This window comes from Pleurodeles waltl, chromosome 6 (assembly GCF_031143425.1).
Source record: "Pleurodeles waltl isolate 20211129_DDA chromosome 6, aPleWal1.hap1.20221129, whole genome shotgun sequence".
NCBI lineage: Eukaryota > Metazoa > Chordata > Amphibia > Caudata > Salamandridae > Pleurodeles > Pleurodeles waltl.
The window spans coordinates 50,162,069-50,234,157 of record NC_090445.1 but is presented as its reverse complement, the minus strand read 5'-3'; the positions used below and the strand labels follow the sequence as shown (position 1 = coordinate 50,234,157).

General features: G+C 47.7%; 1 protein-coding gene across 1 annotated transcript; it reads left to right on the top strand.

Moving 5' to 3' along the window:
- The first annotated feature begins 30,210 nt into the window (after positions 1–30,210).
- On the top strand, positions 30,211–64,970 carry INVS (inversin). The gene is made up of 2 exons (XM_069237255.1): positions 30,211–35,857; positions 64,484–64,970. Exon 1 carries the CDS (start codon positions 31,636–31,638, stop codon positions 35,176–35,178), a length of 3,543 nt encoding a protein of 1,180 aa, XP_069093356.1. The 5' UTR covers positions 30,211–31,635; the 3' UTR covers positions 35,179–35,857; positions 64,484–64,970.
- Positions 64,971–72,089: the final 7,119 nt, after the last annotated feature.

Here is a 72,089-nt window from a genome sequence, read left to right as displayed (position 1 = left end):
ACACAAACAGAGGTATGGGGTTCGCTGCTCACAGAGTTCACAAATAATAATAGTCTTCCTGTGCATACCATTATGGTGGTGCTATTTGTGTTGCACGGTTTTCTAACTGCTATTCTAATTTTATAATTATTGCCAGTATTGTAACCACATCTAATTTGCTTCATAATAGACTACGTTAGTTGAAATAAATATATTTCATACTTTCATTGTGTCTTTTTAACTGTTGCTATGGATGTGTATGATTGAGATAATGTATGAAAAGGACTGACCTGTTTCACCACGGTTCCCTGAGAGGGGGGTAGAGTGTCCTGCTTTTTGCTTTGCCACCACTGCTTGTCACTCTGTAAGGTTAGGAAGTAATGCGCTGTTAGTTACCTGGGTATTTTGGTATGACAGTACTGATTTGACAGAAGTGGCACAGCCCCTGCATGCTGACGTTCTGTTGTCCCGTGGCACAGTTCTGCAAAAGCAGAATCCCTGTGACAAGATCAGACGGCTGAGATGAATGCTAGAAAGACCACCACACGTGCTCCCTAGCGGTGGACTCAACAGTGCAAGAAGTGGATCGTGACATGAGGCCCCTTAAGAGTTTGGTGAGGCACTGAGAATTCACGTTTATTTAACAATGTTTGATATATTTGATACAGTGTTTCCAAATCCCTTAGGGTGAGAGAGCACTTTACAACAAAGTTTGATTGAGAGGATAGAAAACTTGAACAACGGCAGGTGTTATAGATGTGTACGTTTGGAATCTGCAGGAAAGCATCAGTAAAGTATGTAAAAAGAGACAATTTTGTGTGTCTGTAAGTGGAGCAAGATTAATGGTGACAGAGGAGGGACCCCTGAGATTTAGATGGGAAGACAGAGAGGTCACGTGGGAAGCAATGTCCTGACAGAGAAGAACCTGATTTGAGCAAGAAACTTTCTCTTTTCCATGTTACCACTTCAAATCATAATCATAATCTCCGTTTCCTATTCCTTGTCCACTTCCTGCTCTTCCTGAGCCCTCTTAGCGCCCTTATCCTCTAACCTCTTTTTAGGTTGAGCATAGCATCGCGCAAGCGCTGCTTTTCCGACGTCTTGGAATCTATGTGGGCTTTTACCCACGCCCACCTCACGCCCCTCACTTTCACTAGTTTGTGACATTGGCAAATGCTTTAAGTTTGTCCCAATTTTTTTACCGCTTTGGCCATCGACCCTGTTACATGGATAATTGCACGTTTGCCGATACGTTTAACTGCAGAACTTCTTTTTCCTTTTGTGTCTCTCCTTCGCGCTCATGGCTTTTACTTTTCATTTTCAATTTATGTGGCAAGAAAAGTACTGTTAGGAATTTACAACATTAATAGCTCTAACTCGAGCAAACGTGAGACCCATTGCATTCCAAATGCTTGTTTTTTTTATTTCTTTGCTACCTTTAGTCAACATACTATATTTAAAAATATTTATTGGTATGCCAAGTCAGATAGACTTTGCCAAAATCAGTGCATGAGGAAAATGATGTGAGTTGTTCTAATTATTATTGAGTTGATTTTGGTTTATAAAAACATAAATACTTTTACAAATCTGTAACAAGTAATTATAATCAAATTAATAAAATGTATTATTTCTTAAAACTACACAAGACAAAATTCATTAGGTGATAGCCAGAGATATACAAATGTATTCACTGCTATTTCTGTACCCCGTGGACCCATGGTACTATTCTTGAGTCTCTGTTGGCCTGTCGATACTCCCAAACAATTATTATAAGAATAACTGACCCTTCCCAAAAACCGTACAAACTACATTTAGAATCTGCCCTTCCCGCCTTTTCCATCTTCCAATCAATTCTGACAGCAGAAGATGTCCCCAGCAGAACTGAAGACATAGAATTTCATCAAACACTCTATTCCCTTCAAAGGTATCTCCTACTGGGGAATAATTATTTCTGTGTCATGGCTCTGCTATTGATTTGCATGGGCAAGCACTTCTGAGTCTTGTAAGGGAGAGGCAGGTAAGGTCACATAGCGTAATTGGAGCAGTTGTTTATAGAATGAAAAACAAAATGTGAATTGTCTTTCTTTTTGTTTTCTAGCTGTACATTGACAACCAGAAAAATATATTTATGGCAACATGTTTCTTTGTTACACACATTAAATAATTATAGAAACGTTAATCTTTCTGCATTTTTCTACACATTACAAACTACTGTGCCTTTAAAAACACAGACTTTTATTAAAGTCCGCCCTGCAGTACATGCTAAGGATATTGCAAGTCACCTTAGCGTTCTATCACCTTGTAAAGCCACTGGGCCTTTGGCCTCGTTCCTCTATATTTAATGACACTCCTTGGTGAGTTGCAATATTCTCATAATGTACAGCAGAGGGTACTTTATTCCATATATAAAAGTAAAAATTACAGTTCCATGGACCAGCCCTGCCAAATTCCCCAGATCCCTGTGCGACTGACTGCTTCAGGTCAGTTTTTGTTTTATCGGAATTCCGGGAACTGTAGTTTGTTTATTGCATTGCCAAATCAGAACTACAAGTCCCAGGATTAAAATAAACAATCCTGGACTTTGGCAGATCATCACACATTGGCCTAGCAAACTTGGCAACCAAGAATGGACATACTTAGCTGGCCTGGCACCCTCTCTATTGCATTTCTCTTTAAATAAGACAGTTTTGCCTCTTTTGTTATGCTCAGTAAACCCTCGTTTTACATGCAGAATATGAAATTCAAGCTCGTGTTGGCCAGCTGGAATGACGTCAACTGCCCGGAAGTGACATAGGTGGTGCGGAGCCGTGACTCCTCTAGTAATTTAAACCCATATTTATACTTTTTTAGCGCCGCATTTGCGTCATTTTTGACGCAAGATTGGCGCAAACTTAAAAAATACAATTGTATTTTGGAAGTTTGCGGTGCTTTTGTGTCAAACAATTACGCAAATGTGGCGCTAAAAAAGTATAAATATGGACCTGAGATGGGTCTGAGGGGTTAAAAACAACTCGCCAGGCGCTGATCTCCATCTTTTGCGCCCCTGCTCACTGTCACCTCAATACCCATTTATTTAAATTGTACATCAATTGTATATGTGTTTCTTCCTTTGTTCACGTGACGGGGTTAGGTCTTATAGACAAAATTCCACTATTCATGCATTGGCTGTGAATATTACACATTTATCAGTACTTAAGATTAATAACCCATAATATTTCCCAGCTGTGACCTTGAGGTCTTGGACTCTCTTTTCAGGTCATGGGACTACTGTTAAACTCCCCCCCTACCTCTCACACACTTCTTCATCCATCACACTGCTAAGCGCTGTGCTCCATACCACGAAAAGTGCATATTGGTGGTCCTCGCACACCTGCAAACACTTCCCACATACAATCAAAACAAAGACAATACCCTTCAAACCACACACCTTACACGGTGGAGGATGAAACCAATGTAAGCAAGCGCTTCAGTATCCCACTTAGGTGTAGTAAGCACAATATAAATGTAACAACAGAAAACATGTCGCTAGCTGTCTAAGATTGTCAGGCCCAGCAAAATTATATTTTCCCATCAGTGTTCTACATTCTGCTGCCAGCAAAGCTACTTTTAGCTCATTTTTTTGTGCCTGTTTGTGGCAATTTAAAGAGGCACCTAAAACAGCTTAATGACCTTAAAATTACCCCGGACCTGTGCGCAAGGGCGGTCTTATCACAACAATAGTTTGATGCATTAGTTTCCTTCAATTTTACACCATAGTTTTAAGTGGTGCATGGATTGCTTTGCAGTTTTTGATCTGTTTTGGGTGTTAATCTCAAATGCAATTATATTTACCGGACACATGCAGCACACCAACTCAGAACCTGTTTTCCAACAAAAATAGTAGTGATCGAAAACCGAGGATTAGGGTGAGGGTACTCATCCTCACCAGGTCCACAGCTTAGTTATGTACCCTCACCCCTTTCATGGATACAAATGAAGAGTCAGGCTTTGCTTTACACAATGAGAAAAAGAAATAGTTGATTGCCTGCATCCAGAGGCGTAGCTTGGTCAGTAAGTTTGGGGGGCGTGAGCTTCAGATTTTCAGACAATCAGACCGGCATATAATGTTTGATTACATTACACCACAAGCAGGGTGCATGAGAGGGGCCTAAGGGGCATTGGAAAGGGAGAGGAATACAGATTGGACGATGTAATAAATGAGAGAAAACACAATATTTAGTAAAATAAAAAAAAAATTGAGGACTTTCAAAACAGAGTGTGTTTGCTATTTTGTCTGTGTGTATGTAAAAATTCCAGGTGAAATCCGACATACACCTCACAATACCCGACTGAAAGCACCTGCACCCAAAGATTTATCAAAAAATACATTTATTGGGGTGGTGTAACACCCCAAATCCCCCCACCTTGAAGCTACGCCCTGCGACTGTAAGGCTGTTTTACTGGTTCTGCTATTAGATTTTGCAAGGTATCTTCTGACGATAGACACAGACACAGTGTGCAACCTCTTTTCCTGTCTCTTGGCCTTTTTAGGGTTGAAACTGCGAGGGCATAGGTTAGCACGTGTCTCACTTGCAACACTTTGTTGTGTAGAATAAAGGGCTTGGAGCCGCCTGTTGCTTACCATTTGTTGGCTTGCGTGCCACTCTGCTTTACAGTCTCATAATTCATCACTGCAGGCCGGCCTGTTCCTCTGTGTGGAGCAGGGACCAAGCACTGATTGATTCAACTTAATTAGTGCCCGTCCGCTGCTCCTGACATGATTGAGGTACTATTTTGATCTTTTTTACTTCTAGTGCCCTGTAAACAGACGTGTGACTGTCAAAAATGTGCCCAGCAGGACAAACAAAATTACAAAGTTTTTTTTTTTACAGTTAACTTTCTTTTACTTTGCCAAGTCATCTTTTATCACTTTGCACAAATGTTTTTTTTGTTTTTACTTATGAGCTGTGTTCTTAAAAGATGACGATTATCTTGTTCTGAATATTGCAGGGCAACATTGTTTATTGTGTATTGTGGAGCAACATTGTTTATTATGTGTAATTTTTTTAATGATGTTTTAACACATAATCATGCAGTACACCCCAATCCACCCAACTCCAATCCACCCCACCTCACCCCACACCAGTCCACCCCACCCCAATCCAATTCATTCCAACCCACCACACTCCATTCCTCCCAATCCACCCAATTTAATCTGCCCCACTCCAATCCAAAGCAATTTTCACCAATCCAAAACAATCTGCCCCACTCCAATCCAAAACAATCTGCCCCATCGCAATCCAAAACAATCTGCCCCACTCCAATTCAAAACAATCTGCCCCACTCCAATCTGCCTCACTCCAATCTGCCCCACTTTAATCCAAAACAATCTGCCCTACTCCAATCCAAAACAATCTGTCCCACTTCAATCCGCCCCACTCCAATCTACTCCAATCTGCCCCACTCCAATCTATTTTACTCTAATCCAAACAGTCTGTTTCACTCAAATCCACCCCACTCCAATCTGCCCCACTCTAATCCAAAACAATTTGCCCCACTCCAATCCAAAATAATACTCCCCACTCCAATCCAAACCCCCTCACCCCAATCCAATCCACCCACTCCATCTCAATTCAATGCACTCCAATTCACACCCTCCCATTCAACCCAAACCCATCCAGTCCACCGACTCCCATCCAATCCAACCCCCACCAACCCAATCCAATCCACCCACTCCAATCACCCTAATCCAATCTGACCCCCTCAAATCTGCCCCACTCAAATCGAAAACAATCTGCCCCACTCCAATCCAAAATAATCTGTTCCACTCCAAACCGGCCCACTAGAATCTGCCCCACTCCAATCCATTTAAATCTGCCCCACTTTAATACAAAACAGTCTGCCCCACTCCAACACGTCCCACTCTAGTCCAATCCACCCACTCCATCCCAATTCAACCCGCTCCACCACAGTCCACCCACTTCAATCCAGTCCACCCCATACAAATCACCCCACATCAATCCAATCCACCCCACTCCATCCCATTCCAATCTACCTCACGTCAATCCAATACTCTTCATCAAATCCAATCCACCCCACTCCAATCAACCCTGCTCCAGCCCACATTAATCCACCCTACTCCAGTCCAATCCACTCCACTCCAAACCACATTAATCTACACCACTCCAATTCAGTCCACCTCTCTCCAGTTAATCCACCCTACCCTACCCCACTCCAATCCACCCCACTCCAACCCAATCCAATCCACTTCACTCCAATCCACCCCACTCCAGTTCACCCCACCCACTCCGCCCCACACCAATCCACCACACTCAATCCAAACCACCACACTCAGTATAATCCGACCACACCCCACCCAATCCACATCACTTAATTCAATCCACCTAACTCCAATCCACCCACCCCAGTCCACCCCACTCTAGTCCACTTCACCTCACACAATCCCACTCCATTCCAGTTTACCCCTCAAGTCTACCTCACCCCATTTCAATCTACTCTACCCCACTCTAATGCACCCCACTTTACTCCAATCCACCCCACTGTACCCCAATCCAATCCACCCCACTCCATCCCAATTCAGTCCACCCCTCTAATCCAATCCAATCCACCCCAATCCAATTGACCCCCTACTCCACCCCAATCCACCCACCCCAATCTAATTAACCACACTCAATCCAATCCACCACTCTCTCCAATCCACCTCATTCCACTCAATCCAAGCCACCCCACTCAATCCAATCCACCCCACTCAATCCACTCCACTCCACTCAATTCAATCAACCTCACTCAATCCAATTCACTTTACTCCGCCCCACTCCACTCTAATCCAATTCACCCCATCCCAATCCAATCCACCCCACTCCAATCCACCTCATTTTAATCCACTCCACTCTATTTCACTCCAATCCAATCCACCCCATTCAAATCCACCCACTCCAATCCACCCCAATCCAACACACCCCACTCTGATCCGATCCACCCCACTCAATCCACCCCACTGCAATCCAATCCATCTCACTGCCGCCCACCACACATCAATCCAATCCACCACCCTCCACTCCACCCCACTCTAATCCAATCCACCATACCCCAATCCATCCCACTCAATCCAATCCACCCCACTCTACCCCAATCCAACTCACCCAAACCCATCCCAGTTCAGTCCACCCACCCCCTCCAAACCAATCCATCCACTGCACCCCAAACCATCCCACTCCAACCCAATCCATCCAAGACCAATAGAATCCATCCCACTCCAGTCCAAACCACCCCACTCCAATCCACGCCACTCAGTCCAATTGAATCCAGCCCACTCCAATCCAGTCCACCCTACCCTATCATTCCAATCCAGTCCACCCACCCTAATCCACCCCAATCCTATCCACCTCATCCCATTTCAATCCACACCACTCCAATCCAATCCACCCCACTCAATCCACCCACTCTACCCCAGTCCAATGCACCCCATTCTACTCCAATCCAATCCACCTCACTACCTCAATCCACTCCAGCCCCCTCCTCCCTATTCCACTCTGCAACTCTCTATCACTGAACTCTACTCCCTTCTACTCAACTCTACAACACTCTACTCCCCCTACTCCACTCTACGACATTCCAGAAAATCCACTCTACAACACTCTTCTGCCCCACTCCACTTTGACACCCCACATCACTAACGTTTAGCCATACTGGACAGCAGCCACACTGGTGTACAACATGGCAAAACACATTGCTAAAGCCAATAACTCTTGTATAGGCGAGAACTATTGGCCTTTGCCGTTGCTCTTTTTATTGTGTCGTCTATTTTGATATGCAAATGGTGCCTTTTCTCCTGTTTGCTGATGTGGTTGCTTATTTGTGCCTGGTCTGCTCTGGCGAGATGGGTCCCTAGGGGCAACGCAGTGTAGGACAAGATGTTTGCAGATGCTGCTGTACAGGACACTGTCCTGAAGATTGTCATGGCATTATTTGTTATTATTTTTAAGTGCTGCAAATACTCAAACTAGGACGTCCTGGTGCTAAGGAGAGAGGAACTTGTGGAAACAGCAAGTTTTAATTTTCTTTCTGAAGGTCAAGTGGTTCACAGCTGATCTGATGTTAAGTGGAAGATCATTCCAAAGCAGAGCAGCTCCAAAGTTGAAGGACCTGCCTCCAGTTCTCAGTCTTTTTGTTTTCGCAATGGAAAGAAGACATTGCAAAGAAGAGTGAAAGGTACACAGCGTACAGTAAGAAATTAGACTGGACGTTTGCCAGAAAGAGTCTTACGGCAAATATAGAGGGCCTTAAAAGCAACTGTCCTCTTACCTGGAAGCCAGTGCAGTGACTGTAATTCCAAGGTAAAATAGATTTACTTTGGGTAATGCCTAGAAAGTAGTCTAAGTTGCTTTGTGTCTTAAGTGACATAGGGTGACTCCACTATATAATGCGTTGAAGTGGTTGACCTGGGATAAAATTAGAGCCTGGACTGGTGCCTTCCACTGTGCCACCGACATGAGAGGTAAGATTTTGTGTAGAAGTTGTAGAAACAAATTGCTTATGTGTATCGCAAAGGTAAGGTGACAATCAAATATTACTTCTAGGATTTTTGCTGAGTTTAATCCTCTGCACCCCACCCCACCTTAATGCAATCCACCCCACTCCAATCCACCCCACTCCAACACACCTCACTCTGGTCCAATCCAATCCAATCCACTCCACTCCAATCAATCCACCCCACTGCAATCCAACTGACCTAGGACTGACCTAGGTGAGCAGGGCACCAGCAAGTGGACCAGTTAGAAAGGATCCCACCAAAAATAAGAACCTCGGCCTTTTCTCTGTCTAGTTTCAAAGACTTGGCAGTTGTCCAAAAAGAAACTTCACACAAACAACTGAAATCATCAGCAGTGCATTGTCTCCTCATTGAAGCTAATAATAATCTGTGTGCAGTCAACATGGGAAACCAGCTGAACCCTGAAAGAGCAAACAAGCTGAGACAATGATATGTTAAATAACGTAGCGCTCAAAGGCGAGCCCCAAAGAATACCACATGTGAAAGGATGTGGTGCAGAACGGAAGGTGGAGAGTTTAACAGCTTGAGTTCTGCCTATGAGAAAGGAGGTGAGCTATGCTATCGTTTTGTCTTGAATACCACAAGAGTGTAATCGATGCAGAGGTGTGTGGTGTAACACAGCGTGAAAGGCAGCACTAAGGTCTAACAGAATTATGGAGGCTTTACCTCCCTTATCCAGAGCTTCTTGTATATCTCAGACATGATACGAGAGCAGACTCACTGCTATGTAGAGGTCGAAACCCTGCCTGGGACGGATCCAGTAAAGTAAAAGATTCAATATATTGAAACAGCTGACTATTGACATCTTTTTCCAAACTTTTAGAAGAAAGGGCAAGCAGAGATATAGGGAGATAATTGCTTAAAATTGTAGGATCTGCTGGGGTGAATAGGGCATGCTTCCAAAAATGGTGGAACCCCTGCTGATGATAAAGACAGAGTGCCCATCGCAGACAGGGCCAAAGCCACTTCTTAAAGCGCCACGTGAAGGATATGAGATGGAGAAGGGTCTAACAAACAGCCATATTTAATTTAAACAATGCCTGTTTTAGCTTTTTTACAAAATATTGTTTTAAAGCAGCTCTATAATGGGTTTTACCTTCTGAATTGTAATTATGGACCAAATTCTTTCAAGGCTATTAGAGTTAAATTTAGTGGTTGCTAATTCCTAAGAAAACCAAGGGGTGGATGGTGAGGAGCGTTTGGGTTTAGCGTCTCTAGGCGGATCAATGGAGTTAGGTGCTGATGCAATCCAGGTGTTATACTCCTCCACTTACACCTCGATGCTGTGTGTACTATCCAAGACCAGAGAGGGATTAGGGAGGGCAAACACATCAGATAAATTGTTGCTAGTTATCTTGGTCAGGATACGATTGGTGCTTGGGTGTCGTGGGCACTGTGTACTTTGTACATGCACAAGAAATGTAGAAAGTATGCGTGGTGATCAGCCCAGATCATTAAAATTGATTGTTCAACTTTAACCCCTTCGCTGCCAGGCCTTTTCCCTCTCCTGTGCCAGGCCTTTTTTTGGCTATTTGGGGCAGTTTGTGCTTAGGCCCTCATAACTTTTTGTCCACATAAGCTAGCCAAGCCAGATTTGCGTCCTTTTTTTCCAACATCATAGGGATTCTAGAGGCTTTGTGGGTTCCCATGAAGGAGGCCAAGAAAGTAGCCAAAATACAGTGAAAATTTAGTTTTTTTTCAAAAAAATGGGAAAAAGTGGCTGCAGAAGAAGGCATGTGGTTTTTTCCCTGAACATGGCATCAACAAAGGGTTTGCGGTGCTAAAATCACCAGCTTCCCAGCTTTCAGGAACAGGCAGACTTTTCAACACAAATTTGGCATTTAACTGGGACATACCCCAGTTTAAAAAATGTTTGTGCTTTCAGCCTCCTTCCAGTCAGTGACAGAAATAGGCATGAAACCAATGCTGGATCCCAGAAACCTAAACATTTCTGAAAAGTAGACAAAATTCTGAATTCAGCAAGGGGTCATTTGTGTAGATCCGACAAGGGTTTCCTACCGAAAATAACAACTGAAAAAGAAAAATATTGAAATTGAGGTGAAAAAAACAGCAATTTTTCTCTACGTTTTACTCTGTAACTTTTTCCTGCAATGTCAGATTTTCGAAAGCAATATACCGTTACGTCTGCTGGACTCCTCTGGTTGCGGGGATATATAGGGCTTGTAGGTTCATCAAGAACCCTAGGAACCCAGAGCCAATAAATGAGCTGCACCCTGCAGTGCGTTTTCATTCTATACCGGGTATACAGCAATTAATTTGCTGAAATATAAAGAGTGAAAAATAGCTATCAAGAAAACCTTTGTATTTCCAAAATGGGCACAAGATAAGGTGTTGAGGAGCAGTGGTTATTTGCACATCTCTGAATACCGGGGTGACCATACTAGCATGTGAATTACAGGGCATTTCTAAAATAGATGTCTTTTTTACACACTCTCTTATATTTGGAAGGAAAAAATTTAGAGAAAGACAAGGGGCAATAACACTTGTTTTGCTAATCTATGTTCCCCCAAGTCTCCCGATAAAAATGATACCTCACTTGTGTGGGTAGGCCTAGCGCCCGCGACAGGAAATGCCCCAAAACACAACGTGGACACATCACAATTTTTGACAGAAAACAGAGGTTTTTTTTGCAAAGTGCCTACCTGTAGATTTTGGCCTCTAGCTCAGCTGGCAACTAGGGAAACCTAACAAACCTGTGCATTTTTAAAAACTAGACCTGGGGCTCTGACCAGGTTCTGTTACCTAGAATCCTCTGCAAACCTCCAAATTTGGCTACAAAAACACGTTTTCCTCACAGTTTGGTGACAGAAAGTTCTGGAATCTGAGAGGAGCCACAAATTTCCTTCCACCCAGCGTTTCCCCAAGTCTCCCGATAACAATGATACCTCACTTGTGTGGGTAGGCCTAGCGCCCGCGACAGGAAATGCCCCAAAACGCAACGTGGACACATCACATTTTTTTAAAGAAAACAGAGGTGTTTTTTGCAAAGTGCCTACCTGTAGATTTTGGCCTCTAGCTCAGCCGGCACCTAGGGAAACCTACCAACCTGTGCATTTTTTAAAACTAGAGACCTAGGGGAATCCAAGATGGGGTGACTTGTGGGGCTCTGACCAGGTTCTGTTACCCAGAATCCTTTGCAAACCTCAAAATTTGGCTAAAAAAAACATGTTTTCCTCATATTTTGGTGACAGAAAGTTCTGGAATCAGAGAGGAGCCACAAATTTCCTTCCACCCAGCATTCCCCCAATTCTCCTGATAAAAATGATACCTCACTTGTGTGGGTAGGCCTAGCGCCCGCGACAGGAAATGCCCCAAAACGCAACGTGGACACATCACATTTTTTGAAAGAAACAGAGGTGTTTTTTGCAATGTGCCTACCTGTAGATTTTGGCCTCTAGCTCAGCCGGCACCTAGGGAAACCTACCAAACCTGTGCATTTGTGAAAACTAGAGACCTAGGGGAATCCAAGATGGGGTGACTTGTGGGGCTCTGACCAGGTTCTGTTACCCAGAATCCTTTGCAAACCTCAAAATTTGGCTAAAAAAACACGTTTTCATCACATTTTGGTGACAGAAAGTTCTGGAATCAGAGAGGAGCCACAAATTTCCTTCCACCCAGCGTTCCCCCAAGTCTCCTGATAAAAATGATACCTCACTTGTGTGGGTAGGCCTAGCGCCTGCGACAGGAAATGCCCCAAAACGCAACGTGGACACATCACATTTTTTGAAAGAAAACAGAGGTGTTTTTTGCAAAGTGCCTACCTGTAGATTTTGGCCTCTAGCTCAGCCGGCACCTAGGGAAACCTACCAAACCTGTGCATTTGTGAAAACTAGAGACCTAGGGGAATCCAAGATGGGGTGACTTGTGGGGCTCTGACCAGGTTCTGTTACCCAGAATCCTTTGCAAACCTCAAAATTTGGCTAAAAAAACACGTTTTCATCACATTTTGGTGACAGAAAGTTCTGGAATCAGAGAGGAGCCACCAATTTCCTTCCACCCAGCGTTCCCCCAAGTCTCCTGATAAAAATGATACCTCACTTGTGTGGGTAGGCCTAGCGCCCGCCACAGGAAATGCCCCAAAACGCAACGTGGACACACCACATTTTTTTAAAGAAAACAGAGGTGTTTTTTGCAAAGTGCCTACCTGTAGATTTTGGCCTCTAGCTCAGCCGGCACCTAGGGAAAACTACCAAACCTGTGCATTTTTGAAAACTAGAGACCTAGGGGAATCCAAGATGGGGTGACTTGTGGGGCTCTGACCAGGTTCTGTTACCCAGAATCCTTTGCAAACCTCACAATTTGGCTAAAAAAACACGTTTTCCTCACATTTTGGTGACAGAAAGTTCTGGAATCAGAGAGGAGCCACAAATTTCCTTCCACCCAGCGTTCCCCCAAGTCTCCCGATAAAAATGATACCTCACTTGTGTGGGTAGGTCTAGCGCCCGCGACAGGAAATGCCTCAAAACGCAACGTGGACACATCACATTTTTTGAAAGAAAACAGAGGTGTTTTACGCAAAGTGCCTACCTGTAGATTTTGGCCTCTAGCTCAGCCGGCACCTAGGGAAAACTACCAAACCTGTGCATTTTTGAAAACTAGAGACCTAGGGGAATCCAAGATAGGGTAACTTGTGGGGCTCTGACCAGGTTCTGTTATCCAGAATCCTTTGCAAACCTCAAAATGTGGCTAAAAAAACACATTTTCATCACATTTTGGTGACAGAAAGTTCTGGAATCAGAGAGGAGCCACAAATTTCTTTCCACCCAGCGTTCCCCCAAGTCTCCCGATAAAAATGATACCTCACTTGTGTGGGTAGGTCTAGCGCCCGCGACAGGAAATGCCTCAAAACGCAACGTGGACACATCACATTTTTTGAAAGAAAACAGAGGTGTTTTACGCAAAGTGCCTACCTGTAGATTTTGGCCTCTAGCTCAGCCGGCACCTAGGGAAAACTACCAAACCTGTGCATTTTTGAAAACTAGAGACCTAGGGGAATCCAAGATTGGGTAACTTGTGGGGCTCTGACCAGGTTCTGTTATCCAGAATCCTTTGCAAACCTCAAAATGTGGCTAAAAAAACACGTTTTCATCACATTTTGGTGACAGAAAGTTCTGGAATCAGAGAGGAGCCACAAATTTCTTTCCAACCAGCGTTCCCCCAAGTCTCCCGATAAAAATGATACCCCACTTGTGTGGGTAGGCCTAGCGCCCGCGACAGGAAATGCCCCAAAACGCAACGTGGACACATCACATTTTTTTAAAGAAAACAGAGGTGTTTTTCGCAAAGTGCCTACCTGTAGGTTTTGACCTCTAGCTCAGCCGGCACCTAGGGAAACCTACCAAACCTGTGCATTTTTTAAAACTAGAGACCTAGGGGAATCCAAGATGGGGTGACTTGTGGGGCTGTGACCAGGTTCTGTTACCCAGAATCCTTTGCAAACCTCAAAATTTGGCTAAAAAAACACATTTTCCTCACATTTTGGTGACAGAAAGTTCTGGAATCAGAGAGGAGCCACAAATTTCCTTCCACCCAGCGTTCCCCCAAGTCTCCCGATAAAAATGATACCTCACTTGTGTGGGTAGGCCTAGCGCCCGCGACAGGAAATGCCCCAAAACGCAACGTGGACACATCACATTTTTTTAAAGAAAACAGAGGTGTTTTTTGCAAAGTGCCTACCTGTAGATTTTGGCCTCTAGCTCAGCCGGCACCTAGGGAAACCTACCAAACCTGTGCATGTTTGAAAACTAGAGACCTAGGGGAATCCAAGATGGGGTGACTTGTGGGGCTCTGACCAGGTTCTGTTGCCCAGAATCCTTTGCAAACCTCAAAATGTGGCAAAAAAAACACATTTTCCTCACATTTTGGTGACAGAAAGTTCTGGAATCAGAGAGAAGCCACAAATTTCCTTCCACCCAGCGTTCCCCCAAGTCTCCTGATAAAAATGATCCCTCACTTGTGTGGGTAGGCCTAGCGCCCGCGACAGGAAATGCCCCAAAACGCAACGTGGACACATCACATTTTTTGAAAGAAAACAGAGGTGTTTTTTGCAAAGTGCCTACCTGTAGATTTTGGCCTCTAGCTCAGCCGGCACCTAGGGAAACCTACCAAACCTGTACATTTTTGAAAACTAGAGACCTAGGGGAATCCAAGATGGGGTGACTTGTGGGGCTCTGACCAGGTTCTGTTACCCAGAATCCTTTGCAAACCTCAGAATTTGGCTAAAAAAAACACATTTTCCTCACATTTTGGTGACATAAAGTTCTGGAATCGGAGAGGAGCCACACATTTCCTTCCACCCAGCGTTCCCCCAAGTCTCCCTATAAAAATGATACCTCACTTGTGTGGGTAGGCCTAGCGCCCGCGACAGGAAATGCCCCAAAACGCAACGTGGACACATCAAATTTTTTTAAAGAAAACAGAGGTGTTTTTTGCAAAGTGCCTACCTGTAGGTTTTGGCCTCTAGCTCAGCCGGCACCTAGGGAAACCTACCAAACCTGTGCATTTTTGAAAACTAGAGACCTAGGGGAATCCAAGATGGGGTGACTTGTGGGGCTCTGACCAGGTTCTGTTACCCAGAATCCTTTGCAAACCTCAAAATGTGGCTAAAAAAACACATTTTCCTCACATTTTGGTGACAGAAAGTTCTGGAATCAGAGAGGAGCCACAAATTTCCTTCCACCCAGTGTTCCCCCAAGTCTCCCGATAAAAATGATACCTCACTTGTGTGGGTGGGCCAGGTGCCTGCAACAGAATAAGGCCAAAAACTTGTAGAGATAGAGGGGATAGCACAGCGAGTTGATAAGGACATATTCTTCTTTTATACATCTTTAGGCTAACTCTGCTTTGGGGACCCACACAAGTGAGGTGTCATTTTACTTGGGAGACTGAGGGGAACGCTGTGGAGTAGGAATTTTGTGTTGGAGCGGTGAGCGTACAAACATAAGTCAGGAAAATATGCTTTTTTTAAGCAAATTTTGCGGTTTGCAGAGGGGTCTGGGTAAGAAAATGTTGGGGGATCCACGCAAGCCACATTTCCCTGCACTCCTTGGGGTGTCTAGTTTAAAAAAATGTCTGGGTTTGGTAGGTTTCCCTAGATGAAGGCCGCACCCAGGACCAAAAACATAGGTGGCCCCTCCCCCCCAAACACAGGTAGTTTTGTAATATATCATTTTGATGTGTCCACATACGTCTGTGATGTGCCAAACACTAAAATTGTGAAAAGAAACGCACTTAGGTTATGTGAAAAAGACCCCTCACCCACCAACCAAGTTGGTGGCATGCTTCATCATCGGGGTCCCACCTGAGACGTCTAGCGTGTCTCAAGTGTGCTGCAACGCCTGATTACAGTGGAGCAGGTTTTGTCATTTGTACCACACATACTGGTTGGATTTGGCACGAGGGTGAGTGATGGTTCAGTAGATCAAATTGTATTAACAAGAGATTTCACAAAAGTGAAATTCACTGGTAATAACTGAAAGGCCAAAAAACGGAACAAATGACTCACAGCTTGTGAGCTGTAAAGCCACGGCAAGGCACCAACCGCTTTACAGTCCATTCACACACCTTTCATACATGACATGCACTAGACCATTCACGCCGCCAGCCACGGGCCCAGCACATTACAAGACTCGCATCGACAGACAGCGCCAGTCAAGGGCCCATCACTTTCATACACCCACATGCCTGATACAGAAATCACACCAGCTGATGAATGTGTGGACTGGCGTTTGGCTGGCACCGCTAGCCAAGCGCCACCCCACCCACACCGCCACCCCAAGCATACCGCCAGCCAAGCGCCACCCCAAGCACACCGCCAGCCAAGCACCACCCCAAGCACACCGCCAGCCAAGCGCCACCCCACGCACACCGTCAGCCAAGCGCCACCCCACGCACACCGCCAGCCAAGCGCCACCCCACGCACACCGCCATCACTTTATTTTGTTTATAAACAACAAAGAAACCACTAACTAATTATAAAATAAGTACAAAACTACAAACACAAAAGCTCTAACTAAATACATGACAGTGATGCCAACCGTGAAACTCAACATATGAAAATATAAAAGAGACAGTTTACGCTCACAGTATTTCCCAAAGGTTTTTCCTTGTGTGGTAACTTCTAAAACAGCTGGGCACACACAGCCCAGGCTTTGAAGGGCATTCGGGGCAGTACATCCGGCTCTCCCTCCGGATTGATCTCCGGGCACATACTCTACATTTCTTTGTGGGCAAGTCTTTTTTGGGAGTGGGAGGAATGTGATCTGGAAAGTGCCGATCTTTCAATCTAGCCACATCCTCCACCACTTCTACTCTAGGAACTCTTGCCTGTTCCACCACAATAAGGCTTTCTATCACTGACTCCTGAAATTTAACAAATGTCATCCCTGACTCAGGTGAACAATCCTTGAATACAATAAAAGCATTAAAAGTTGCCAAATGAAATAAATGTAGGGCCAACTTTTTATACCACACGTAAGACTTACGAAGAGCAGTGTAAGGTTCCAACCTCTGATCTACTCTATCAACACCACCCATGTGCCTATTGTAGTCCAAAATGCACGCAGGTTTGCGCACTTCCGCAACCTGACCCCAAACAGTCACAGGGGAAGTACTCTCATCATGGATGGTAGACAGCATGTACACATCCCTCCTGTCTGAAAATTTCAGAGCTAGCAGCTCATTATTCCGCAAGGTACTGCACTGTCCCCTCTCAAGTTTTTTACAGACAAGCTCCCTTGGATAGCCTTTCCGGTTAGAACGGATTGTGCCACAAGCAAGTGTCCACCCTAAACAACTCCTTGAACAACTGCACTCCAGTGTAGAAATTATCTCCGTACAAATGGTGACCTTTGTTAAACTGTCGTCTACCAAGTTCCCACACAATTTTTTCGCTAACTCCAAAAGTGGCCGGACAACCAGGAGGGTCAATACTGGAATCCCTACCAGTGTAGACCCGGAAATTATACACATATCCTATACTACTTTCTGACAGCATATACAATTTAATCCCATACCGTGCCCTCTTACTAGGAATGTACTGCTTAAAAACTAAATGCCCATTGAAAAGGACCAAAGACTCGTCCACACTTATCTCTTTGCCTGGAACATAGACCTCTGAAAACCGATCTACAAAATGATCAAGGACAGGCCTAATCTTAAAAAGATGGTCACAATCAGGGTGATCTCGTGGCAAGGCTAAAGCATTGTCTACAAAATGCAGCATACGAAGAAGAAGCAAATACCGATTACGTGTCATAGTTGCAGGAAATATAGCAGTTGCCATCAAGGGACTAGTAGACCAATAGGAAGCCAGTGACAGCTTCCTGATCAACCCCATCAAAAAAGTCAAACCTATAAACTTTTTCATCTCTTCTAGATATTTGGGAACCCACTGAGTAGCTCTAGACTGAGGCTTAAGTCTGGCAGCGTTGTCCCGCAAATATTGCTCTGCATACAAATTAGTCTGCTCCACAATCTCTTCCAAAAATACATCGTCCATAAACAAGTGAAAGAAATGGACAGGCAGAAAGTTTTCCGTATTGACTCTACACCCTGGGAGACCAGTAAATGCAGGTAACTGTGGCTGCTCCATGTTTGGGGCAATCCAGGTGTCAGGTCTTCTAATGGGAAACCCTTCAGCCCCAGGCTGCTGCACTCTTGGCACATCAATGTCCTCCTCTACAACAGGCCCTTCATCCGCTCTGAGAGTAGCTTCCTCATCAGAAGAATACTGTCTGACAGAAAACTGACTGCCAGAATCTCCCAATTCCTCCTCTGCCTCAGATGCAGAGTCAGTCCCGTAATCATGGTCTGAAGACGACTCAAAGAGCATGCCAACAACCTGCTGAGCGGTCACTCTGCGGCTAGCCATGATCCTCTCTAACAACAAATGGATTGCCAACAACAACTAGCACTAAAATAAGTAATAAACAAAGTGTAGCTTTATCACAAAGAGTTATGTACTAAAAAACGATACCACTCACTTGCCTGAAAAAGCTACTCACCAAGCAACTACTCTGCACAGACACAGCAATCACCAACGATATCCCACTAAAAAGAAAAAAGAAAAAAGCAAATTAGACATATGACAACACAAATATCATTGTGTTCAAATCTAAGGACAATTTCACACACAATACTGCATTTAGTACACCACCTACAAACATGTCATTCATGCATGTCAACAATACTCCTTTGGAGTAAATTGCTTTCACTTACCTAAAACATGCAACTATGCAAACCGCAGGACAACTACTGCCAAAACCGCAAGGATCCACAGCAAAGGAAGCAAAAGCGTTGAACTAGAAGAAAAAGAAGAAATAAATTGTTATAATCACAAATACAAATACTTCGCCAGTTGACAAACATCCCACCACCAAGAACTTAGAAATTGTCCCTGGTACCTAAGTGGATTCTGCCCCCCTTGGGGGCAGATGGGCGTAAAAAAAATTGGCCAATCTGCCCCCAAGGGGGGCAGAAATGGGCAAAAGCTCTGTGCCGTCTTTAGGGGGCGACCCTTCCCAAAGGGGGCACCCCCAGCACAAAACAAAAAAAGGGGAACAAAAAAAAGAAATCCCTGGCGTATTGGTGGTTTCTGCCCCCCTTGGGGGCAGATGGGCGTAAAACAAATTGGCCGATCTGCCCCCAAGGGGGGCAGAAATGGGCAACAGCTCTGTGCACCCATTAGGGGGCGACCCTTCCCAAAGGGGGCACCCCCAGCACAAAACAAAAAAAGGGGAACAAAAAAAATAAATCCCTGGCGTATTGGTGGTTTCTGCTCTCCTTGGGGGCAGATGGGCCTACAAAATAGGCCCATCTGCCCCCAAAGGGAGCAGAGGTGGCCAATACGAACTTTCCCCACTTTGGGGGGGGCGACCCTTGCCCAAGGGGTGCCCCCAAACACACACCACACACACCACACAATCCCTGGCGCCTAGTGTGCTTCGACCCCCCCCAGGGGCCAGATCGTCCAAAAACATGGCTGATCTGCCCTCGGGGGGGCCGAAACAGAAAAAAAAAATAGCCCCCCAGGGGAGCGACCCTTGCCCAAGGGGTCGCCCCCAAAATAAACATATAAAAGTAAATCTCTGGTGTCTAGTGGGTTCCCCCCCCCCTGGGGCAGATCTGCTGAAAAATCGGCGATCTGCCCCCCCGGGGGGGGCGAAATACTAAATAAAATAGCCCCCCCAGGGGGGCGACCCTTGCCCAAGGTGTCGCCCCCAAACTAAACATTCAAAACAAAATCCCTGGTGTCTAGTGGATTTTACCCCTCCCCCCCCCCCAGGGGCAGATCGGCCGAAAAAAAGCGGCGAAATACTAAAAAAAATAGCGACCCTTGCCCAAGGGGTCGCCCCCAAAATAAACTTATAATAAAGAAATCCCTGGTGTCTAGTGGATTTCGCCCCCCCCGGGGGCAGATCGGCCATCTGCCCCCGGGGGGGGGGGGGGGCGAAATACTAAATAAAATAGCGACCCTTGCCCAAGGGGTCGCCCCCAAAATAAACCATAAAAACTAAATCCCTGGTGTGGGATCAGATCTGCCCCGGGGGGGAGGGGGGGTGAAATACTAAAAAAAATAGCCCCCCAGGGGGGGCGACCCCCAAAATAAACATACCTCAAAAAATCCCTGGTGTCTAGTGGAGATTCCTGCTCCACGATCGCGGGCCCTGAAAACAGGCACAGGGGGAAAGGAAAAACCCTTTCCTTTCCCCCCGTGTCTGTTTCCCCCCCCCCAAAAAAGGGAAGGACTTACCAAGAGAAGTCCTCTTCCCTCGACGCGCTGGAAGCAAATGGCTTCCAGCGCGTCCCGGCAATACTTGATGACTTCAGCGCGCTGTGCACGCGCTGACGTCATCAGATTCCAGGGGGGGGGTCGTGGGTGGAAGGGGAAGGACTTCCCCTTCCATCCCTGCCTTGGGGGGGTGGGTGGGGTGCACATGCCAGTTCCCGGGTGTAGGACAAGGTGACCTCGTCCAAGGCACCGAGTGGTTAATTAAGATGTCAGGGGCAAATGTAACATCCAAAATATGTCCTTAAATATGAGTTGCTTGATTAACTCTCAAGATTGAGAGAATGTCCAGACAAGCATTAACCTCTGGGCATGTATTGTCAGCAAACTGGAGATTAATTTATTCTAGCATGAAAAAAAAATATTTAAGCATTAGTTGGGCGATAAAATTGGCGAGGTACTGACTAAAGTCTTTGGATGGCCATGGGGGGGCAGTAAAGCAATAAACCAGTAAGAGACTAAAAACTATTTAGTGCAATTTTAAAAAGAAGAGTTTCTACTAATGACAATGAATCATCATTGGATAGGGCACTCTCTGTGGGATCACTCCGGATTTTTGCCTTCCCTTGCTAAAGCCATTTTTGTTGGCTAAACAGTGGTAAACTGCTTGTGCTGTCTCCCTAAAACATGGTACAACTGGCCTACGCCTGATTGGTACATTTAGTTTACTTGTAAGTCCCTTGTAAATAGTACCACAGTTACCCAGGGCCTGTAAATTAAATGGTACTAGTGGACTTCAACACTCATTGTGTGACAAACTAAAGTAGCCTTTTAAAACCTGTGTCAGGACTACCACTGCAGCCTGTAGTGCCGTTTTTAACTGCCATTTCAACTTGGCAAAATAAGCCTTTTACCAGGCCTAAACCTTCCTTTTTACTACTCATAAATCATCCTTATGGTAATCCCCAACGGCTCATTAGGCAGGGTGTGTTGTATTTAAAAAATAGGACTTGTGTACTTAACTTTTACATGGGCTGGTGGCAAAAAAAAACTCCTAAAGTCGATTTTCACCATTGTAACTAGGTTACCTTATTACATTTAATAAGTGCTAACTCCAGATTGGGAGCAGATAGAGATGCTGTTTACACTAACATGAGTTGTAATTTAAAAGCCTCTTTAATAGTAAAGTCAGATTTTACATTGCAATTCTGAAAATGACACTTTTAGAAAGCTAGCATTTTCTGGTCCCAACCAGCTCTGCCTTTTTGTGAGTGTCCTGGGTCACAATACTGTGAATGTCCCTGCTAATGGGGTTTGTGTATTACTCCCAGACAGCGACACAAGTTGCGGATAAGGTGTGCCATCCTGACAGGATGGCTGGGGATGAGCTGTACCCAGCCTCACTTACACTTCAAAGGGGTTTGCCTACAGCAAACACAAAGGAGCCTGACACCAGGCGAGCCCTGCCTTTTGTCACCCCATACAGTTTGGAGCCTTGACCAGGGGAAGGGAAGGAACTTTCCAAAACCAGTGTTGGGGGTAGGACAGGGAGTCCCCCACACAAAGGCGGCACCAGTTATACATTTTGGACCTCCAGAGTTACTCTTCAGAACAGTCCTGGACCTGTGGAAGAGTCAGAAGAAGTATTGCCCTGCTGCCGAAAGGACTGCCCTGCTGCCGAAAGGACTGCCCTCCTGCCTTGCTTTCTGAAGAAGGAAGTTTGGACCTGGTGGCTTGATCCTAGACTGCCCAGCAGGACCCCAGGGTTCAGCTGCGGAATAATACCATAACCTGGAAGAATGTCAGCTACAAGATCCTGAGTAGAGAAATCATTTAGCCGTGTTTCAGATATAAATAGTACATCAATTTTGTAGAAGGTAAAAAACAAGGGTAATGCATCCCTGTGTGCTGCAATAGAGTGAGCATTTAAGAGAAAACAACTAATGAAGTTATTTTTTTTTTCACAACTCAGTAGATCAGCGTGAGGAGGGGCAATATTACAATGATTCATAGTGAGGGGCAGATGGACCTGACATCATGGGACTTACCGTTTTCCAGGAGTTCCAGTTTAGAGTAAGTGAGACGAGTGTAAGAAAAGGCAGAATCCCTGGCACTGGCCACATCTGGGGTTGTGAATGGGTGCAGAAGGGTTTGCCATTGGTGTGCTCCCTGTGCAAACACGCAGTCTATGATATTTGAAATACCATTAAATTGAAATCTGAGGTTAGTTTCTTCCCCCACAGACACTCCCCATCTTTTCCTTGTGACCATCTACAATATGCAATTATGTTCAACCAGTCACCTGTTGAGGCTCATTTTAGGTCTGGCTTGACAGAGCCCTTGTCTTAAAGAGCCACTGATACAAATTCAATATAATGTCTATAGAGTGGGCTTTGAATCCTCCCAGAGGAGTATATCCATCTCACCATGTGCTATGGGCTGTTCAGTGTATCCATCCACCTTCTATGGAACACTTCCTTTGTAAAGCATTGGGGATTACTTTCCATATCAAGAGTACACTGAATCATCACACATTAAATTCTTTATCTCGTAGAAGCATTGTATACAGAAAACAATTGTTTTATTTTGCTTTTTTCCCTGCAGCAGGTTTAAGTAAAATATGTTACCTAAGGCACAAAATGAAAGCCAGACATTTCGGTTTACAGATGCTCGTTTAATTGTGTCAGTACTCGAACCAGTTCCAATCTTGTGGTCTAATCATTTCGATACTTCATTAAACAATGCCATTGAAGTCTACAAGCCTTTCATGGCATTCATATCTCAGTTGTAGATAGAAACTGGAGGTCTCAAGATTTGGATTTTCTGGAAGATTAACTGACACATGAACTAGCCAGAGGAGATGAGCTGACCGTTCAGGTCTGTACAGTCAGTAGATCAGCCGCCCTTAATGACAGCACTGTTAGGTCTTTAGATCACCATCTTCCTTTATAGAAGACTTGCAGGTGTTTGTTCCCTCTCAAATGTGGGATAATGGATGGGTCCCATGCGCACTGGCTAAACGTAAACTAGAAATGTGCCCAAAGCGAAAAGCCTTGGAGAAAGTCCTACGATACTGGGAGCAAAACACTAAACCACAGTAAGGGGAAAGAACACAGAGAATGTATTAAATTCACCAAAACAGTATATTTTCCTGAGCAAGAACTGTTAAAAACTATTTCAGACCTCAATTGCCCCTGTGCTACAAGACATGAAGAGGTCCTTGCTGAGAAACTCTGCAAACTTCACGGCAACTTTTCCTTGTTGAGAAGTTTCAATCTGATATTCCCCCAAAGTCTAATCATTATTCCAATGGGTTGGTGTATATCAATTTTTTAAATAAATGCCACGAAGATGGGGATTCTGTTAACTAATTCATGAATAAAATAAAATGCACCACAACATCTGGGTGGAGCCAAAGCTCCTCTCCTGGTGGGTCTCACGTTACTGTCTGCAGACCGCTGCGCTGTCAAGCCAGACCATACAAAAATACAGACTCTGGCCCTTTCAAGATGGCCTAGAAGTCCCAGACAGCCCGAAGGCCAGTCCCACATTGTTGACATGCACAGCTCGTGCGCTGCCCTCTCTGCTGTTTCCTTCCGTTTTGTGCCACGTCTTTATTCTCCTGTACCTTTTTCGCCCTGTCTTTTATGCTGTTTCTTGGTTTCTGTTGAGTTCCATGTCAGTCTCATGCAGTGTTTTGCTCTCTCTTCTGTTTCGTGGCTGCTGCAGAGTGCAGTGCCTCGGTTACCACGCACCTAGTGGTCTGCTCTTTGTTGTTTCCTGGTTTGTATTGCTTTATTGTGTCATTTCTCTCCTGTCAATATAGTTTTCTACTCCGCTGTTTCCCTCAAATCCACCCCACTCCAATCTGCCCCACGATAATCCAAAACAATCTGCCCTATTCCATTCTGCCCCACTCCCATCCAAAAGAATGCGCCCCACTCCAATCCAAACCCCCTCACCCCAATCCAATCCACCCACTCCATCCCAATTCACTGCACTCCAATCTACACCCTCCCATTCAACCCACTCCACTCCAATCCAATGACTCCCATCCAATCCAACCCCCACCAACCCGATCCAATCCACCCACTCCAATCCACCCTAATACAATCTGCCCCACTAAAATCCAAAACAATCTGCCCCACTCCAATCCAATATAATCTGTCTCACTCCAAACTGCCCCAGTAGAATCTGCCCCACTCCAATCCATTTCAATCTGCCCCGCTTTAATACAAAACAGTCTGCCCTACTTCAATACGTCCCTCTCCAGTCCAATCCACCCCACTCCATCCTAATTCACCCCACTCCACCACAGTACACCCACTACAATTCACTCCACCCCACACAATCCACCCCACACCAATGCAATCCACCCCACTCCAGCCCAGTCCAATCTACCTCACGGCAATCCAATACTCTTCATCAAATCCACTCCACCCCAATCCACCCTGCTCCAGCCCACATTAATCCACCCTACTCCAGGCCAATCCACTCCACTTCAACCCACCTTCGTCTACACCACTCCAATTAAGTCCACCTCTCTCCAGTTAATCCACCCCACCTCACCCCAATCCGATCCACTCCACTCCAATCCAATCCTCCCCACCCCAATCTAATCCACCCCAGTCCAATCCACTTCACTCCAATCCACCCCACTCCAGTTCACCCCACCCACTCCACACCAATGCACCACACTCTATCCAATCCACCACATTCAGTCCAATCCACCTCACCCCACCCTAATCCATCCACATCACTTAATTCATTCCACCTCACTCCAATCCACCCACCCCAGTCCACCCCACACTAGTCCACTACACCCCACACAACTTCACTCCAATCCAGTTTACCCCTTCGGTCTACCCCACCCCATTTCAATCTAATCCACCCCACTCCAATGCACCCCACTCTACTCCAATGCACCCCACTGTACCCCAATCCATCCACCCCACTGTACCCCAATCCATCCACCCACTACATCCCAATTCAGTCCATCCCTCCAATCCAATGCAATCCACCCCAATCCAATTGACCCCCCATTCTGCCCCAATCCACCCACCCCAATGTAATCCACCACACTCAATCCAATCCATCACACTCACTCCAATCCACCTCACCCCACTCAATCCAAGCCACCCCACTCAATCCACTCCACCTACCTCCTCCCCACCATAATCCAATCCACCCCACTCTAATTTAATTTGCCCCACCCCACTGCAATCCAATCCACCCTTCCAGTTCACCCCACCCCATTTCAATCCACTCCACTCAACCGCACTCCAATCAAATCCACTTTGTGCCAATCTAATCCACCATAATCCAGTCCACCTCACTCCAATCCACTGCATCCCACCCCAATGCAATCCACCCCTCCAATCCACCCTAATCCAACACACTCCACTCCAATCCAATCCACCCCACTGCAATCCATCTCACTGCCGCCCACCACACATCAATCCAATCCATCCCACTCTAATTCAATCCACCATACTCCAATCCATCCCACTCACTCCTATCCACCCCACTCTACCACAATCCAACTCACCCTAACCTATCCCTGTTCCGTCCACCCACCCCCTCCAAACCAATCCATTCATCCACCCCACCCTACTCCAATCCAATCCATCCCACTCCAACCCAACCCAATCCACCCCACACCAATACAATCCACCCCATTCCAGTCCAATTCACCCCACTCCAATCCAATCCATGCCACTCAGTCTAATTGAATCCATCCCACTCCAATCCACTCCACCCTATCCCTATCATTCCAATCCAAACCACCCACCCTAATCCACCCCAATCGTATCCACCTAATCCCATTTCAATCCACACCACTCCAATCTAATCCACCCCATACCAATCCACCCCAGTCCACTCAATCGCCCCACTCTACCCCAATCCAATGCACCCCACTCTACTCCAATACAATCCACCCCACTACCTCAATCCACTCCTACCCACTCCACCCCATTCCACTCTACAACACTCTCTGTCACTGAACCACTGAACTCTACTCCCTTCTACTCAATTCTACAACACTCTACTCCCCCTACTCAACTCTACGACGTTCCAGAAAATCCACTCTACGACACTCTTTTGCCCCACTCAACTCTGACACTCCACACCACTAACGTTTAGCCATGCTGGACAATGGCCACACTGGTGTACAACATGGCAAAACACATTGCTAAAGCCAGTAACTCTTGTATAGACGACAACTATTGGCTTTGCCGTTGCTCGTTTTATTGTGTCGTCTATTTTGATATGCAAATGGCGCCTTTTCTCCTGTTTGCTGATCTGGTTGCTTATTTGTGCCTGGTCTGCTCTGGCGAGATGGGTCCCTAGGGGCAACGCAGTGTAGGACAAGATGTTTGCAGATGCTCCTGTACAGGACACCATCATGAAGATTGTCATGGCATTATTTGTTATTATTTTTAAGTGCTGCAAATACTCAAACTAGGACGTCCTGGTGTTAAGGAGAGAGGAACTTGTGGAAACAGCAAGTTTTAATTTTCTTTCTGAAGGTCAAGTGGTTCACAGCTGATCTGATGTTAAGTGGAAGATCATTCCAAAGCTTAGCAGCTCCAAAGTTGAAGGACCTGCCTCCAGTTCTCAGTCTTTTTGTTTTCGCAATGGAAAGAAGACATTGCAAAGAAGAGCAAAAGTAAGAAATTACACTGGACCTTTGCCAGAAAGAGCTTTCCGGCAACTATAGAGGGCTTTAATAGCAACTATCCTCTTAACTGGAAGCCAATACAGTGACGGTAAGTCCAAGGTAATAGATTTACTTTGAGTAATGCCTAGAAAGTAGTCTGACCAAGTTGCTTTGTGTCTTAAGTGACACAGGGTGACTCCACTATATACTGAGTTGAAGTGGTTGACCTGGGATAAAATTACAGCAAGGACTGGTGCCTTCCACTGTGCCACTGACATGAGAGGTAAGATTTTGTGCAGAAGTTGTAGAAACAAATTGCATACGTGTATCGCAAAGGTAAGATGACAATCAAATATTACTCCTAGGATTTTTGCTGAGTTTAGTCCACTGCACCCCACCCCACTCCAATCCACCCCAATCCAACACACCCCAATACAATCCACTCCACTCCAATCAATCCACTCCACCCCACTGCAATCCAACTGACCTAGCATAGCATTGACCTAGGTGAGCAGGGCACCAGCAAGTGGACCAGTTAGAAAGGATCCGACCAAAAATAAGAACCTCAGCCTTTTCTCTGTCTAGTTTCAAAGACTTGGCAGTTGTTCAAAGAGAAACTTCACACATAGAACTGAAATCATCAGCAGTGCATTAAGTCTCTTCATTAAAGCTAATGATAATCTTTGTGCAGTCAGCGTGGGAAACCAGCTGAACCCCGAAAGAGCAAACAAGCTGAGACAACGATATGTTAAATAACACAGGGCTCAAAGGCGAGCGCCAAAGAACACCACATGTGAAAGGATGTGGTGCAGAACGGAAGGTGGAGAGTTAAACAGCTTGAGTTCTGCCTGTGAGAAAGGAGGTGAGCTACGCTACTGCTTTGTCTTGAATACCACAAGAGGGTAGTCGATGCAGAGGTGTGTGGTGTAACACCACGTCAAAGGCGACACTAAGGTCTAACAGAATTATGGAGGCTTTACCTCCCTTATCCAGAGCTTCTTGTATATCTCAGACATGATACGAGAGCAGACTCACTGCTATGTAGAGGTCGAAACCCTGCCTGGGACGGATCCAGTAAAGTAAAAGATTCAATATATTGAGACAGCTGACTATTGACATCTTTTTCCAAACTTCTAGCAGGAAGGGGAAGCAGAGATTTAGGGAGATAATTTCTTAAAATTCTAGGATCTGCTGAAGACTTTTTCAGAGGGGGTGAATAGGGCATGCTTCCAAAATGGTGGAACTCCTGCTGATGATAAACAGAGTGCCCATCGCAGACAGGGCCAAAGCCACTTCTTAAAGTGCCACGTGAAGGATATAAGATGGACAAGGGTCTAACAAACAACCATATTTAATTTAAACCATGCCTGTTTTAGCTTTTTTACAAAATTTTGTTTTAAAGCAGCTCTGTAATGGGTTTTGCCTTCCGAATTGTAATTCTGGTCCCAAACTCTTTCAAGGCGCTTAGAGTTGAATTTAGTGGTTGCTAATTCCTAAGAAAACCAAGGGGCGGATGGTGAGGAGCATCTGGGTTTAGCGTCTCTAGGTGGATCAGTGAAGTTAGGTGCTGATGCAATCCAGGTGTTATACTCCTCCACTTACACCTCGATGCTGTGTGTACTATCCAAGGTCAGAGAGGGATTAGAGAGAGGAAGCACATCAGATAAATTGTTCCTGGTTATCTTGGTCAGGAGGCGATTGGTGCTTGGGTGCCACAGACGTTGTGTAGTTTGCACATGCACAAGAAATGTTGAAAGTATGCGTGGTGATCAGCCCAGTTCATTAAAACTGGTTGTTCAACTTTAATTAAGATGTCAGGGGCAAAAATAACATCCAAAATATGTCCCGAAATTCCAGTGAGCTGGTGTATATCAATCTTTTAAATAAATTCCACAAATATGGGGATTCTGTTAACTAATTCATGAATAAAATAAAATGAAACCTAATAAAATGTGATTCCTATTTGCTGTTTCCACTGTTATTGTGCCAGGTCCGTAGTTATATGCCCAAGTGCAGTTAGTCACTATATACTGTTTCACGGTTCCTAGTTTATTGTGCCAGAGCTCTTGACACGGAGTGTCTGAACTGGCCTTTCAGGTAATTTGGTTCTACCACATGGACCATATTGAAAGTACAAGTGTGTGGGATGTTTTGATGTATTTTTTGTCCCTTGGGTCCTGTGATAGGAGCAAATAAAAAGAAAAAAACAAGCATTGGCAATGCCAAGAGGTCTAGCTTATAAATGGATTGTTAAGCCAGACCTAAAAATCCTACTTCCTGCTGTGACTGCCTTCTCCTAACTGTGCTGCTGAGCAGAGAAAAATCCCATACATTATCTAGTTATCTAAGACATTTTAAGAACATTACAGTTGCATGTGTATGCCCCTTAAGGATCAAGCTCAGACAGCTCGATAGAAAAAAAAATGATCTCATCTGTGTGGAGGGCAAGCAATGTTTTGCGGAAGCACACAACTTCTGCCCAATCAAAACACCTACTCCTGGTCCCCAACACCTAAGTGGGGCTAAAGCTCCTCTCCTGGTGGTTCTCACGTTCCTGTCTGTCAAGCCAGACCATAAATAACACATACTCTGGCCCTTTCAAGATGGCCTCGCAGTCCCAGACAGCCCGAGTGCCAGTCCCACATTGTTGACATGCACAGCTCGTGCGCTGCCCTCTCTGCTGTTTCCTTCCTCATTGTGCCACGTCTTTATTCTCCTGTACCTTTTTCGCCCTGCCTTCTATGCTGTTTCTTGGTTTCTGTTGTGTTCCATGTCAGTCTCATGCAGTGTTTTGCGTCTATTCTGTTTCGTGGCTGCTGCCGAGTGCAGTGCCTCGGTTACCACGCACCTAGTGGTCTGCTCTCTGTTGTTTCCTAGTTCGTATTGCTTTATTTATTGTGACATTTCTCACTTGTCAATATAGTTTTCTACTCTGCTGGTTCCCGGTTAGTATTGTTTTTTGTGTGTTGTCTCTGCTTTCACTAAAGTAGGTTTCTGCTGCCTCCTGTTTTCCTGTAGCATTTCCCTGCTCTCATGCATAAAATAAAGCTTTCTTCCACTGGCTGCTGTTTCCTAACTCGATGTGACAAGTCCGTCCTGTCACTGATATATAATTTGTTGCCGAATGTTTATTTACATAGCGCGAACTCCACCCGAGGGTATTGGGGCGTGTATACACGAGCACCAATTAGTTACACAAGGACACATTTTTGGTAGGCACAGAAAGGTTACGTGATTTGCCCCGAACCACAGGATGTTCCACCGGGACTCGAACCGCTCCCCAGCTCGCAGCCCCCTCCTGCCTCCGCTCCCTGCTCCGGGTGATGCAGTTTCGGGGCGCGTCCGGTTTCTTCACCGTGCCGGGGGTGTTTGCCACAGGTGGTGCATCTCTGTGCCCTTTCCCTCCCACGGGGGGGGGGGGGGGGAGTCAGTGTGAGGACGGTCCGGGGGGGCTGCACCGACACCCTTCACCCCATCCATGGCAAACGTGGGAACCTCAGGGTGGCACCCCCACACCACTCTGGCCTCCCGCCCCCACGGCGCCTCTTTTGATCTCTCTCCCCCCAGCTGCCCGTATGCCCCCCCTCCATCACCTCTCCTCCTTCCGAGCCAGCCCCCCATAATCCCCTCCCTGGTCGCCTCCGTCCTGCGGCCGCCAGCCCCGGACCAGCCAGGGCCCTCCCCTCTCCACTGCTCCTGGGCCCTCCCTCTCTCCATCCCTCACTCCCCTCCCTGGAGCCCGGGAGGCGGCTTGGACACAACCCACCCCGCCGCCGGCTCGGAGCGGGCCTCGGCTGCTTCCTGGAGGGGAGACCGCTGGCTGCAGCCGCCTCTAGGCCTCGGATATTGCGAACCCTCAGGCCCCGGACCCTGTGGTCGGGGACTCCCGGACACCGGCCTCAGCGGTTACTGCTGAACCCGAGAAGAAACTTTCCAGGCCCCGCGAGGAAGAGACGCAGAGCTGCCTCAACTTTCACAGCGAACTCGAAAAAAGTCTCAGCAGCTTCCTGCCTTCTCTAGACTTCGAACCTGTAGAGGGGGTGCAGTGACTGGCCTCAGCAGGTTACTGCTGAGCAGGAGAACCCCATCAGCCTCCTGAACTTTCAAAGCACCACTGTGGAAGACCGGGCTCGACTTTCATGCCCAGCCCAACTTACTGCAGGTTGCAGGACTCAGACACAAAACCCGAACCAGAGAAGCCACAACAGCTTGCTGAACTTTCCTGGCCCTCTGAGGACAAGAGTGACTGGAATCCCGCCTTAGTCTGCCTAGCCCACCCAGGCAAGACCCCCTCAGCTTCCTGAGTTTCGAGATCCCTTGGAGCAAGTTTAATGAGGCCTGCATCGACCTCCATAGCCAGCCGGGTAATGTCTCAGCGACTTACTGAAGTTTCAGACCTGAAGAGGAAAAGTTCTGAGACCAAGAAGTAACCATCATGGCCAATCTAGAGAAAACCTCAACAGCTTCTTCGACTTCCTATTCTTTTGAGCGTCAGAGTGTAACAAGTAAAGCAGGAGTATACACTGACCAAACTTAGCCACCATGGCCACCTCAGAAATGTCCCGCCCTGGGGTCTTGGTTGGGACAAGCCCTGTTACCATCTTGAGATAACATGGCTGACCCAGAGAATGCTGTTGCAACTTGCTGAATATTTCCACTCCTCCAGGAAGTATTGAGTGGCCCACAGTAATCATCATGGCTGACCTCACATCTGAGGGTCTAACGGGAGACCCACAGCCTGTCTCAGCAGTCCATGCTGCAGCAGTAACTGGTGACAAGCGGACCTTAGAGAAGCTCCTGGCTGTCCACCCTGAGCTCAAAGACAAAGAGGACCAACTTGGCCGGACGCCACTAATGTACTGTGTGCTGGCTGACCGACTGGACTGCGCTGCTTTGCTGCTTAAGGCCGGTGCAGATGTTAATTGGGCGGACCGCAGCCGACGCTCTGCCCTGCACCTGGCTGCACAGACTGGCAACTATCGGTTCGTCAGGCTGCTTCTGGGCCGTCGGGCCAACTGGATGCAGAAGGACGCTGAGGAAACCACACCTCTTCACCTGGCCACAAGACCTAAGAGTGCCAAGTGCCTGGCGCTGTTGCTCAAACACATGGCACCAGGGGAAGTAGATGCACAGGACCGCAACAAGCAGACAGCCCTGCACTGGAGCGCTTACCACAATAACCCAGAGCATGGTAGGTTACTTATTCGACACAACTCAAACATCGGCATCCCTGATGTAGACGGCCGTATTCCACTTCACTGGGCAGCCCACAGTTCTGACCCTGGTGCAGTCCACATGGTGCATTGCATCCTTGATGCTGCCCCTACAGAGTCATTGCTGAACTGGCAAGACTATGAGGGGCGCACACCTCTGCATTTTGCTGTGGCTGCTGGTAATGAGGCGGTGGTGGAGGCCCTGACATCCTACCAGGGTTGCCGTGTGACAGCCTATGATAACCTCTTCCGAACCCCTCTGCACTGGGCAGCACTGCTTGGATATGCATCTATTGCCCGCCGGCTCCTGGAACGCCACCGCCAGGGTGCTGTGCCCTCTGATGCACAGGGGGCCACACCACTGCATTATGCTGCGCAGAGCAACTACCCAGAAACGGTGGAGGTGTTTCTGGGGCACCCATCTGGGAGTGACGATGCAGATCTAGAAGGTCGCACTGCCTTCATGTGGGCGGCTGGCAAAGGCAGTGATGATGTAGTGCAGACCATGCTGGCTCTGAAGCCTGAGTTGGACATCAATCTGGCAGATCGCTATGGTGGAACAGCTCTCCACGCCGCCTCACTTGCAGGCCACATGACAACAGTGAGGTTATTGCTGAAACGGGGTGCTCGGGCTGACGCCTCTGACCTGGCCAAACAGACACCACTTTTCCGGGCCTGCGAGATGGGGCATCATGCCGTTGTGCAGGCACTCATTGAGGGTGGAGCCAGGGTGGATCTTGTAGATCAAGATGGACGGTCCCCTTTGCATTGGGCCGCCCTAGGTGGGAATGCCAACGTCTGCCGGATCCTGATGGAAAATGCCATTGACCCCAACGTGCAAGACTTAGGAGGCCGCACGCCACTACAGTGTGCTGCCCATGGGGGCTACATCACCTGTATGGCTGCGCTGCTGGAGAGCAAAGCTGATGCAAATGTCCAGGACCGAGAGGGAAGGACCGCTCTGCACTGGTCCTGCAACAACGGCTACCTTGATGCTGTTAAGCTCCTGTTGGCCTTTGAAGCCTTCCCCAACCAGATGGAAAGTAGTGAGGAAAGGTACACACCTCTGGATTACGCCCTGATGGGTGAGCACCATCAGGTGGTCCAGTTCATGCTGGAGCGTGGTGCGCTGTCCATCGCTGCTATCCAGGACATTGCCGCCACCAGGATACAGGCAGTTTACAAAGGATACAAAGTACGCCGGGCCTTCCAGGAACGAAGGATCCTGCTCATGAAGCATGAGCTCTTGAGGAAGGGAGCTGCTGCAAAGAAGAGGGAAGAAGGCCACAAGAAGCGTGAGGCTGTGGGAGACAACCAGTGTCTGGTGATAGAGGCATCCCCATCTGCTGAGAAGAGGGAGGAGAAGGGTGTTTGTTTGCAGCCAGTGGACAGCAGAGAAAGGGAAGGGGCTATTACCTCTAATTTGAATGACCTAACAGAGGATGCCAAGGTAGTATCAGTCAAGGAAACCCAAAAAATGTCCACACCGGAAGAACTTAACACAATGTCACTAACAGCAGGCATAGACAAGATTCCACTGGAGCAAGTGGAGAGAACACCTAAATCAGATAAGGGCAAGACCATTTCGCCAAGGGAAGTCGGCAAAAGGTCACCCAGGGCAGCCGAAGAAAACACTCCCCCTGAGAATGTCATTGATGTTTCCATCCAGGTAGCCATAGACAAGTCCCTACCCAAGAAAATCAATGAAGAATCAATAAAGGAAGGCAAAGGCAAGCCTTCATCCAAGGGAGAAAACAGAGGTCCACCAAAGACAAGTAAAGACAGACACCCACACCAGAAAGCTAACGAAGGGGCACCCAGTGCAGCCAAAGAAAAGCCCTTGCCTCTTACAGCAAACAAGATGTTCTTCAAGCCAGCCAAAGAGCATTCTGACTTTGAGGAAGCCAACAACCAATCACCACACATAACCAAAAATAAACACAAGCAAGAGGAAGGGTCAAGACCACTGAGTGAAGAAAGAAATAGAAAGAAAGAAGTAACCCGGCGATCTACTAAGAGTAGGGCATCGAGATCTGAAGACACACAGGGAATATCTATTGAGAATGTGATGCAACCAGAATCAAAAGGCAGGACTCGTAACAACCCACTGTTAGACACAGACAAGGATAGTGCACTGTGCACAATAAAGCATGCCCCTTGCAACAGACTGTCGCTGGAAGGCCTTAGGCCACCTTCATCTGTGATCAGATGTCAGCATGAATCCACAGGTTTCTTTGGAAGAACATCCAAGAACCCAAGACCAGGCACCACTGGGAAAGCTGTGTTAGGACCAGAGCAAGGGAAGGATGCAGTGATTCGAAGACTTGTGGGAGGGAGGTGTTCCCCAGCTGGCTCCAGCAGGCCTGGTAGTGCAAAGGGGGGACCCGTGAAAAACAATGATGGGGCAAAAGTGAGCAATGGATGGAGAAGCTCTGCTAACACTCACCTGCGCTATCAAGATAGAACTGCAAACCGTGCCCTAGCAACCACAGCCATGGTGACTTTGCCAGAACAAATCATTGACTTAAAATGTACTCAGCGGGATATTATTGACCACAAACTCTACCCACCCATCTCATGGCAGAGCGAGAGTATAGAGGCCATCCCAACCTCAGTCAGACTAGCAGTCATCGAAAGAGAACGAGCCAGGAAGGAGCTCTTCCGTACGAAGATACGTGCCGCAAGCATTATTCAGGAGGCATGGCGTCGTTACCTCCTGAGGCAGGAGCTCTCCCAGCTGCTGAGCATGGTGCAGTGCACTCATTTGGGAGAGAGGTGGATAAGGCAGATAACTGCCTGCATAATCCAGCTGGCTTGGGGGAAATCACTTGAGCAGCGCCCTGCATCGATTGTCCCGTCGTACAAGCAGCGGCATGCAAAGAAAGCCCTAGCGAAGGCTACCAAACCCCCCTCCGTCCTGCAGCAGGTCTATGGGAGTCCTCAAGATGGGAAGTGGTTACGTCCCCATCGGCCCGCATCTAGATACAGACTGTCTGCCCAGAGCCTGATTCTGGGAGGCCACTGAAGATCCATGGTCACCTCAAGATTCCTCCTTCCAGCAGATGCACAGGAAAGACAGGAGACCTTAAAGAACACCATAATCCCCAAAGAATATTGGATGACATATTTTGGAACTCATTCCCTGCCATCTTTTAGTGAGGTCTTACATCCTTATGGCAGAACTTTTGTACCTTGAGATCCTTGAATACCCGCCAGTTAAACGCTGGTGGCCCGAAGCTTTTTAGTATAAAAGCATGGGCCGCGCTGCTGGGTTTCTCCCAGTCCATTATTGTATTTTGGTTCACAAATAACTTTCTAGTACTACCATCACTTCCAAGCTCATGCATTACTTCCTGGCTCATGCACCCCCTCCCTTGCAGTGGAATGCACCAAACAGTTGCTTCACTTTAACGATTCAGCTTTCCAGGGCCTACCAATGAACCTCCAGCGCAGTTCTTGATGGAGTGGTAATGACTCCTCCCCCAGAAGACACCTTCGCCAGTGTTCCAAGGGGGGTAGATGTTGGCTCCTGAAATGATGCCGCGGCGCATGGCCAGAAAGAGCGGAGGTGGACACACAGGGACAGATAACTGAGGGTGGATGGTCCCTTCAATCACTGTATCACTCCTGTCTCTTCTCCTCTACCAGAATTAAAAGCACAGAATAAACCTCAAGAAGCAATCCTCTGAAATCTCTTAATTCAGGTACCTGTTGTTTTATGAATCGCCATTCCTGTGCAGTTAAATTGGAGCATGCCATATTCTTGTGGTTAAGAGAGGACTTGTGTACACATGTATATAGAACAGGCCTTACACGCGAGATCACACTGGTCCACTTACATTAGAATAATAAAATCTGCCAGCCTGCCACCGTAATGTGTGTTTGTTGCATTAAACGTTCCTCAAGTGCCCTTTTACACTAATCCTAAACTAGTCTGTAAATGTTTTGTCACAGAGGCGGGTAGAAACATCATTGACCATAAGCCGGTGCAGTATCTTTGTAACATAAGGACATTTGAGGATGTTTAAACCTTTGTCCCCTATCCACTTAGAGCAGTCATCTCCAATCAGGCAAACAAGTTCGAGTGCACCTATAAGTGTATACATGAACACATTTTAGAAAAATCCACTAATCTAGACTGCTGAAAATTGTAGGCAGGAAGGTAATCGCACCTGCGACCAGATGAACTCCTTAGAATGGGCTGGTAATGTGGCCAGTGTGCAAGTCTAATTCACTCATAAAACCACTGTTACCTCTATTATTAACACACATGCATGCCACATAAACATGAAGCGGCACACAGGTACACATGCCATCATGTGCAATCACACAAAATGCATGGACACACACAAATTTCCAGAGCCCTCAAGTTTCCTATTCCATGCTTCAGTGGGTCATCCAGTTTTTCTTCCTGGGTTTGTGGCCCTGTTTGACTTCTAATTCATCCACCACTGCAAGGGCCAGAATGCTAAAAAAGCAAGCATTGGTAAAGCCAGTAGGTCCCGCACTTGCCCCTGGCCTTTTGTTTTGTTTTGTCATGGGTCTTTCAAACCAATATTGTTGTGGAATCTGCTGGGCTTTCATCAGTTGAAAAATAATAAAATTGCTAAAATCAGTAATTTGTTTTTGATCTTAAAAATGCACACATTGCCATAGTAGTCTCTGACACGAACTACTTCGTGAGTAGATTTACGTCTTGTGAAAGAGCAAATGCTGTCACTTACAGTCAGGTTAGCAAATGGCTGGAACTGGGCTGACCCATTTGTCATGCTGTAGTGGGTGGAAGAAAAATGTGAATGACACACCAGTTGTGTGGCAAATCAATGAAAATAACTGATGGGATTGAACTGTTAACACTCTTATCTTCAGAGAAATGGATGTTACCCCAGATCATTTATTATTCTCTCCTCTTGTGTGTCTCCTAGTATTACATTTTATAGAAGGGCCAGATGGAAAGCGGCCTCCTGCACCCCCATCCCCCAAACTATAATTATTGGGAGGGAGGGGGGCAAGCTAAAAAGTATTAATTTGAGGGGTGTGTGCAAGCCATGATAAGAAAAAGTTGCTACAAAAACAATTAGATTGTTTACTAGTGAATCCCCGAATCCTGCCTGCTAAATAATAATTTTTAAGTCATCCTGTCAAGTCATTGCTTTGAACCTTTGCACACGGTTTCAGAGCTACATGTAAGTCATCCAGTCCAGGCTATTAGGTCTGGCTTGACAATGCTTGACAAGACCACTTGGTACTAATTCCTTAAGGTGTACAAAATATGACTTTGGCTCCACCCTGATGAATACTTGGACATATCAAAGTACACTCTCATAATTTCATTATATACAGAAAATAATTGTTTGTTTTGTTTTTTTCACTGCAGCAGGCTTTTTAATTTTTTTTCACTGCAGTGGATGTTTTTAATATTTTAGCCAGTACTCAGAATGCAAGCCAGGTCTTGCAAGTCCTTGTTTCTCTTAGTGCTGGGGCTTGGTGGTCCTGATTTTATAGGAAATCAACCAAACTATAAATCACAGAATGCACATTAAAAAACCTATACTGCATGAACCCATGCATGGAACTGGGAACCCCAAGAGCTCTGTGCAAATAGAGGGGAAAGATATTAAAGTAATTTAATCAGGTCACTTAATACAGTATTCCCATGTTCCTTAAATATCTTTTGTCATTTTTGTGTAAATGCTATCCAGCGCATTCCCACTTCAAAGATACTATTGTCCAAAGACTCAAAGGAGTGAAATTGTAAGGTTATTACGAGGTCTAGTTTTAAAAAAAATTAAGAGCTGCATCCCTCCTCATATGCGGCTGTGAGACCTGGCATCTTTTGGCGTGGTTTTCCCTGACTTTTTGCTTTCCGACCTCCAGTTTGGACTGTGTGCTGAACTTAGTTTTTGTTGGCTGTAGCACTCTGTACACTTTTTCACTGCTGACCGGTGCTAAAGTGCATGTACTCTGTGTCTAAAACATTGTAACATTGGCTTCTCCATGATTGGCATATTTGATTTACTGATAAGTCCCCGGTAAAGTGCACTAGAGGTGCCTAGGCCCTGTAAATTAAATGCTACTAGTGGGCCTGCAGCACTGATTGTGCCGTCCACTACTCTAAGCTTTCAAACAGGTCTCAGACCTGTAACTGTGTGTGGAGTTTAAACTGCCAATTTGACCTGGCAAGTGTACCCACTTGCCAGGCCCAAACCTTCCTTTTTAAGTGCAGGCTTTGTTTCTGGCCTCAGAGGGCACAAAGTCCCTCACCACATGGGGTCAGAAACTCGTCTCTCAGCAGCAGGCTGGCACAGACCAGTCAGTCCTGCACTAAAGGATTGGGTAAAATACAGGGGGCAACTCTAAGATGGCCTCTGGGTGCATTGTTTAATAAATCCAAATCTGCATCAATGTGGGTTTATTGTGCTGAGACGTTTGATACCCAGCTTCCCAGTATTCAGTGAAGTCATTATGGAGCTGTGGAGTTCATAATAACAAACTCCTAGACCATATACTCAATATGGCCATGCTGCACTTACAATGTCTAAGAATGGACTTACACACTGCAGGGGCATATTGCTTATGCAGCTATGCCCTTACCCTTCCTTAGGGCTGTAAGGCTTGCTAGAGGGTTGACTTACCTATGCCACAGGCAGTGGTTTGTGGGCAAGCTGCAGTGGCAGTGTGCATGTGCTTAGTGAGGGGTCCCCCAGGATGGTGAGAAAATGTACATAAAGTTAATCATACACCATAGCTGCTAGGCATCTGTTTATCTTTATTATGTTGCCATGTGCTCGACAAACCTCCTGAACTTTGATGATTGACCTTGTGCTTATCGCTGCCATATTACTTTTTCCAATTACAGTTCAGAGAATTGTCATGCTTAATCAGTAACTGCCAGAACAAGTTTGTACAGGTCGTTGCCACCTCCTGCCAGCTGCATCTGTACCTTCTCCCACCACACATGTATCCCTGAAATATTCTGAAGGCCGCAGAGGACCTTGAATACGATAGGGGTGGAGTTGTCCTCTGACTAAGCAGTTTTGTGTGTATATAAGGTTGGGTGCCCCAGAGTGAAGGGGCAGCCTCCGTAGGATAGTCACTTGACTGTCCTGGGATTCTGTATTAGCTCGAGCTATAATCCATGTAATAAACTTCTCTTTATTTCTCCAGTTGGTGACTCCGTCTGATTTGTGAACTCTCTGCTAAATTGACCCTGAGGACATAAAGGGTGTCCCTCCACTGCTGGGAAGGAGACCCCGGGTGGGGGGTCAAATCTTTCCTGGTTCCTCAATGACATAATACATGTTGCAGCCCTTGGGGACCTTCAATGGCCACAGGGACCTTGGTACCATGGGTACATTTTACAAGGGGCTTAACTGTGTGCCAGAGTGTTCCAATTGTGGAAACAATGTTACCGTTTTTGGGAAGGAACACTGGTGCTGGGGCCTGGTTAGCAGGATCCCAGCACACTTTCAGACAAAGTTGGCATCAATAGCAGGAAAAAAGTGGGGGGAAACTATGCCAACAAAGGCACTTTCCTACACACATCCCTCCCAAACAAAAAAGGATGAGACTAACCTTTCCCAAGAGAGTCTTCATTGTCTAAGTGGAAGAACCTGGAAGATCCATCTGCATTGATATGGGCAGTCCCAGGTATGTGTTCCACTGAAAAGTCCATTCCCTGTAGGGAGACGGACCACCTCAAAAGTTTAGGGTTCTAACGTTTCATTTGCATTAGCCATCTGAGAGGTCTGTGATAAGTTTGAACAATAAAGTGAGTACCAAACAAGCATGGTCTCAGCTTTTTCAGTGACCAAACCACAGCAGAGGCCTCCCTCTCAATGGCACTCCAACTCTGCTCCCTGGGGTGTAACCTCCTGTTAATGAAAGCAACAGGCTGGTTAAGGCCATCATCATTGGTTTGGGACAGAACTGCTCCTATCCCATGTTCAGAGGCATCTGTTCGCACAATGAACTGTCTAGAGTAATCTGGAGCTTTGAAAATTGGAGCCGAGCACATTGCCTCCTTGAGGGTGTCAAAGGACTTTTGACAGTCAAGAGTCCAGTTTACTTTTTTGGGCATCTTCTTGGAGGTCAGTTCTGTGAGGGGATTCACAATGGATCCATACCTCTTCACAAACCTCCTGTAGTATCTGGTCAAGCCAAGGAATGCCCTGACTTGAGTCTGGGTTTGGAGCTTCCAAGTCCAGATTTGTCTGGATCTTGGGCTGTAAGGGTTGCACTTGGCCTCCACCTACAAGGTGGCCCAAGTATACAAATTTGCCCTGCCCTATCTGGCACTTTGATGCCTTAATAGTGAGGCCTGCTGATTGCAAGGCCTGCAAAACCTTCCCAGGTGGATCACCAGGAGGAGCTAAAGACAGCAATAACATCTAGATATGCTGCACTAAAGGACTCCAAGCCAGCAAGGACTTGATTCACCAACCGTTGGAAGGTGTCAGGGGCATTCTTTAAGCCAAAGGGCATTACAGTAAACTGATAATCCCCATCAGGTGTAGAGAATGCTGTCTTTTCTTTTGCTCCAGGTGCCATCTAATTTTCTAGTACCCAGCAATTAAGTGAAAGGTACTAAGGAGACCCCTATAGTCCACACAGAACCTAATTTCGCTCTTGCCATCTTTGGAATTAGGTTTGGGGACTAAGACCACTGGGCTAGCCCAGGGACCGTCAGGGGGCTCAATAACCCCTCGATCCAGCATCTTATTTGTCAATCAGTTTGTCTGCTCTTGGTATAGGGTGAGCATCTGTCATGGTGACAGAGTTGAGACCCCTATAGTCCACACAGAACCTCATTTCTCTCTTGCCATCTTTGGAATGAGGTTTGGGGACTAAGACACTGGGATAGCCCAAGGACTGTTAGAGGGCCCAATAACCCCTAGATCCAGCATCTTGTGGACTTCCACTTTGATGCTCTCTTTGACTTGGTCAGACTACCTGTATATTTTTGCTTTGACAGGTATACTGTCTCCTGTTTCCACATCATGGATACACAGGTGAGTCTGACCAGGGGTCAAAGAGAACAGCCCAGCAACCTGTTGTAGAACTTGCCTGCAGTCAGCTTGCTGTTGGGCAGTGAGGGTGTCTGAATAGGCAACTCTATCTACTGACCCATCTTTATGGTAATTTGAGAGGTCAGGGAGAGGTTCACAGCCTGCTTCCTGTTCCTCATCAGTAACCATCAGCATGGTTCCATCTGCCCCGTCACAATAGAGCTTTAGGCAGTTCACATGGATCACCGTTATAGGCGTCCTGCTATTGCCCAGGTCCACCAAGTAGGCAAACTCACTCTTTTTCTCTAGGATAGAGTAAGGGCTTGTCCATCTGTCCTGAAGTCCCCCGGGAGCCACAGGATCCAGAACCCATACCTTCTGCCCTGGTTGGAATTCTACCAGTGCAGCCTTTCGGTCATACCACAGCTTTTGGAGCTGCTGGCTGGCCTCAAGGTTTTGGGATGCCTTTTCCATGTACTCAGCCATCCTTGAATGGCAGCCACCCACATAGTCCACCACATCTTATTCAGGCTCATGGAGAGGTCTCACCAAGCCTTCTTTTTACAAGTGCCAGTGGTCACCTTACATGGTGGCCAAACAGAAGTTCAAAAGGGGAAAACCCTACTCCCTTCCGAGGCACCTCTCTGTAACCGAAAAGCCGGCATGGCAGGAGGACATTGGAGGAAGGTAGCCTCTTTCTAGCCTTGTTACCCCCACGTTTGGCCTATTTGTGAGTATATGTCAGGGTGTTTTTACTGTCTCACTGGGATCCTGCTAGCCAGGACCCCAGTGCTCATAGTGGAAACCCTATTCGTCAGTGTGTTTGATATGTGTCACTGGGACCCTGCTAGCCAGGGCCCCAGTGCTCATAGTTTGTGGCCTATATGTGTTCCCTGTGTGGTGCCTAACTGTATCACTGAGGCTCTGCTAACCAGAACCTCAGTATTTATGCACTCTCTGTTTTTACAAATTGTCACTGCAGGCTAGTGACCATTGTAAGGAAACGGCTCCCTGTTGCAGTTACCCCCCACTTTTTGCCTGATACTGATGCTGACTTGACTGAGAAGTGTGCTGGGACCCTGCTACCCAGGCCCCAGCACCAGTGTTCTTTCACCTAAAATGTACCATTGTTTCCACAATTGGCACACCCATGGCACACAGATAAGTCCCTTGTAAAAGGTACCAGTGGTACCAAGGGCCCTGTGACCAGGGAAGGTCTCTAAGGGCTGCAGCACATGTTGTGAAACCCTAAGGAACCCCTCACCTAACACATGCACACTGCCATTGTAGATTGTATGTGTTGGTGGGGAGAAAAAGGCAAAGTCGACATGGCTGCCCCCTCAGGATGCCATACCCACAAAATACTGCCTGTGGCATAGGTAAGTCACCCCTCTAGCAGGCTTTACAGCCCTAAGGCAGGGTGCACTATACCACAGGTGAGGGCATAGCTGCATGAGCAATATGCCCCTAAAGTGTCTAAGTCTATTCTTAGAAATTGTAAGTACATTTTGGCCATATTAAGTATATGGTCTGGGAGTTTGTCAAAAACGAACTCCACAGCTCCATAATGGCTACACTGAATACTGGGAAGTTTGGTATCAAACTTCTCAGAATAATAAACCCACACTGATGCCAATGTTGGATTTATTAAAAAATGCACACAGAGGGCATCTTAGAGATGGCCCCTGTATTTTACCCAATCCTTCAGTGCAGGACTGACTGGTCTGTGCCAGCCTGCTGCTGAGAGATGAGTTTCTGACCCCCTGGGGTGAGAGCCTTTGTGCTCTCTGAGGACAGAAACAAAGCCTGCACTGGGTGGAGATGCTTAACACCTTCCCCCTGCAGGAACTGTAACACCTAGCAGTGAGCCTCAAAGGCTCAAGCTTCGTGTTACAATGCCCCAGGGCACTCCAGCTAGTGGAGATGCCCGCCCCCTGGACACAGCCCCCACTTTTGGCGGCAAGTCCAGGGGAGATAATGAGAAAAACAAGGAGGAGTCACCCACCAGTCAGGACAGCCCCTAAGGTGCCCTGAGCTGAGGTGACCCCTGCCTTTAGAAATCCTCCATCTTGGTTTTGGAGGATTCCCCCAATAGGATTAGGGATGTTCCCCCCTCCCCACAGGGAAGAGGCACAAAGAGGGTGAAGCCATTGGCTACTGCCCTCCCAGACCTAAACACACCCCTAAATTCAGTATTTAGGGGCCCCCAGAACCTAGGAAACTAGATTCCTGCAACCTAAAGAAGAAGGACTGCTGACCTGAAGCCCTGCAGTGAAGATGTAGACGCCAGCTGATTTGACCCCAGCCCCACCGGCCTGTCTCCCTACTTCGAAGAAAACTGCAACAGCGACGCATCCAACAGGGTCCAGCGACCTCTGAAGCCTCAGAGGACTACCCTGCATCTAAAGGACCAAGAAGCTCCCGAGAACAGCGGCCCTGTTCAACAAACTGCAACTTTCTGCAACAAAGAAGCAACTTTTAAAGACCACACGTTTCCCGCCGGAAGCGTGAGACTTTCCACTCTACACCCGACGCCCCCGGCTCGTCCTGTGGAAAACTAACACTACAGGGAGGACTCCCCGGCGACTGCGAGCCCGTGAGTAGCCAGAGTTGACCCCCCTGAACCCCCACAGCGACGCCTGCAGAGGAAATCCAGAGGCTCCCCCTGACCACGACTGCCTGTAACAAGGAACCCGACACCTGGAACCAGCACTGCACCGCAGCCCCCAGGACCTAAAGGAACCGAACTCCAGTGCAGGAGCGACCCCCAGGCGACCCTCTGCCTAGCCCAGGTGGTGGATACCCGAGGAGCACCCCCTGTGCCTACCTGCATCGTTGAAGAGACCCCCGGGTCTCCCCATTGATCCCTATCAGAAACCCGACGCCTGTTTGCATTCTGCACCCGGCGGCCCCTGTGCCGCTGAGGGTGTACTTTCTGTGCCTGCTTGTGTCCCCCCCGGTGCCCTACAAACCCCCCCTGGTCTGCCCTCCAAGGACACGGGTACTTACCTGCTGGCAGACTGGAACCGGGGCACCCCTGGTTCCATTGAAGCCTATGTGTTTTGGGCACCTCTTTGACCTCTGCACCTGACCGGCCATGAGCTGCTGGTGTGGTAACTTTGGGGTTGCCTTGAACCCCCAACGGTGGGCTACCTTGGACCCAACTTTGAACCCTGTAAGTGTTTTACTTACCTGTGAACTTAACATTTACTTACCTCCCCCAGGAAATGTTGATTTTTGCACTGTGTACACTTTTAAAATAGCTTATTGTCATTTTTGTCAAAACTGTACATGCTATTGTGATTATTCAAAGTTCCTAGAATACCTGAGTGAAATACCTTTCATTTGAAGTATTAGTTGTAAATCCTGAACCTGTGGTTCTTAAAATAAACTAAGAAAATATATTTTTCTATATAAAAACCTATTGGCCTGGAGTAAGTCTTTGAGTGTGTGTTCCTCATTTATTGCCTATGTGTGTACAACAACTGCTTAACACTACCCTCTGATAAGCCTACTGCTCGACCAAACTACCACAAAATAGAGCTTTAGAATTATCTCTTTTTGCCACTATCTTACCTCTAAGGGGAACCCTTGGACTCTGTGCACACTGTTTCTTACTTTGAAATAGTATATACAGAGCCAACTTCCTACAACCATTTTCACCAATTCTGATTGGCACACTGGAACACCTTTATAATTCCCTAGAATATGGTACCTAGGTACCCAGGGTATTGGGGTTCCAGGAGATCCCTATGGGCTGCAGCATTTCTTTTGCCACTCATAGGGAGCTCAGACAATTCTTACACAGGACTGCCACTGCAGCCTGAGTGAAATAACGTCCACGTTATTTCACAGCCATTTTACACTGCACTTAAGTAACTTATAAGTCACCTATATGTCTAACCCTCACTTAGTGATGGTTAGGTGTAAAGTTATTAAGTGTGAGGGCACCCTGGCACTAGCCAAGGTGCCCCACATTGTTCAGGGCAATGTCCCCAGACTTTGTGAGTGCGGGGACACCATTACACGCGTGCACTACATATAGGTTAATACCTATATGTGGCTTCACAATGGTAACTCCGAACATGGCCATGTAACATGTCTAAAATTATGGAATTGTCCCCCCCAAGCCAAATCTGGTATTGGGGTGCCAATCCCATGCAGCCTTTGTTCTGCCTTCCTGGGACTGGGCTGCCAAACTAGCTCTCTGGGGTTTTCTCTGAAGCTACCACGGCTGCCAACCCTCAGACAGGTTTCTGCCCTCCTGGGGTCTGGGCAGTCCAGTCCCAGGAAGGCAGAACAAAGGATTTTCTCTGAGAGAGGGTGTTACACCCTCTCCCTTTGGAAATAAGTGTTAGGGGCTGGGAAGGAGTAGCCTCCCCCAGCCTCTGGAAATGCTTTGAAGGGCACAGATGGTGCCCTCCTTGCATAAGCCAGTCTATACCGGTTCAGGGATCACCCAGCCCCTGCTCTGGTGCGAAACTGGACAAAGGAAAGGGGAGTGACCACTCCCCTGTCCATCACCACCCCAGGGGTGGTGCCCAGAGCTACTCCAGTGTGCCCCAGACCTCTGCCATCTTGAATGCAGAGGTGTGAGGGCACAATGGAGACCTCTGATTGGCCAGTGCCAGCAGGTGATGTCAGAGACCCGTCCTGATAGGCTCTTACCTGGTTAGGTAGCCAATCCTCCTCTGAGGGCTATATAGGGTCTCTCCTGTGGGTTCTCTTCAGATAACGAATGCAAGAGCTCACCAGATTTCCCCTGCATCTCCCTCTTCGACTTCTGCCAATGATCGACCCCTGACTGCTCCAGGACGCCTGCAAAACTGCAACAAAGTAGCAAGACGACTACCAGCAACATTGTAGCGCCTAATCCTGCCGGATTTCTCGACTGTTTCGTGGTGGTGCATGCTCTGAGGGCTACCTGCCTTCACCCTGCACTGGAAGCCAAGAAGAAATCTCCCGTGGGTCGACGGAATCTTCCCCCTGCTAACGCAGGCACCAAACTTCTGCATCACTGGTCCTCTGGGTCCCCTCTCATATTGACGAGCGTGGTCCCTGGAACACAGGAGCTGGATCCAAGTGACCCCGACAGTCCAGTGGTCCTTCTGTCCAAATTTGGTGGAGGTAAGTCCTTGCCTCCCCACACCAGACAGTAATCCTGTGTACTGCGTGATCTGCAGCTGCTAGGGCTTCTGTGCACTTTTGCAAGGATTCCTTCGTGCAGATACAGCCCAGGTCCCCAGCACTCCGTCCTGCATTGCTCAACTCGCTGAGTTGACCACCGACTTCATGGGACCCTCTTTTGTTGTGTTGAGACGACCGCAGTGCTCAGATTTCTTGAGCGCCTGTTCAAGTGCTTTTGCGGGTGCTGCCTGCTTCTGCGTGGGCTCTCTCTGTTGCTGAGCGCCCCCTCTGTCTCCTCCTCCAAGGGGCGACCTCCTGGTCCTTCCTGGGCCCGGGCAGCATCCATTATCTTGAACCGCGACTCTTGCAGCTAGCAAGGCTTTTTTGTGGTCTTTCTGGGTAGAAACAACTCTGCATCCTCCAGCACGCCGTGGGACATCTTCTGACCAAAGGAGAAGTTCCTGGCACCTTCCATTGTTGCAGAATCTTCGGCTTTTTCCACCCGGAGGCAGCCCTTTTGCACCTTCATCTGGGGTTTAGTGGGCTCCTGCTCCCCCTGGACACTTGAGTGACTCTTGGACTTGATCCCCTTCCTTCGCAGGTCCTCAGGTCCAGGAATCCGTCTTCAGTGCTTTGCAGTCAGTTGTTGCCTTTGCAGAATCCCCTATTTCGACTTTACTGTCTTTCTGGGGTAGTAGGGTAACTTTACTCCTACTTTTCAGGGTCTTGGGGTGGGGTATCTTGGACACCCTTAGTGTTTTCTTACACTCCCAGCGACCCTCTACACACTACACTAGGCCTGGGGTCCATTCATGGTTCGCATTCCACTTTTGGAGTATATGGTTTGTGTTGCCCCTAGGCCTATTGTCTCCTATTGCATCCTATTGTATTCTACAGTGTTTGCACTACTTTTCTAACTGTTTACTTACCTGATTTTGGTTTGTGTGTATATGTTGTGTATTTTACTTACCTCCTAATGAGAAACTTTTGGCATATTGTCACTAAAATAAAGTACCTTTATTTTTAGCAACTCTGAGTATTGTGTTTCTTATGATATAGTGCTATATGATATAAGTGGTATAGTCGGAGCTTTGCATGTCTACTAGTTCATCTTAAGCTGCTCTGCTATAGCTACCTCTATCAGCCTAAGCTGCTAGAACACTACTAATAAGGGATAACTGGACCTGGCACACGGTGTAAGTACCATCAGGTACCCATTATAAGCCACGCCAGCCTCCTACAGACATCCCATCTCCTTTTCTCCATGGCCTTTATGTCTTGTTCAATTTCTCAACAAGTCAATTGGTCTGTGGATGGTATGGTGATTTTTTAAGTCATCCCACACTCATTCCACATGTGTTTAGGTAAGCTGACATGAAGTTTGTGCCCCTGTCAGAAATCAACTCATTAGGAAACCCCACTCTGGTAAAAAAAATAGCAATCAGGGCCTTGGCTACAGCAGGAGCTGTAGTAGACCTAAGGGAAACTGCTAGAGGGTATCTGGTACCATGATCCACTGCTACCAGTATGTACTGATTCCCTGAGGCTGTGGGTGGCTCAAGTGGACCTACAATGTCCACACCAACCCTTTCAAAGGGAACCCCCACTACAGGAAGTGGAATAAGGCAGCTTTTGGGTGGCCACCTGCCTTACCACTGGCTTAGCAGGTGACACAGGAGTTACAAAACTCATTCACCTTCTGGGACATATTGGGCCAATAGAAGTGGTTGACAAGCCTACTCCATGTTTTTGTTTGTCCCAGATGCCAAGCTAGGGGGATATCATGGGTCAAAGTTAGGATAAACTTCCTAAACTGCTGAGGCACTACCACTCTCTTGGCTGCACCAGGTTTGGGGTCTCTGTCCTCAGTGTAAAGAAGCCACTGTCATCTCCTGTAGGAAAGTACCATCTTGCCTGGCATGTTACCTCCATATTTCACTGTATATATGTTGTTTTAGTTGTATGTGTCACTGGGACCCTGCCAGCCAGGGCCCCAGTGCTCATAAGTGTGCCCTGTATGTGTTACCTGTGTTATGACTAACTGTCTCACTGAGGCTCTGCTAATCAGAACCTCAGTGGTTATGCTCTCTCATTTCTTTCCAAATTGTCACTAACAGGCTAGTGACCAATTTTACCAATATACATTGGCATACTGGAACACCCTTATAATTCCCTAGTATATGGTACTGAGGTACCCAGGGTATTGGGGTTCCAGGAGATCCCTATGGGCTGCAGCATTTCTTTTGCCACCCATAGGGAGCTCTGACAATTCTTACACAGGCCTGCCACTGCAGCCTGAGTGAAATAACGTCCATGTTATTTCACAGCCATTTTACACTGCACTTAAGTAACTTATAAGTCACCTATATGTCTAACCTTTACCTGGTAAAGGTTGGGTGCTAAGTTACTTAGTGTGTGGGCACCCTGGCACTAGCCAAGGTGCCCCCACATTGTTCAGGGCCAATTCCCCAGACTTTGTGAGTGCGGGGACACCATTACATGCGTGCACTACATATAGGTCACTACCTATGTGTAGCTTCACAATGGTAACTCCGAATATGGCCATGTAACATGTCTAAGATCATGGAATTGCCCCACCAATGCCATCCTGGTATTGGGGAGACAATCCCATGATTCCCCGGGTCTCTAGCACAGACCCGGGTACGGCCAAACTGCCTTTCCCGGGGTTTCACTGCAGCTGCTGCTGCTGCCAACCCCTCAGACAAGTTTCTGCCCTCCTGGGGTCCAGCCAGGCTTGGCCCAGGAAGGCAGAACAAAGGACTTCCTCAGAGAGAGGGTGTTACACCCTCTCCCTTTGGAATAAGGTGTCAGGGCTGGGGAGGAGTAGCCTCCCCCAGCCTCTGGAAATGCTTTGATGGGCACAGATGGTGCCCATCTCTGCATAAGCCAGTCTACACCGGTTCAGGGATCGCCCAGCGCTGCTCTGGCGCGAAACTGGACAAAGGAAAGGGGAGTAACCACTCCCCTGACCTGCACCTCCCCTGGGAGGTGCCCAGAGCTCCTCCAGTGTGCTCCAGACCTCTGCCATCTTGGAAACAGAGGTGCTGCTGGCACACTGGACTGCTCTGAGTGGCCAGGGCCAGCAGGTGACGTCAGAGACTCCTTCTGATAGGCTCCTTCAGGTGCTGCTAGCCTATCCTCTCTCCTAAGTAGCCAAACCTCCTTTTCTGGCTATTTAGGGTCTCTGCTTTGGGGAATTCTTTAGATAACGAATGCAAGAGCTCATCAGAGTTCCTCTGCATCTCTCTCTTCACCTTCTGCCAAGGAATCGACTGCTGACTGCGCTGGAAGCCTGCAAAACTACAACAAAGTAGCAACAAAGACTACTGCGACACTGTAACGCTGATCCAGCCGCCTTCTCGACTGTTTTCCTGGTGGTGCATGCTGTGGGGGTAATCTGCCTCCTCTCTGCACTAGAAGCTCCGAAGAAATCTCCTGTGGGTCGACGGAATCTTCCCCCTGCAACCGCAGGCACCAAAAAACTGCATCACCGGTCCTCTGGGTCTCCTCTCAGCACGACAAGCGAGGTCCCTTGAACTCAGCAACTCTGTCCAAGTGACTCCCACAGTCCAGTGACTCTTCAGTCCAAGTTTGGTGGAGGTAAGTCCTTGCCTCCCCACGCTAGGCTGCATTGCTGGGAACCGCGTGTTTTGCAGCTACTCCGGTTCCTGTGCACTCGCCGAGGATTTTCTTTGTGTACAGCCAAGCCTGAGTCCACGGCACTCTAACCTGCATTGCACGACCTCCTGATTTGTCCCCCGGCGGCGTGGGACTCTCTTGTGCAACTTCGGGTGAGCACAGTTTCACTCCACTTCGTAGTGCCTGTTCCGGCACTTCTGCGGGTGCTGCCTGCTTCTGAGAGGGCTCCTTGTCTTGCTGGGCATCCCCTCTGTCCCCTTACGCAATTGGCGACATCCTGGTCCCTCCTGGGCCACAGCAGCATCCAAAAACCCTAACCGCGACCCTTGCAGCTAGCAAGGCTTGTTTGCGGTCTTTCTGCGGGAAAACACTTCTGCACGACTCTTCATGACGTGGGACATCCATCCTCCAAAGGGGAAGTTTCTAGCCCTTGCCGTTCGTGCAGAATCCTCAGCTTCTACCATCCGGTGGCAGCTTCTTTGCATCCACAGCTGGCATTTCCTGGGCAACTGCCCACTCCCGACTTGATCGTGACTTTTGGACTTGGTCCCCTTGTTCCACAGGTACTCTCGTCTGGAAATCCATCGTTGTTGCATTGCTAGTGTTGGTCTTTCCTGCAGAATTCCCGTATCACGACTTCTGTGCTCTTTTGGGAACTTAGGTGCACTTTGCACCCACTTTTCAGGGTCTTGGGGTGGGCTATTTTTCTAACCCTCACTGTTTTCTTACAGTCCCAGCGACCCTCTACAAGGTCACATAGGTTTGGGGTCCATTCGTGGTTCGCATTCCACTTCTAGAGTATATGGTCTGTGTTGCCCCTATCCCTATGTGCCCCCATTACATTCTATTGTGACTATACATTGTTTGCACTGTTTTCTATTGCTATTACTGCATATTTTGGTATTGTGTACATATATCTTGTGTATATTTGCTATCCTCATACTGAGGGTACTCACTGAGATACTTTGGCATATTGTCATAAAAATAAAGTACCTTTATTTTTAGTATATCTGTGTATTGTGTTTTCTTATGATATTGTGCATATGACACTAGTGGTACTGTAGGAGCTTCACTCGTCTCCTAGTTCAGCCTAAGCTGCTCTGCTAAGCTACCTTTTCTATCAGCCTAAGCTGCTAGACACCCCTCTACACTAATAAGGGATACCTGGGCCTGGTGCAAGGTGTAAGTACCCCTTGGTACTCACTACAAGCCAGTCCAGTCTCCTACATCTCCCTTTTCCTGTGCAGCTGCTTACTGCCTCAGGCCTTTAAGAGTGGGACAAGTCTTTTGTCTCTGGCACAGCTGTTCCCTTGTGGGTCCCCCTGGGCCCAAGTGCTCTACCTGGTAAGGATCCAGCTCCATGGACTCAGTTCCCTCAGGGGATAAGAAATCTTCCTGAGAGGAGAGGTCTTGTTTCTTGTGCTGCTCAGACGCTGGTTCCCCAGTCTTCTTGCCTTTTCTCCTGAAAGGTTGGGCCATTATTCCAGGCTCCAGCACTTCTTTTTCACTCTTTGCTCTTGTTTTTACACATAGCAGTTCAGGGATTCCCATCATGACTGCATGGGGTTTGAGCTCTACCTCAGTCCGACCTGAGGACTTCAGATCATTCCCTAGCAGGAATTACACTGGGATTGCAGTAGAGACCACTACCTGTTTCAGGCCAGTAACCGCTCCCCATTCTAAAGTCACCATAGCCATGGGATGAACTTTAGTTACGTTGTCAGCATTGGTGACTGGATAAGTTTGTCCAGCCAAATAGTGTCCTGGGGAGAACAGTTTCTCTGTCACATGTATCCCTCAGGGCTTCTACCTTTGTCCCATTAGTTAAGAGGTGCTGCCTGAATTTGTGCATGTTAGGGGCCAGACAGCAAGTGTGGCTACATCCACCCCACCCTCAGAGACCAAAGTAGCTTCAGTGTGGACCCTGATTTGCTCTGGGCACACTGTTGATCCCACCTGGAGATTGGCTATACCAGAACTAACTGGAACAGTGCTAGGGGGATTCTTCTTGGGACAGGCCAAGTCTCCAGATGGGTGTCCATGCTGTTTACAGCTGTGACACCAGGCCTTCTTGGGATCACAGTTTTTACCCTTGTACCCTCTTGTGGACTGTGAAGAGGTTTGGGCCCACCCTCCTGTGAAGGTTTTTGGGGCCCTTGTGAAGACTCTTTGCTTTTGTCCTTAGGTGTCTCACAAAAACTCCCTAAGGGAAGGGTGGTGAGACACCTAAGGACCCCCAGTCGAAGTCTTGGTCACCCTTGTCTTGACCCAATGGTCTGCCTTCTTTCCCAGTTCTTGTGGACAAATTGGACCTAGGTCTACCAGATATTGATGCAACTTGCCATTGAAGCAGTTACTTAAAATGTGTTCTTTCATAAACAAATTATAATGCCCATCATAGTCGTGCAGCCCACTGCCGGTTATCCAACCATCTAGTATTTTCGCGGAGTAGTCTACAAAATCAACCCAGGACTGGCTTGAGGTTTTTTGAGCCCCCCTGAACCTAATTCTATACTCCTCAGTGGTGAATCCAAAGCCTTCAATCAGGGTAGCCTTCATGTGGTCATAGGATTCAGCATATGCACCAGTTAGCGTGAGGAGTCTATCCCTACACTTACCAGTAAACAGTTCCTAAAGGAGCGCTCCCCAATGAGATCTGGTTAGTTTTCTGGTTGCACAGGCTCTCTCAAAAGCTGTGAACCATTTGGTGATATCATCACCTTCTGCATATTTAGAGACAATCCCTTTGGGGATTTTTAGGACATCAGAATGCTCTCTGGCTCTATTTAAGTTGCTGCCACCAATAATGGGTGCTAAACCCATTTCTGCTCTCTCCCTCTCTATAGCTAGGAGCTGTTGCTCCAAAGCTAATCTTTTGGCCATCTTTGCTAAAAGGAGGTCCTCTTCATTGAGGCTACTCTCAATGTTCCCAGAGGAACTGGACTCCCCTGTGGAAGATTCAGGTCCAGTGAACACTATCCTTGGAGATAGGGGCCTTGAGGCCCTGATCTCCCTAGTTAGGTGAAGAGGGGGAAGTTCATTCTCCTCAGCTTTAACATCTTACCTGTCTGAGGGGAGGTCTTCTTCCTCATCAGGGTGGTTCCTTGTATATTCTGCCATGAGCTCAAGAGCTTGACCTTGGCTTGCAGAGGGACCTTAACTCTCCCATCCCTAGATGGAGGTAAGGGTGAGGTTGAGTTCCATAACCATTTCCTCTGAGCTTCTCATTATGTTACTAAAGTTGGGATTACTTTTAGGAACTAAAAACTACTTCTAGTTACTAACCCCTAACTCAAAATAACTTTTAAATCTAAAAGGAAATGCCAAAGGGGACTTAACAAAGGCCTTAGAAGGACATAAAAAAAATTAGAAAACATTTGGCAAATTCAAAAATCAGTTTCTAAAGGCAATGTTGGAATTTAGGGCCATATTTATACTTTTTGACGCAAAACTGCGCTAACGCAGTTTTGCGTCAAAAAAATTAGCGCCGGCTAACGCCATTCTGAAGTGCCATGCGGGCGCCGTATTTAATCAATGACGTTAGCCGGCGTTAGCCGCCGGCGCTGCCTGGTGTGCGTGGAAAAAAACAACGTACACCAGGCAGCGCCGGCGTAGGGGGATATGGAGCTTGGGCGCCAAAAAACGGGGCAAGTCAGGCTGAGGCAAATTTTTCGCCTCAACCCGATTTGCGCCATTTTTTTCGACTCCCAACCCCCATAGAAATGACTCCTGTCTTAGCAAAGACAGGAGTCATGCCCCCTTGCCCAATGGCCATGCCCAGGGGACTTCTGTCCCCTGGGCATGGTCATTGGGCATAGTGGCATGTAGGGGGGCACAAATCAGGCCCCCCTATGCCACAAAAAAAAAAAAAAATAATACTTACCGGAACTTACCTCAATGTCCCTGGGATGGGTCCCTCCAGCCTTGGGTGTCCTCCTGGGGTGGGCGAGGGTGACAGGGGGTGTCCCTGGGGGCATGGGAGGGCACCTCTGGGCTCCTTCCGAGCCCACAGGTCCCTTAACGCCTGCCTTGTCCAGGCGCTAAAAAACGGTGCAAAAGCGGCCGTACGTCATTTTTTTTGACCCGCTCACTCCCGGGCGTGAATTTTGCCCGGGAGTGTAAATACGGCACACATGCCTCGGAGTCAATTTTTTAGACGGGAACGCCTACCTTGCATATCATTAACACAAAGTAGGTGTCCACGCTAAAAAATGACGCAAACTCTATGGACTTTGGCGCTAGACGCGTCTAACGCCAAAGTATAAATATGGAGTTAGTTTTGCGTCGCAATTGCGTCAAAAAAAACGACGCAATTCCGGCGCAAACAGAGTATAAATATGCCCCTTAGTTGTTTGATCATGTATTTGCTAAGTAGTCCAGCAAATGCAAAGTCGTAGACCCCATTGCTGATCCACCAGTGTAGGAAGCTGGCTTTATATATACTATATAAAAATGAGATATAGTGTGCACAGTGTCCAGGGGTTCCCCAGAGGCTTAATAGAGGCTAAAGTAGATAATACTAATGCTCTCTTTTGTGGTAGTGTGCTCGAGTAGTTAGGCTTATCAGAGGGTAGTGCAAAGGATTTTTGTACACACACAGACAATAAAGGAAGCGCACACTCAGTGACTAACTCCAGACCAATGGTTTTTATATAGCAGAAATAACTTTTGTTAATTTATTTCTAGAATCGCAAGGTTCAAGTTGCAGGTAAGTACATGATATGACAACATATGTATCAGTAGCACTTTGGTTAGAATTGGCAAATTATACAGTTTTTGAATAAATGGCAATAATCTGTTTTAAAAGTTGACACTGACATTTTCAGAAACTGTTCCTAGGGGGAAGAAAAGTTAATACGGTTTGAAAGTAAGTACAGGACTTACAGTTCTAGTCTCCAGGGTTAGGATGTCCACAGGTTGGGGTTCAAGTTAACCCCAAACACCCTCCACCAGCAACACGGGGCCGGCCGGGTGCAGAGGTCAAAGATGAGGCAAATTTAACATGGGCTCCTACGGAGACTGGGGGCTCTCGGAATCAGGCCTGCTTGCAGGTAAGTACCCGCATCTTCGGAGGGCAGACCTGGGGGGTTTAGAGAAACACCAGGGAGGGCCACAGGTGAGCACCAAACACACATCATCAGCGGTGCGGGGGTGGCCGGGTGCAGGGTGCAAACACAGCATTGGGCTCCCAATGCTTTCCTATAGGGGGACCCTCAGGGGTCACAAAGATGCTGCAGGTGAAGTCCAGGGGGTCGGTACCGGGAAACCAAAGGCTGGACAAGGAGGGGAGCCACCTGATGGACGCTGCTGCACCGAAGGTTGGATTCCCCAAGGCCAGGGGGCTGCGGGAGCAGGGGTACCTATTAGCATAGAGAATATTCCGGTTGTGTCACGGGTATGGGGGTCCTCCGGATTCAGGCTACAGGTGTCGTTGTGGTGGACTGGAAAGGTCAACCCAGGGTGGGCATTTGCTCAGAATTGCCTGGGAACCAGCTTTAGTCGGTTGGGCCACCTGGACTCCGGCCGTGGGTGTCGGGTGCAGAGTGGTCAGGACTCGCGGATCCAGGGGGGTTCTGGAGTCCTTAGGTAGAGTTTCTTCTTGGACAGAGACGCTGTCCACATGAGTTCTTGGTCCTCTATGATGCAGGCAGTCCTCTGAAGGCTTCTCAGAGGTCGCTGGACCTGCAGGATGCATCGCTTTCTTTTGCAGGGCTTTTGAAGCTGGAGACAGGCCGGTAGGGCTGGGGACAAGTCAGTTTTCGTCCTCCGTCTTCTCTGCTTGGGTTTCAGCTTAGCAGTCCTTCTTCTTTCTTCTTGTGACGTCACTAGGAATGTGACGAGCGTGGTTCAGGAGAGCCCTTAAATCCTTGATTTAGGGGCGCTACAGGAGTCATGGGCAGTAGCCAAAGGCTACTGTCTCTGAGGGTGGCTACACCCTTCCTGTGTCCACTCCCTTTGGGGAGGGAGACACAAACCTAACCCTATTGGTCCCTGTCCTCCAAACTAAGATGGAGGATTTTGCAAGGAGGGGGTCAGCTCAGCTTTGGACACCTCAGAGGTGGTCCCAGCTGAGGTGGTCACTCCTTGTTTCTCCTAAGTTTTCCCCCAATCTTGCCACCAGAAGTGGGGCTTTGTCCAGGGGGCGGGCATCGCCCACTAGCTGGATTTCCCTGGGGCACTATAACAGGAGGTCTGAGTCTTTGAGGCTTACGCCAGGTGTTACAGTTCCTGCAGGGGAGAGGTGTGAAGCAGCTTCACCCAGTGTAAGCTTTGTTTCTGGCAACCGAGACCACCATGTGGTCAGAAACTTGTCTTTTAGTGGCAGGCTGGCACAGACCATTCAGTCCTGCACTAAAGGATTGGGTAAAATACAGGGGCATCTCTAAGATGCCCTCTGTGTGCATGTTCAATAAATCCAACACTGGCATCAGTGTGGGTTTATTGTGATGAGAAGTTTGATACCAAGCTTCCCAGTATTCGGTGAAGCCATTATGGAGCTATGGAGTTCGTAATGACAAACTCCAAGACCATATACTCAATATGGCCACACTGCACATACAATGTCTAACAATGGACTTGCAGCTGTGCCCTCACCTGTGGTATAGTGCATCCTGCCTTAGGTTTGTAAGGCCTGCTAGAGGGGTGATTTACCGATGCCACATGCAATGGTTGTGGGTATGGCACCCTGAGAGGGGTGCCATGTCGACTTTGTCTTTTTCTCCCCACCAGCACACACAAGCTGCAATGGCAGTGTGCATGTGCTTAATGAGGGGTTCCCCAGGGTGGCATAATACATGTTGCATCCCTTTGGGACCTTCAACGGCCACAGGGACCTTGGTACCATGGGTACCTCTTACAGTGGACTTAACTGTGTGCCGGGGTGTGCCAATTGTGGAAACAATGGTACAGTTTTTGGGAAAGAACACTGGTGCTGGGGCCTGGTGAGTAGGATCCCAGCACACTCTCAGTCAAAGTTGGCATCAATATCAGGCAATAAGTGTTGGGGGGGTAACCATGCCAACAAGGGCACTTTCCTACACCCAGCTCAAAGGTTTCTGCAGAGAATTCAAGTGTTCTTTTAAAGGCCTTACTAAGAAGGAGGAGCTGCAAAAGGCGCTGAGGGCCTGGCTTGCAGCCAGGGAGGCAGCTTTGCAGTCAGAGGAGGGCAGTGTTGTGGATGGCAAGGAGGATATGCATCTGGAGTTGTTGGACATCCCAGAACTGCATGTGGGGCCAGGGGCCAGCATCAATGGAGAGAGGGACCCCTCTAAAGCAGGCAGCAGTGTTTCCTCCAGAGGTCTGTCCCCAGAGGGCAGATGAGAAGCCAGGAGGCTCAAGTTGGAGCTGGCAAAGTTCAAAACGAAAAATGGCCGGGTGAAAGCTATGGAGGAAAAAGAGATTGACCTTTAACTAAAGAAAAATTATTTTAGCTCATGAGCTGAGCATGAAGAAGCTGGACCTGAAAGCCCAGAAGGCTAAGTCCAGCTCTGATGGTGGCAGCATATCTTCAGTGTCCTTTGACAGGAGACTTTATATACACCCAAGAGTCTGATAGCTGACTACAAAGTGGGGGAGGACATAAATTACTGGTTTGTTGCCTGTGTAATTGCTTTAAAAATGCACAAGATCCCTAAGGAGGATTGGGGGGGCAGTTTATGGAAGCAGTTTCCAACTGAGGATAAGGACACCTTACTAACCCTGAAGGGGGATGAGCAAATGAGGTATTCAGCCATGAAGGAGGCCCTTACCTGGAAATATAGGTTGACCCCTTAGATGTGTAGGCTGAAATTTAGGGAGAGTGTGAAGCTTCTTCTTCAGACTTGGGTAGATTGTGCTGACTCTTCCTGCAAGGCACTGGATAGTTGGGTGAAGGGCAGTAATGTGACAGACTATCAGGGTCTGTACAATTTGGTTGCACAAGAGCACATGTTTAGTCGTTGTTTTACAGAGCTGGGCCGGCACTTGATTGATAGTAAGCTCTCTGACCCCAGGGAAGCTTGCTAAGGAGGCAGACCGCTGGGTTCACAGGAAAGTTTCTGGGAGAGAGCCAGCCGAAGGTGGGCAGGGTTCCCAGCAGAAGAAGAGGGGGGACAAGAATAAAAGTAAGGAGTTCTCTAAAGGGCCCTAAACTAGTTCCCCGGTCAGGTTTACTAACCCCCTACTGAAAAGAATAAAAGGTTGCCTTCATGTTAGACTGCCAGGAAGGTACCCCTAAAGTGTTTTGACTGTATTCAGGAAGGACACTTCCAAGGGGCTCCTGCATGTCATAAGTGGACACAGCCCCCACTGGTGGGCAGTCTTGGGGGATGGCAAATGTAGAGCTTGGGGAGAAATTGGCCCCAGCTAGTAGTGGGGAGACAGGCAAGATTATCCTAGTGTCCATAGGTGACAGTGAAATGGTACAGAGAACCCTCATGCCTCATAATACTAAGAAGTATATGCAGTGGGTTACCATTAGTAGGCATAGGGTGAAGGCTCTGAGAGACACAGGAGCCAGCATGACCGGTGTCATCTGGTGTCTTCGGAGCAGGTAGTCCCTAATATGGCCCACCAATTTGTAGCTGTAGACAATTGTGAGAGTCAATGTTTGGTGGCTCAGGTTCCCTTTAAATGGTGGGCAGTGGGACGCGGGTTTCCTGAGGGCAGCTGTGAGTCCATCCATACCTGTAGACTGTCTGCTGGGCAATGACCTGGAGCATACAGCCTGGAAGGAGGTGGAGCTCAGGTCACACTTGGAGATGTTAGGGTTATCTGAATGGGTGTGCCTGACCACACGGTCAATGGCAGCACGTGAGGGTGGTCAGAAGGACCTAGAGCCGAAAGAGTGGCCCAGGTGTCTGCCAAGAAGAGGAAGGGAAAGGGGCGCGAGAAACCCGCTCCTGAAATTCCCATGGTCTGGGATGAGGCTGACCTTGAGGGAGACACCCTGGAACCTACAGGGGAAGATGTGGCTGAACTGGGGAAGCTGCCTGAGCTGACCAATCGGCAGCAGGAAGGAGGTACCGCCAGAGAGGAGTTCTGCGCAGTTTAGAAGGAGTGCCCTACTCTGGTGGTGCCCTACTATGGTGGCAGGAGGCCCAGGCAGCTGGTGAAGCCTCTGGCAAGCACCTGATCTATTGGGGAATGGCCGTCTGTAGATCTATTGGGAGAATGGTCTCCTGTATAGTGAGCCTAAGGCTCATGGGACAGCCCGTGTGCTGGTGGTACCCCAGTGCTTCAGAGCTTTCCTCTGGGTCTGGTTTATAATGTGCCACTGGCAGGTAATTTGTGGCAGGACAACACCTTTGACTGGCTTGTCATCCACTTTTATTGCCCTCAAATGAGGAAGACCTCAGATACGTTCTGCAGGTCTTGGTTTATCTGCCAGGCAAGTGGCAAGGCAGGGGCAATGCAAGGCCCCCCTAAAACCCTTTCCTGTCACGAGCACCCCTTTTGAGCGGGTGGGCATTGACATTGTGGGGCCTCTGGATCCCAAGACATTCATGGGCAAGAGGTTTGTCCTAGTCTTGGTGGACCATGCTACCCGGTACCCGGAGGCTATCCCTCTGAGGACAGTGACTGTGCCAGCCGTGGCCACGGCACCAATGGAAATCTTTACCCAATTAGGTTTTCTCCAATGAGGTGGTTTCCGACCCTGGTACCAACTTCATGTCCATATAAATGAAACCCCTTTGTGGAGGGCCTGTGGGGTAACTTACAAGTTTTCCACACCTTAGCACCCCCAAACCAATGGGCTGTTTGAGAGATTCAACCATACCCTGAAAGGCATGATAATGGGTCTACACGAACCCATGAGGTGTAAGTGGAATGTCCTCCTACCATATCTGCTATTTTCCTACAGGGAAGTACCACAGAAGGGGGTTGGCTTCAGCCCTTTTGAACTTCTATGTGGGCACCCTGTGAGAGGTCCTCTCAGTTTGGTGAAGGAGGGCTGGGAACAAGCTCCCAGGAAGTCTCCCCAGGCTGTATTTAGCTATATACTGGCCTTCCGCAACCAGACAGCCCGCTTCCGGAAACTTGCCCAGGAGAATCTAGAAGCTAGCCAGGAGGACATGAAACGTTGGTACGACCAGAATACCACTCTGATTGAGTTTCAGCCTGGTCAAAAGATGTGGGTGATAACGCAAGTGGAGCCCCGTGCTCTGCATGACCGCTGGTCTGGCCCATTTGAGGTGAAGGAGGGCAAGAGTGATGTCACCTACCTGGTGGACATGCAGACTCTTAGGAACCCTTTCGGGCCGTGCATGTGAACCGCCTCAAGCCACACTTTGAGGAGTCTGAGTTGCCCATGCTGTTGGCCACTGATGATGAAAGAGGAGAGTGAACCCATCCCCAACCTTCTAGCTTCCAAAGAGCAGGATGGGTCAGTAGAGGGTGTGAGCCTCTCCCCCACTCTGACCCTAGATCAGAAGAGAGATTTTCACGAGTTGCTGGGACATTTTGCATCTCTGTTTCTCTCTCACCCCAGGGGTCACCCATTGGTGCACCCATGATATAGGCACTGGGGACAGCCTACCTGTCAAGTACATAACTTACAGTTTGTCAGACGGAGTGAGAGCTTGCATCAAGGAGGAGGTTGCCAAGATGCAGAGCTTGGGGTTATTGAGCACTCCAACAGACCTTGGTCCATTCCAGTGGCTCTGGTCCCCAAGGCTGCCCCACCCAGTGTCACACCCGAACTCCAGTTCTGTGTAGACTACCGGGGGCTCAATGCAGTTACAAACACTGACGCACACCCCATCCCATGAGCTCATTGATTGACTTTGAGCTGCCAAGCTCCTCAGCACATTTGATTTAATGTCTGGGTACTGGCAGGTTGCCTCTACTAAGGGGGCAAAAGAGAGGTCAGCGTTCTCAACACCAGAAGGGCACTACCAGTTCCGTGTCATGCCTTTTGGGTTGAAGAATGCCCCTGCCACCTTCCAGAGGTTGGTAGGCCCTGGCTGGGTTGGAGAACTTCAGTGCTGCATACCTTGGCGACATTACAATCTTAAGCTCCAGTTAGGAGGACCATTTGTACCACCTCCAGGAAGTGCTGTGGACCCTGCAGAGTGCAGGCTTCACTATCAAGGCCAGTAAGGCCCAGATAAGGCAGGGCTCTGTGGTCTACTTGGGACACTAAGTAGGGGGTGGCAAGGTGCAGCCCTTGCAACCAAAGATTGACACCATTCTGGCTTGGGAACCCCACCAAGACCCAGACTGAAGTGAGAGCGTTTTTAGGCCTCACTGGCTATTACAGGAGGTTTGTCAAGGAATATGGTACCATTGTTGCCCCGTTGACAGAGACGACTTACAAAAAGCATTCTGCATCAGGTGATCTGCCAGAGGCTTGCCAGATCGCTTTTGACTCCCTGAAGAAGGCCATGTGCACGGCACCCATGCTCAAGGCCCCTGACTTATCTCAAGAATTCGTGGTGCAGGCTGATGCCTCAAAGCAGGGAGTGGAAGTCGTGCTTCCACAGCTAAACGAAGATGGCCTGGATCAACCTGCAGCCTTCATTAATAGGAGGTTACTTCCCAGGGAACAGAGGTAGAGCGCAATAGAAAGGGAAACTTTTGCTGTGATATGAGCACTGAAGAAGCTAAGACCCTACTTGTTTGGGACTCACTTCCAGGTTCAGACAGACCACAGGCCCTTCAAATGGCTGAGGCAGATGAAGGGTGCGAACCCTAAACTGTTGAGGTGGTCCATCTCCCTACAAAGAATGGGCTTTATGGTGGTACACCATTCTGGAACAGAACATGCCAACGCTGAGGGTTTTTCCAGGTTTTTCTGCCTTAGTGAATCGAACTCCCAAGGGGCTGGGTAGCTGTCCTCACTTTCTGCTGGGGGAGAAGGGGCATGTGTTACACCTGGCATCTTTTGCGTGGTTTCCCCTGACTATTTTCTTTCTGACCTCCTGTTTTGACTGTGTGCTGAACTTCGTTTTTGCTGGCTTTAGGACGCTGTGCACTTTTTCACTGCCGACCAGTTCTAGAATGCATGTGCTCTGTGTCTAAAATATGGTAACACTGGCTTCTCCATGACTGGCATATTTGATTTACTGATAAGTCTCCAGTAAAGTGCACTAGATGTGCCCAGGGCCTGTAAATCAAATGCTGCTAGTGGGGTACAGCACTGATTGTGCCACCCGCTACCATAACCTTTCAAAGATGTCTCAGGCCTGCCATTGCAGACCCTTTGTGTGCAGTTTAAACTGCCATTTCAATCTGGCAAGTGTACCCACTTGCCAGACCCAAGCCTTTCTTTCTATTACATTTAAGTCACCCCAAAGGTAGGTCCTAGTTAGCCTCAAGGGCAGGGTGCAGTGTATTTAAAGTCTTGGACATGTACTTTTACGTTTAACATGCCCAGATAGAAAACAACTCTTAAATGTGTTTTTTACTATTGCAAGTACATCCTTTAAGTGTAATTTCCAATTGGAAAAAGATAGAAATATGGAGTGTGTGGTGACTCTGGACTTGCAATTTAAAAATACATCTTGTGGTGAAGGTGGTTTTAAAATTGCAGGTCTGATAATGCCACTTTAAGAAAGTTGGTATTTTCTTACTTTAACCATTCTGTGCCTTAGCCTGTCTCTGAATACACGTCTGGGTTTAGGTGACAGCTACACTTGTGCATTCTCTCCAGACAGACAGAAACAGGAAGGGCTAAGTGTGACAGGAGATACATCTGCATTCGTCCTGGGCAGGGAGAGGGAAAGACAGTTCACACTTACATCTGAATAGGCTGTGTCCTGCCCCCACACAAAGGGCTGATTAACCCCTGCTGCTAGTCTGGAGCCAGGGCTGGGTGGAAAGGAATCCTTTTGCACTTCAGAGATTCTTTTGAAGTTAGCCCTGCGTCAAAGGCCTTTTCGGGCATAAGTACTGGGACACTGAGACCATATACTCAGAACACTTCTGGACTGAGGACATTCTACCAGAAAGGACTGCTGTGCTGGCAGGAGGGGCTGCCACTTTGCTGTTTGCTTTGCTGTGTTGGCCTGCTGCTTCTTGCCTGGGAGTGAGAGAACTGGACTGAACTCTCTACATCCTGCAAACTAAAATGTCTCCAATGGCCTGGCTGAGCTTGCGTCCGGTTTCTGAAGCCTCAGGGATATCAACGACTCATCTGCATCTTGGTACTAGCACCTGGGCTCCTCTGCTGTGAGTCCTGCTCTGCCAAGTGGTGCCAAATCTAGTCCTGGGCCCTTGGGGGCGAGTGTGGTGCTGTAACACAAGAACTGATGGAACCACCTGACGTACAATGTAAGCCCGGCCGCACCGAAGCAGCACCAACGCATCGGAACCAGTAATCTTCACTTCTGGACATCGACGCATCAATGACATTGCTGACCAGGAAACAATGCATTGCCTGCTAGCGCAACGCATCCCCTCCTTTGGTTAAACACACTGTTGCTGAGTATTGATGCAACAAAGGTACTTGTCAGCGGGTCTGCGTGACTACTGTACCCAGCCCGTGCTCTATCATGGTCGGACTGAACTTTTGGATTTGCCCCGATTCAGCGTGACCAGATAGCACTGGTTGGAACTATTGTCTTCCAAGCACTGCATGTTGATTAATCATTGAAAATTCATAACATGACTTGTGAATGTTGTTTTTTTGTTTTGTTTTGGTCTTGTTTGACTCAGATAAATATTGCCATTTTTCTAAACTAGTGTGGAGTCATTTTGTGGTGTTTTCACTGTTTTACTGTGTATGTGTACAAATACTTTACACATTGCCTCTTTAGTTTAGTCTGACTGCTCTGTGCCAAGCTACCAGAGGGTAAGCTTTAAATGTGTATCTTACGTGCCCTGACTAGGATTGTGGTCCCTACTTGAACAGAGTGTAAACTTCTGCCAACTAGAGATCCAATTTCTAACAGCAACCATTTTTGGGATTACGTTCTCTTTTAAAAGAAAGTATGTTTTACCCAATGGACTTTTGTACAGAGTATTTAAGAGCCTGTTACCATGGGTTATGTGAGATCTATAAAGCATACTCTTTTCCGTTAGTCTTTTAATGTTGATGGCTGTCATGTCACAGTGCTTTGCGACCTGTGTGTGTTAAAGACGGGTGCTAGAAAGCATAAAGTTGTGTTTTTAATTGGGATGATAGCATCACTAGATGTTTGTGCCTTGATATAGCTCAATGTGGAGTGTGTACTTTATGGTAAATATTTACTTGTTTTTAGGTCTGGCTTGACAGCACAACTGTCTGATGGCGATTTTTGTTTCCCTTGTCTTCTAAAATGTACATACAGTTATGGTGGGTTTTAGAAACGTGAACATCTCTCAATTTATGCTATTGGCTTTTAGGTGTATCAATCCATCTCCAAAGGAGTGCTTCCATTGCAATACAAGAGGGACTATTTTGCCTGTGAAAGAGCAATCAGTTATCACACTTTATTACAGTCAATCTTTTTTGTCCCACATTCATTCTAAACACAAAGCAATCGTTTATGTTTTAACTGCAACTTGCTTTCTTTTTTTAAACATTTTTCATGACTGAAGTGTGATCAATGTCTTGTTGGCTTTTCATGTTTTCAGATTAGGGTGGCCTGACCCCAGGATGGCAGCCTGAAGTTTCATGAGAAAAACAACAGCTGCGATATTGCAAGACTTTTTGGGCTATGTTGGGGTCATATTGCTCCGATTTCAAACAGATTCAACAATGAATGCTTCTGTGCTTGCTTAATGTTTTTCAATTTTCTGGAATACAATTTTTTCAATATCAAGAGCTGCTGGTAATTGGTGCAGAGCGGGGTGGAGGAGGGCCACTCGTACACTCACACCCATGCATTCACACGTGGACACATTCACCCACCATTCACAAGCACATACATACGCACACCCATTCACAGCACTTAACTCACAAATACACACACATTGATACATACTCACATGCATGCATACACCAAAAATAAAAAAAACACTTACTGAATTAGCTAACCTTGTTATAAGTCAGCCAATCAGAGGAGGCAGCAGTACCTTACTTGTCATAGAGTGGAATAGGGTCAGTGAGAGCGCTGACCCACTGCTGACCCCACCCTACTCTGGGATTAGCCTCACTGATGGACCCTGGACACTTCAGGGCTTAAACCTGAAGTGTCCAGGTCCAAGGCTATCAGTGATTGACAACTCCCCCCCCCCCCCTCCCCTTCACCCCCCCCCCAAAAAAAAAACAATGAGGAGAGGATTACCGAGCGATTTGCCAGGTTGAGGAGGACACGCCCACAGGGCTGTGTCATTTTTAACCTGGCAAAGTTGGCCTCTGTCAGCCAGGCGTCTACACATTTAGTGCAAGTACAGTGCCTGGCTGCCTGACCTGAACAAGAATAGAGTTTGTATGGCTGACCTTTGCAGAGTCAAACAGACACTGTTCACGCCTGGGGTAAAAGGCGGGGGACGCCCCCCCTGGTGACTGGCTTCCTCTGTTCAATACATTATGCTTTCTGATGGGTGTGTACTGAAAGAGACCAGGCAGTCTTCTGTATTTAAAATGCATTCTCATTTCAGCATGGTCTCAGATGCCTTGCCTTGTGATGCGCGGCACTTGTCCTTCACACTGCTGCCATCTTCAGGATGTGAACAGCACAGACTGAGCGCGCTTCCAGGCAACGTGGGTTTTACGCATCAGCCTCCCCAGGTCTGACCGATGACCGCGGTTTCCTCACCTCCAGAGCTGATGGCTGCCGGAAGCGCTGTGTTGTGTGCTTTGCTGTGTTACAGCTGGCTTCCTGGCAGCGCTCTGTGCTCCTGGCCTGCATGAGTCTGGGTTACCTCAGGAGGACTTTCGTACTCTTGGATGCATCTACAGGAAGTTTTTCACGGAATCCTCTTTAATGTTTGTGATCTGCGTTTTAATTTTCATTTAAAAGCATTAACAGCCAGTTTAGGAATATCTATGTAAAACAAACGCGAATAAAGCCAGTAGGTCTGACTTTAAAGTGGTAACCGGTTGCTGACTCAGCCATGCATAAATGCTGTTTGCATGATCGGAGACATTAAAGCACGAAACCTATTGGTTTTGCCAATGCTTTTTTTTGTATTGCGTGTATGAGTGGCGTTATTGCTATTTTAAGGCGCGTTAAGTAACGGCTTGGCCGCTTTACTGGTACTCCCTTGTCATCCGCTCTGTGGTGGCGGAAAAGCTTTGATATGAGAAATGCACTCCAGCACGTGTATGTGTTCCCAGAGTACCTACCAGGCCACATTCTTACAAAACACTGATTTAATAAACTGATCGCAGCATTCCGTGCGACCCATCGTCTGAGACCCCGATCCAGATAGAGCCGGTAATGCCCTTTCGAGGGGACAAACTCCTGCTTTGGTTGCATTAGAGCGGGAGTCCGGACTCCAATTACAACGTGAGAGCGAATCACTGGGGCAAATTGTAAATTGTCCTCATAGCGCTCACTGTCGGTGACCAGGCTCTGAAGCGCTTTGACGACGCCACATGCATTGTTTACTCGCCCCAGAACACGCACTCCTGGTGCATTATTTCTTATTACAAGGTGTGAAACTAATCGGGAGCAGATTGCCACCCCCCTTAATTTTCTCACTCCACAAAACGCAGATTTGCAGCAGCGCCCACATGTTGGTGCCCCGTCGTGATCAGGTCCGATGCCCCCTCCCCGCCCCTCGTGTAATTCCTAGCACTTACCCAGCCACCCCAGCACGTACAGAATGACTGCACCCACCCCGCATGCAACCCTCGTTTCCATGGCTAATTAGCTTCTCTGCAATTAAGCAGCAAGCTCGATTTGATATTAATTAACCGAGTGTGAAGGTGGCGCAGTAGTGCACCAATAAATAAGACAAAAAAAAATGCCACCCTGCTCGCTCCTGGTTTGTAATTAAGCAGGACAAGCGAGTAATTGGGCATGAGTTATTAAGTGGAAGAAAAATGGCAGCTTGTGCGGTGGGTCTTTCCTTCCACGTGTCTCCATCTTTAAAGGGGACGTGAGTCCGTGGCCTGAGCGCCCACATGGCACTATTGTGGGTACCTGACTGTGACACCGTGCTGTGCGCGCGATGGCGGCATTAAACACCCGGAGACATTATGCTGCTAATAGCTATTTATTAACGTCAATAGAATCATCCTCCAGCTTTCCCGCCTATACACTCCTATTTATAACATTCCCCCCCCCCCTCCATCTTGGTGCGACCATCTCGCACCTCCGGCAAGGGGGGTTTCCTTCACCCACCACTTCCGTTTCTAACCTATTGGTGCTGGCCGGTTCCGGCCACAACATTACATCCCTCCCCCAACGGGGAAGAGAGCAATAAACAAAATGTGAAATGAACATAAACGTGAGATGCTGCCACTGTCTGCGTGGCTCGTGAATGAAAATAAATGTTTCTTTTTCCTTTGGAGGTTCCCCTACTAAGGTCAGTCACATGCATAGTCTGCGTATCGCCAAGAGGGGCCTGGGTTATGTCTCAACATGTATCTCCCTTCTCTCCACCGGTCCGACAACTGAATCCTTTCCGCACTCTGGTTGGGTGCCATCGCTCCCGCGAGCTGGTTCTGCAGTTGTTCTGCTCCCGGGTGAGTTGTGAGGTGTTCTGAGGTGTTTTCCGGTCCTCCGCTTGTAGGTTCCAGGCATGCAGGTTCCACATCTGAGTCTGCTCTTTCGTCTGTGTTGCTCTCGTCATTTCCGCTGGGTGTCGTTTGGGGTAAGCATTTGAAGAGTGCCGCGTTGCGGGTTACTGTCTCTGGCCCTCGTCGGGCTGTTACCATGGTGCCCTTCACGGCAGTTACAGTCCATGGCCATATTTCTGTGATAGACTTGAACACTTTGTGGATGTCTGCGCCACCAATGTGTAGAAGTAGGGGTCTGCGCCTCTCTGGTTTGACGTCTAGGGCTTCAAAGTATGTTTCGAGGTGTTCTACCCAGACTTTCCATCTCACGGCTTGGGTGGGGGGTGCACCTGTGATGGTGAAAGGTTCCAGTGGTGGTATGCCAGCCATTGTAAAGAGCGACTGGTTGTGATGAGGTGGCGAGCGCTTGCAGGAGGGTACAGTACGTGTTTGATTTAACGTGTTCGCGCTTATTATTGGCTCCTTTTTTTTGTTTTTGTTTACTGTGTCTCCCTTCCTGTGCTTGCGTTGTTTAATGAGGAGAAACAACGAGGGAGGAGGACTTGCAACACAGTATGGCTTGTGCTTAATGCTAGTTCCTTGTATGCAGCCTATGCGAGTTGTTTGTGGCCATAAGGAGAAAAATGCTTACTGTGGTATTTCTTTCTCTCTTTCTTCCTCTTTTTTTTTTCTTCCAGGTTACAGGTGCTGGAGCTTGTCTGAGGAGCACAGGGTTGTAACTTGCACGACGCCGCGTGCACGTTCAGGCAAGGAGCGTAGTTCTCTGAAGATGCAGGGTGTGTCGGGGGGCCTGCTGTGAGAGCTCACCGGAGCCACGATGTCCGTCAGGCGTCAGCTGAGGGCCTGCGCAGGTGTTATTTCACACACGCGCACAGCCCTCCTGGGGTGGGGCAGCTTTTCTCGTTGTGGCCGCTGTGTGTTTGCCGGCACAGCCCTCCTGGGGCGGGGCAGCTTTTCCCCGTGCGGCCGCTGTATGCTGGTTTCAGCAGTGCCGGCTGGGTAGACCCTGGCGGCGTCAGAGGTCAGACTGGTCGGGCGGCACTGAGGCCGGCTGGCGTGGGCATCAGTTGATGTAGTCCGTGACGGCTCTGCAGGTAAACTGGTCAGACTTCCTTATCTTACCGCGTCGGACAGACCGGTGTTGTCGCATGGTGTGCGGTGGGTGGCGCCACTACCGGAATCTGTAGGCCCACTCTCGTCGCCAAATGTGACACCATGCTGTGCGCGTGATGGCGGCAGTAAACACCCGGAGACAGTATGCTGCTGATAACTATTTATTAACGTCAATAGAATCATCCTCCAGCTTTCCCGCCTATACACTCCTATTTGTAACATTCCCCCGTCATCTTGGTGCGACCATCTCGCACCTCCGGCAAGGGGGGTTTCCTTCACCCACCACTTCCGTTTCTAACCTATTGGTGCTGGCCGGTTCCGGCCACAACATTACACTGACCGCCGCACCACGTCACGTGCGTGCTTCCAGCCAACAGCACGTGGCAGGTTGAGAAGATAGTTCTGTCACACGTCACATAATTTATTCTACAGCGTAGAGCTTCTTCTGAAATAACCCAGTAAGAAAAGTGATATTAACATTCTAGTTATAGGTTTGCAGATATTCTCTCTTGTTTGTTCTTTAAGACCACTTCTGATTAATTTCCACCTTTTCTAACATGATTCTAGAAATATCTGAATTATTGCGATTAAAAGCTTCAGAGGGAAGTTCTGCAAACAGTAACACGTTGGTACTTAAGGGCATACACATATTTGGTGGTTAGGACGTAGTTTCTATAGAAAAATAGTTTTTTTGTTTTGCTAATAACTTTAGCTCCGTTTGATGAATCTTCATGAAATTTCCCCCAGAAATACGCCACTCATTTCAGCTGCTGTCTAGGAAGTTTCAGGGTGATCCAATGAGTGGGGGATGAGAAAATGGGAAAGGGGGGGTCTCCAAAACACTTTTCAATGCATTTTCCATAGGGATTTTGAATGGGAATAGCGCCCGAATCACTGGATGGAATTATACCAAATTGGCAGAAAGGTAGTTCTTGGTCCAGAAAGCGCCCTTTTTTAGGGTCGAGCCTGCGTCACATGCGCTTGCGCATGCGTTTTGCTAGCAAGATACTTTAGGAATTAATAAGGGCTCGGAGCCCCGTCCACGTGACATCAGTGTCTTTCATTGGTTCGTGGGCTTGCCTGTTAGAATCTGCTTGATTTCATTAGCGGAAGGCATGCAAACGTCATGCCTTTTCCGGTGGTTAGCCCTCCTCGAGCGCATTGATCAAGTACAGAAAACATGCGAGGCTCGCTGTTTTCCATTCGGTTTGTGGACTACTTTTTCTCTATTTTCGCAACGCGATCTCGCTTGGCAGAAGTCGAGCGCTTTGCATAATATCGACCCTGTTACACAGTTAATTGCACTTTTTCCGGTTATGTACGTGGTTTATGTCGCAAGAAAAGTCCGGTTAGGAGTTTACAATGCTATTAGCTCTAACACGAGCAAACGCAAGACCCGTTGCATTGCAAATGCTTGTTGTTATTTGGCGTAATCACCTCACCATGCACTGCTAATTACCTCACAAATTACAGCACTCATGACACCTTTGATAACATCATTGATAATATCAAACTGCATGGTGGGGGCGCAAGTTACAGTTACCTTAGGGCTCGCGTCATAGTCACTTGTGATAACTCTAACTATAACAGGTGAATTTCTATACTTTTGTATGTTTAAAATGTGATCCTATATATTCTTAGTCTTTGGCTGGCAGAAATTTCCAGAACCTGGTTGTCCGAACAATGAAAGAAGTACCGTCAATGCATAGTTTTTTGAAGACCGGGACATACAGAAGGGGCTCCAGTTGTCACTGGAGGGTCCTCTTTTGAGTGTATTGGCAAGATGGTCAGATTCCGATTACTTCATGGACCAATCGGAGAGCCTTAAAAGAGGTGATTAAGACTGCAGGTAGCCAATGTAGAGCATTTAGAGCAGGAGGGATGTGGTGATGTAGGCATGGGTTTTACAGTTGTCCGGAGGACTCATTCTGAATTGTCTATAGCCTTTGTAATAGAGTGAGGCTCCGCAGAAAAGACTTATCACAGCTGGACGATAGAGCACCAAGTAGATGGGACTTGGGCCCACTGAGGATATCTTAAATGAGAAAAGAGTGGTGCAAGATTTGATTGGTGAAGAAGTACATTGTAGAAACCTAAATGACATTGGATGTTGTTGTTATTTACCCAAGTTTCCACGGTCAGATGGTGGTAGGTCGACACTTCACTCAATTCTTATAGGTGATGATCTCTGTCTTTGATGAACAGAGTTTGAGATGGTTGAGTGGCATTCCCATTGCTCCACTGCTTGGGTGCACAGCCTTAAACCGCTGGGGTCCAAGTGTACCATATGTTTGTGCTTGAGGATGAACAGGCGTGCATATGATACAGAAAGCAAGGAGACAATGTGGGATTAAGAGAAGGTTTATGGTTAGGGTAAGAGGTACTGTTAGGGCTAATGTAGAGATTAGTATAAATACAGATTTAGAGCTAGGATTAGGCAAAGGGTTAGGCTTGAAGTTAGCATTAGAGTAAGATTTAGGGTTAGGTTAGATTTAAAATTAGAGCTTCACTTGAGGGGTTAGAGCTGCCTTATAGGACCCGGATGCCCCCAGTCTGGTCCTTGCTCCCTCACAACACCAGCGAGGTGCTGACAAGACACACTGCGATTAGGGGGAGAGACTTGTGTATTACAGGTAAGTAAAGTCATTGCGGGTAAGTTAAACACTCAACTTTGCTTAACATCAGGAAACAAATGCACACATGAAATAATTACACACAATAGACAATGCAGGACATTTTTGTTAATAAGGTGATAAACATGTCCCAAAATCAAAACAGGCATCGATCTAAAGGCATACAACAGAATACATCAGAAAATCCAGCAATGACTAATCCAACACCTGTTTCCTCTGCAGTCCCAAATACCATTGGACCATACAGGTGTAACCACCTGCATCAGTGAGTAGTGGTCCTGGCCTCTCCATACCCATGTCCGCCTTTCAGGGTACTAACCCTCGAACATCAGGCTTCCAATGGGGCTGCAATTAGGTGACCAGGAGCTACAGCCCCATGCCCACCTCATGGTAAACCATGAGCCTTAGCCCCAATGCCGGTGTGTACATCCTCTGGTTAGCTCAGGATTGCTGCATCCTACCCTCAGAGCTGTTCTGGGGAGCATGTACTGGAGGACCCCTCAGATGACTAGAAGCGTGTTTGGGATTGGAGTTCCTGAATTCCTACCACCCTTCTACTGACTAACAATGACTCAGGAGTAAGGGGATGGGTGAATGGGAAAAAAGCCACCTTGAGTGCTGTCCGCCCTTGAAAAGGCAGGGGCCAAAGGAAGATCACCATTTATACCCCCTGGCCATTGAGACGGCTGGCAGAGGTGACATGCACTAAGCGCACCTCTGTGTTTCCTTTTGCCCCACCCACATCTCGCGAGGCGACATGAAACTCCCGTAGTGGCAGCCAGCACTTCACGCGAGTGATTAA

What these genes read in the sequence shown, in the direction of transcription:
- INVS (XM_069237255.1), top strand. Translation starts at nt 31,636, where the DNA reads ATGGCTGACCTCACATCTGAGGGTCTAACGGGAGACCCACAGCCTGTC.